Source organism: Helianthus annuus, chromosome 17 (genome assembly GCF_002127325.2).
Source record: "Helianthus annuus cultivar XRQ/B chromosome 17, HanXRQr2.0-SUNRISE, whole genome shotgun sequence".
Classification (NCBI taxonomy): domain Eukaryota; kingdom Viridiplantae; phylum Streptophyta; class Magnoliopsida; order Asterales; family Asteraceae; genus Helianthus; species Helianthus annuus.
The window spans coordinates 167,657,717-167,724,079 of record NC_035449.2 but is presented as its reverse complement, the minus strand read 5'-3'; the positions used below and the strand labels follow the sequence as shown (position 1 = coordinate 167,724,079).

General features: G+C 35.4%; 7 protein-coding genes across 10 annotated transcripts; 4 read left to right on the top strand and 3 right to left on the bottom strand.

The window, feature by feature from the left end:
- The first annotated feature begins 6,845 nt into the window (after positions 1–6,845).
- On the top strand, positions 6,846–9,899 carry LOC110920796 (eukaryotic translation initiation factor 4E-1). The gene is made up of 5 exons (XM_022164994.2): positions 6,846–7,228; positions 9,010–9,175; positions 9,253–9,378; positions 9,456–9,521; positions 9,608–9,899. The coding sequence occupies exons 1-5, from the start codon at positions 6,927–6,929 to the stop codon at positions 9,656–9,658; spliced, it is 711 nt and encodes a 236-aa protein (XP_022020686.1). The 5' UTR covers positions 6,846–6,926; the 3' UTR covers positions 9,659–9,899.
- A 1,610-nt stretch (positions 9,900–11,509) lies between these two features.
- LOC110923084 (membrane protein PM19L) lies at positions 11,510–13,582 on the bottom strand. Its single transcript, XM_022167264.2, has 4 exons — positions 13,400–13,582; positions 13,088–13,307; positions 12,917–12,962; positions 11,510–11,738 (listed from the first exon to the last, which is right to left on the bottom strand). The coding sequence occupies exons 1-4, from the start codon at positions 13,524–13,526 to the stop codon at positions 11,667–11,669; spliced, it is 465 nt and encodes a 154-aa protein (XP_022022956.1). The 5' UTR covers positions 13,527–13,582; the 3' UTR covers positions 11,510–11,666.
- Positions 13,583–14,074: 492 nt separating this feature from the next.
- Positions 14,075–16,207, top strand: LOC110922422 (ubiquitin domain-containing protein DSK2b-like). 4 transcript variants are annotated; one of them, XR_002583141.2, is made up of 4 exons: positions 14,415–14,554; positions 14,647–14,852; positions 15,161–15,259; positions 15,920–16,172. XR_002583141.2 is itself a non-coding variant. In XM_035986935.1 (3 exons), exons 1-3 carry the CDS (start codon positions 14,479–14,481, stop codon positions 15,967–15,969), a joined length of 234 nt encoding a protein of 77 aa, XP_035842828.1. In that variant the 5' UTR covers positions 14,075–14,478; the 3' UTR covers positions 15,970–16,207. The 4 variants fall into 4 exon arrangements, 2 of the variants coding, with proteins under 2 accessions (XP_035842828.1, XP_035842829.1); XM_035986935.1 differs by lacking the exon at positions 14,647–14,852 and having other exon boundaries at positions 14,075–14,563; positions 15,920–16,207; XM_035986936.1 differs by lacking the exon at positions 14,647–14,852 and having other exon boundaries at positions 14,363–14,554; positions 15,920–16,207.
- A 692-nt stretch (positions 16,208–16,899) lies between these two features.
- LOC110922786 (putative F-box protein At1g47790) lies at positions 16,900–18,217 on the bottom strand. The gene is made up of 2 exons (XM_022166984.2): positions 17,596–18,217; positions 16,900–17,507 (listed from the first exon to the last, which is right to left on the bottom strand). Exons 1-2 carry the CDS (start codon positions 18,187–18,189, stop codon positions 17,496–17,498), a joined length of 606 nt encoding a protein of 201 aa, XP_022022676.1. The 5' UTR covers positions 18,190–18,217; the 3' UTR covers positions 16,900–17,495.
- Positions 18,218–20,418: 2,201 nt separating this feature from the next.
- On the top strand, positions 20,419–27,746 carry LOC110926025 (guanylate-binding protein 3). The gene is made up of 13 exons (XM_022169794.2): positions 20,419–20,822; positions 21,808–21,969; positions 22,090–22,155; positions 22,243–22,386; positions 22,862–22,975; positions 23,122–23,223; positions 23,325–23,510; positions 23,889–23,978; positions 24,063–24,197; positions 24,831–24,953; positions 25,024–25,109; positions 25,183–25,795; positions 26,366–27,746. Exons 1-13 carry the CDS (start codon positions 20,562–20,564, stop codon positions 27,452–27,454), a joined length of 3,171 nt encoding a protein of 1,056 aa, XP_022025486.1. The 5' UTR covers positions 20,419–20,561; the 3' UTR covers positions 27,455–27,746.
- A 23,234-nt stretch (positions 27,747–50,980) lies between these two features.
- On the top strand, positions 50,981–54,586 carry LOC110920595 (CTD small phosphatase-like protein 2). The gene is made up of 7 exons (XM_035986934.1): positions 50,981–51,063; positions 51,842–52,043; positions 52,128–52,225; positions 52,307–52,403; positions 52,494–52,865; positions 52,949–53,286; positions 53,781–54,586. Exons 2-7 carry the CDS (start codon positions 51,872–51,874, stop codon positions 53,937–53,939), a joined length of 1,236 nt encoding a protein of 411 aa, XP_035842827.1. The 5' UTR covers positions 50,981–51,063; positions 51,842–51,871; the 3' UTR covers positions 53,940–54,586.
- A 217-nt stretch (positions 54,587–54,803) lies between these two features.
- Positions 54,804–63,774, bottom strand: LOC110920594 (protein MEI2-like 2). Its single transcript, XM_022164758.2, has 12 exons — positions 63,458–63,774; positions 61,922–62,046; positions 61,391–61,809; positions 60,596–60,754; positions 60,408–60,524; positions 59,789–59,940; positions 59,604–59,695; positions 56,964–57,738; positions 56,803–56,887; positions 56,435–56,503; positions 56,177–56,356; positions 54,804–55,356 (listed from the first exon to the last, which is right to left on the bottom strand). Exons 2-12 carry the CDS (start codon positions 62,034–62,036, stop codon positions 55,279–55,281), a joined length of 2,241 nt encoding a protein of 746 aa, XP_022020450.1. The 5' UTR covers positions 62,037–62,046; positions 63,458–63,774; the 3' UTR covers positions 54,804–55,278.
- Between the last annotated feature and the right edge of the window lie 2,589 nt (positions 63,775–66,363).

Here is a 66,363-nt window from a genome sequence, read left to right as displayed (position 1 = left end):
TAAAAAAAAAAGTGATTTGTGGTTAGAAACAGTTGTGTGGTCGAAATAAAACCATATTCATCATCATCATCATCATCATCATCATCATCATCATCACGATTTAACCCTATTTTTCCAACAAACTCAACTGAAATCATCATCATCAATTTACCGAGTTGATATTGAAGAAAAGAATTAATAGAAACTACATACACACACGTACACAAACCTGTTGAGTAAATTAGAGATATGTGGAGATGAAGTTGTGTTTATGTTACTTGCAGACAACCGGATCGAAGATGTTCTTCTGAGTTGAAGAGAGAGAGAGAGGTGTGAAGATTATGTTTTCAATTTTGAAAAAATGAGCTGGACTATATTTGATTGAGAGAGAATAAAAGATTAAAATTACCATTTGAATTTGATTTTTGAAATTCCCTCCTAAAAACTCTGATCTTATTTTCAGTTTTGAAATATAGATAGTTATATTTATTTTTAAATGTGGAGGTTGAAATTATGACATCAGCGTTATGACATCAGCGGAGTCTATGTGGCATATCTAAGAAGATGACACATAAGCCAAGTGAGGTCATGCTGTAAGCTCCTTTTATAGTATAGATAGATTCTTGATAAACAGTGATTTTGTTAATTTTTAAGTATTTATTTTTTATTTTGAGTGATATTTTATTTCTTATTTATTTATTTTTTTAGTTATAAATAGTAATTTATAATTCTTGTAGTTGTTTTAATGATAGTATTTTATTTATTTAGCATTCAATTTGATTATTTGTTAACTTTTAGTAAAATTGTAAATCTACATATATGCCTATTTATTTTTTATAAGGTTTCAAGTTATTTGCCCGTGTATTGTGATGGTACGTTACTGCGGGCGTTGGGTCGGTATCGGTTTGATTTGTTGCAGTACCGGTATGATTTATATACTCGGTATAGAAATCAACATGTGTTGTTCTAACTGTATCAATTGATTCAGATTGTAACGATACTGGTACCGATATTCATTTATCGTCACAGATAGAGTTGTAAAAATGAAAATCTTTTGAAAACGGAAACGATACAAATGAATACAGGTATCGGTTCCAATGTTGTTTGGGACGGTACGCCTTCGTTAACTTTTTGTAAAATTGTAAATCTACATCTATGTTTATTTATTTTTTAAGATTGCAAGTTATTTGCCAACGCATTGTGATGGTACGTTACCGCGAGCGTTGGATCGGTATCGGTTTGATTCGTTGCGGTACCAGTATGCTTTATGTGCTCGGTATAGAAATCAACATGTGTTGTTCGAACGGTATCAATCGATTCAGATTGTCAAGATACTGGTACCGATATTCATTTATCGTCACAGACAGAGTTGTAAAAAAGAAAATCTTTTGAAAACGGAAACGATAAAATGAATATACGTATCGGTTCCAATGTTGTTTGGGATGGTACGCCATCGATTCAATATCAGTTCATCGAAAGAAAAAACAATAAAGATAGATACTGGTACCGAATTGATGTTATTCATTCGATTTCGATTTGGGACGGTACGCCAGTTTATCGAAAGAAAAAACATTAAAAAAATACAGGTACCGAACTGATGTTGTTCATTCGGTTTCGATTCGGTTCACTGCGATATCTATTATCAAACAAGAAACCATAAAAAGCAATAAATAATGGTACTGATGTTATTCGGTTCGGTACGATATGGTAGCGATATGATCGATCTTAGTTTATTGAAAGCAAAACAATAAAAATAAATACCAGTACCGATACAAATATTGTTTAGTTGGTTTGGATTCGGTTTGGTACGATAGCGGTACAATAGTAGTTTTCAAAAAAGTTTATATGGCAATGGTGTAAAAATACACATAGGACGCAACGAACTAAACCAATATCAACTTCATCTGAACATCGGTACCGGTACCGGTATCGATTTCGCTTTTATTGTTTTCGATCGATGTAAGGTTTTCTCTTTCGATTACTACAGCGAGTGCCAGTATTGTAACGAACTGAATAGAAACCGACTGAATTCCCGCCGCGAAGCGCAGGGGAATATCACTCGTTTAAAGTAAAAAATATGATTGTTGAAATAATCTAGAGTAAATTAAACAATGCTTATTGTGGTATATATAAAACTAGGTTAGAACCCCGTGTATTACACAGGTTGAGTAAATGTAATTTTATATATTAAATAATAAAAAGTTATATGTTTGTGAACCATGTATATTGTACGGATTAAATAAATGTAATTTTATATATCAAATAATAATAAAAGTTATATCTTTAAATACCATGTGTATTACACAAAATGTAATTTTGTATATTAAATACTAAAAACGTCGTATCTTTAAAAAACCCGTGTATAGTCGGGCTGAAAAATCTATCTAATAATAAAAAAATATATCCTCAAAAAACCACGTATATTACACGCGTTGAATAAATCTAATTTTACATTGCAAATGATAAAAAGGTATATCTTTAAAAACTTCGTGTATTACACGATTTATATAAATGTAACTTTGTATAGTAAATAAAAAAATATATTTTTAAAAGCCCCGTGTTTTACACGAGTTGAATAAATATATTTTTGTATACCAAATAATAAAAAAAAGTTATATTTTTAATAAATTAGGATAACATTTAATATTAATTTATTATTTATATATTTAATATAAGATAAGTAGGAAAGATAGGTATTTGTTTTAAAAATATATTAAATTAACAATTTAGATTTGAGGATAATATTTAATTAAAGTATGATAAGATATAATATTAATTTATTATTCATTTAGTTAATATAAGATAAGTATAGATTTGAGAATACATTCAATGAATGACACGTGTCCAAAAGTTGGTTTCTTTTATTATAGTAGATAGAAGATTATGAAAATTAATATGTCACACATCTTAAATTCTCTAAATTATCTCTTACCCTTTTTCTCTTCTCACATATCATACTCGTTGCATCGTCACCCTTCATCGTTCTCACTGTTGTCAAAGTCGACCATCTCCACTCTCTCACGACCATCAACACATTGGAGATGGTTTTGGCCTTTTGAGACGACGATGATGATGGTTGGTGCGTGATGAAGTTGGACAAAACTGCTATTGTACTAGTGTTGGGTGACATGAGAGGAAAAAAAAAAGGAGCACTGTTTTTTTAAGTTTATTTGTATTTTGACTCTTTGCACCATCCGCTAATCTATTTTGGTAAACTAAAAGGTATATAAATTATAGCCTTATAACGAAAAAACAAAATATTGTTTTGTAAAGGAGTTAACACGTCGCAACGCACATGTGTAGTTTAATGTTTTTATATCTACTTTGGTTTAACGATCTCGTCATAATGCTCGAGTTCCAAAACGTAGTTAATAATCTAGCAGCGATGATTTACCCTATATTAATTTACAAAATTTTCTCCCCTCACAAAAACATTATTCCGTTTTCTTTTCTTTTAACCCTTTTACTTGTTATCTTTTACACTTTTAACCCTTTTCATCTTTTACACTTTTAACCCTTTTCATCTTTTACATAACCCCCATAATTTTCATCTTTTACACTTTTGACTCTATAGTTTTCATCTTTACATATTTGTCACAAACATTTTCTATTTCTAACTCCAACACTTTTCCAAATTCAACTTTGGTATCCTGCATTTTATATCTTTTACAAATTTGTCATTTTTACGATTCTTTCTATATTTTGCGAGTTAACACACTGCAACACACGTGTGTGGTTCAACGTTTTTACGTCTAAATTTTTACGGTTTAACGACTACCTCAAAACTCACGGGTCCTAAGCCGACTTAGTTATTCTTTTCTATGTTTTACTTTTTCGGTCTAATTTTTGCGACTTAACACGAGGTAACATACACACGTGATTCATTATTTTTACGTTTACTTTTTGTTCGACTTAACATTACTCGTTGCTAAAACGCGGGTCATAGTCTCATATAGAGATGGGCATAAAAACCGGTTCCTACCCGATTCCAGTGGACCCGACCCGGACCCGGTTCCGGTTCCTACCCGATGCTCAGAGGAACCGGTCCCAGGTTTAAAAAACCCGACGGGTATTACCCGGTTCCCATTTTTTCTAAAAAAAGTCAACCGTACCCGGTTCCTATCCGTACCCGGTTTCTACCCGTACCCGGTTCCTACCCGTACCCGGTTCCTATCTGTACCCGGTATGTTACCGTTGGAACCGATTCTTATATGGATCTGACCGTTGTACCCGGTTCCTTGATATATGGTAACTCATTAAATGCAAATCTGACCGTTGGAACCGGTTCCTTTATGACCGTTGGAACCGGTTATACTATAAATATCACAATTTTTTTTATTTTTTTTCACAACTCATCTTCTTCTTGTATCTATTTCTTCACCTTCTTTACATATTTCTAATGGCTTCCAAGAACTCTAAAAGCACAAACTCCCCATCCGTCAATAATGTTCCAAAAGGTTCAAATGCTCCATTTGTGGTGGGAACATTATCGCATAGCCGCAATATGGATGTTTGGTGCAATTGGGATTTAGTCGAGATGAGCGATGGTTCGCAAAAGGCTCAATGCAAGCATTGTGGCTCCTTGTTAAGCAAGGATTCTAATTCTACTTTAACGAAGCATGCGAAAAAGTATTGCAAAGCTCTAAAAGATTTGACACCCGGTCAAGTTCAACTTTCAAAAGATGGTAACATTTTCCGCTACGAACAAAAGATAACTCGTGATAGGATGGCGAAGTTGGTCATCAAAAAAGCGTTGCCTTTTGGACACTTTGACGACCCCGATCTCACTAAGCTAATTAGGGAGACTCTTCAACCTAGCTACAAACATGTAAGTCGTCGAACTTTAAAACGTCATTGTTTAAATATATGGGAAAATGCAAGAAAAGATTTAATTGCATTTTTTCAAAATTTAAAGACTTGTGTAAATTTAACTAGTGATGTGTGGTCGGCTCCACACGGTTTACCCGAATCATACATTTGTGTCACCGCTCATTGGGTTGATCCCAATACATGGCAAATGATGAAACGTACGATCGCATTTGAAGAGTTTCCTTCTCCTCATTCGGGAGAAAATATTTATAAAATTATGAATGCCACAATTATAAAATATTGTTTAGAGGATAAAATATTTTCAATGTCTTTCGATAACGCCTCAAACAACTCAAATGCGATCCAAAAACTAAAGTTGAAGTACAAACCAATTTGTGATGGTGCTTTTTTCACACAAGATGTGTTGCTCATATTATTAATTTAGTTGTGCAAGACGGTTTAAAAAATAAATTTGTAGCGGATTTTATTATAGCTTTTAGAACTATGCTTCAAGATGTTTTTAAAAGTGGTAAAGAAAGATATCAAGATTATAAAAAACTTTGTAAAGAAGTTAACCATAAATTAATTGGTCCTAATTGGGATATCCCAACTCGTTGGAATTCAACTTGTCATATGTTTGAAATGACTTTAAAACAAATGGGCACTTTAAAAGCATTTCATACAACTTTAAGTGATGACTACCAAGTCGACCCTTTTCCCGACACGGCTTGGAATAACATTCAAACACTAAGTGATTTTTTAAAAGTTTTCAAAAAATCAACAACTTTAATTTCCGGTGTTTATTATCCCACTAGTTCTCGAGTTATTTCCGAATTATATTTGATAACAACTAATTTTAAAAAGTTTGAAAACTATAGGAACCGATTCTGATCAGTCCCGAAGGAACCGATTCGGAAGTGAAAGTGTCGCACCGTCCTCAAGCAAACGAGCAAAAAAATAAATTATAGGAACCGATTCTGATCAGTCCCGAAGGAACCGATTCTGATCAGACCCACGAAACCGGTTCTGTTAAACGATTTTGATTACCGATTATGATTACCGAAAGAACCGACTTTTTGTACTACTTAAACGATTATATATGCGAATTTTTTTTCCACAAACGAGCTATTATTTCACAAACATAACACTTAAAACATAACACATCAAACACTTCAAACATCACACATAAAACATAAGACATCAAACATAACTAAACAAACGCATCCACCAAACTACATATTAGAAGAACCGGATCCTTCGCCATTTTCTTCCTTTTTTGCCTTTGTCACCGGGCAATGTTTGTCGGTATGCTTCTTGAGGGTGGAGTTTGCCGCCGCCTTCATGAACTTACCACAATTCTTGCAACGAGCCATCTCATGGTTATCCGACATCAAACACAAATCAAAATTTTTCCAAATAGCGGGGTTACGCTTGGTTTCTAATATCAAAACAACTCCTTCTTCCGATGCCATAGTGTTCTTCCGGGTTTGATTGTTTGAATGTAAATTGGAAATGTTTGAGAAAGAAGAGTGATGGATGATGTAAATTGGAAATGTTTGAGAGTTTGATGAAAAAATCGATTTTTATATTTGAAAACCGGTTCTAACGGTACAAATTTAAAAAAAAAACAGCTTTTTCTGCCGGAACCGGTTACTAACAGTAGCCGTCAGTCGCTTTTTCTGAAATACGCAGTGGAACCGGTTCTGCACAGTACCCGTAACCGGTTCTGCACAGTACCCGGACCCGGTTCTATAGTACCCGAAACCGGTTCCACCGGTTCTAAAAAAAATGACGTGTACCCGGGTTATACCCGGACCCGGTTCCACTTACAACCCGGTTCCATTCACTTGTACCCATACCCGGTTCCGGGTTGGAGCCGGTTTCGAGTTTTAAAAATACCCGAAAATGCCCATCTCTAGTCTCATAGATACCAATTTAGCTTGTAAATAAGAAACACAGTATTCTCATTGGGCTTTCATTGGGTTGATCCATGTACCCAACAAAGCCCAACTGTCAGCCTGTAACTGAAATGAAACAAAATATCTGCACACTCTCCACAAACACACTTTCAGATCAACCGACTTATTATAGAGAGAGAAACCACATTTCTAGAGAGAGAAAACCGAACAACAACAACAATGGTGGAAGAAGCACTGAAAACAGACGATTCAAAGCCAATCGACGACACCAAAACCAGAGGCGTTCGATCGGACGGAGAAGAAGACGAACAGCTGGAAGAAGGAGAGATCGCCGGCGGTGACATCGACGGCGACACGCTGTCGTCGTCTTCTTCGAGGCCTGGTACGGCCGTAGTGCAGCATCCGCTCGAACACTCGTGGACGTTCTGGTTTGATAACCCTAGCGCCAAGGCTAAACAGGCCTCTTGGGGTAGTTCTATGCGCCCTATCTACACTTTTTCAACAGTTGAAGAGTTCTGGAGGTATTTTTTTTTATGTTAATTTTGTTGATGTTTGTTTCTTGATGTAATTAGTTGTGTTTGATTTGTTATGTTGTGAAGTTGATTTGGAATTTGAGGTGGAGTCAATTTTTGTGAGAGTTCTTGAATTAGGGTTTTAGTTTGGCCTATATTGTGATTTGAATTGTATATTTCAATTATCTACTTATATGCCATTATAATGTTTGGATGATGATTTTAATTAGTAAGAAAGAAGACTCAGTTCATGAATTAGGGTTTCGTGAATTTGATTTATTGTTAATTTGGGGTTTCTGAAGGTTGGGATAGGTATGATTGTATTTGGGGTTTATTATTGTTGCATGCATCTATATAAGTTTGGTTGTGGACCTGTGGTTTCTTTTGAAGATAAGATAGTACATAGTAGGCAGTTTGACATTTTAATTTTTTTAAATATGACTAAATCTGTATTCATTTACGCTAAGGGTGAGCATGGGTTGGTTCATTTCGGTTATTACTGGCTTTGGTCGAGTTGTTTTGTTGTTCAGATAAATAGGTTTTTGGTTTATATATGCACATTATGATATAAATATTATATGTATTGGCTTGTTTTGGATTTCTCGGTTACATTATCAGGTATAATCAAAATTGAACTACAAGAGTCGGTTATTAACAAAACCATTACCAAACCATTGGTTTCTCAATCAGTTCGGTTATCATATGCATAGTTAAATTTGGAATTTTGGATGCAAGCTTTTGTTAAACATTAACATTTACACATGTCGTTATAACTGTATAATCGTTTAGACCCTCGCCTTGAATGTGTTATGTGTTATTGTAATTTGATTAGATTATTAACCTTTGATGATGAATTAATTAGTAAGACGCGGTTATTGAATTAGGGTTTTATGGATTGGATTCTTGTTAATTTGGGTTTTCAGAAGGTTGGGATGGTTATTTGATTTTCTTGGGGTTTATTATTGCTGCATGCATCTATATAAGTTTGGTTGTGGTTAAATTTATTTTAAAGATAAGATGGTAGGCAGTTTGACAGGTTGATTTTCATAATATGACTAGATCTGTATTCATTTATGCTATAAGGGTGAGCGTGTGTTGGTTCATTGACCGAATACTTCGGTTATCAGAAAACCGTATTGGCTTTGGTTGAATTGTTTTGTTGTTCCGATTAATAGGTTTTTGGTTTATATATCAGTTATTTGGATGTGTGTCTATGTATACACACTTTGTAAATTGGTTTGTCTCGGATTTATATTACAATATAAATATATGTAATATATTTACAAACCATAACCGAAATATCGGTTTGGTTATTATATGCATAGTTGAATATGAAAATTTGGATGCAAGTATGCAACCTTTTGGTAAACATTCACTTTTACATGTACCAGTGTTGTAATCTGTATAAACGTTTAGACCTCGTCTTGAAAGTTATATGGCCGTCTTCTGAGTTCTGTCCTATGTGGACAAATAGTTTTGGATGGTTTTGTGTAACTGAATGCTAATTAACAATGAAGTATCATTATTTAACAAACAACCTGCTGGCATTACTCTAGTTTTAGTGTTTTATATATGGAACGAGTTAGGAGTTACAAGATCACCGATAAATTATATATTCGTATCTGAATCTTGCATATGTATTTTAGGAAGTTATTTTGAAGAACCTTTAAAATCTGATTATTCATTTAGAAGATATATTACATATATATGGATAATTTTATAGAATTTGTGTAAATAAGGTTTATGTATTACGTCTAATTCTTACAAGTCTATGCTATCTTTTGATACAGCCTTTACAACAATATACACCGACCAAGCAAATTGGCTTCTGGAGCCGACTTCTATTGCTTCAAAAATAAAATTGAGCCAAAGTGGGAGGACCCTGTGTGTGCTAACGGTGGAAAGTGGACTATGACTTTTTCAAAGGCCAAGTCTGATATGTGTTGGTTGTATACGGTACTTCCCTAATTTTTTTTGCTTTCTATATTAACGCCGTGCTACTTCATACTCACTGCAACTTTTTACGTATGTAGTTGCTAGCAATGATTGGTGAACAGTTTGATCACGGTGATGATATATGTGGAGCAGTTGTTAATGTCAGAGCAAGGGGAGAAAAGATATCTTTGTGGACCAAGAATGCTGCCAATGAGAGTGCTCAGGTACTATCAGATTAACCTTTTAAAACTCAATGCCCAACATCCCCTTGTTAAACATATATCGTCGGCTTTGTTTGCAGGTGAGCATTGGAAAACAGTGGAAGGAGTTTCTTGATTACAATGAGATGATAGGGTTCATATTTCATGTAAGCCCTCTTCAATTCTTCGTCATCTAATGAAATATCTGGATTTATTTTCTTCTTTCGGACTCACATTTTGCATCATGTTGCAGGAAGATGCGAAGAAACTTGACAGAGGTGCTAAAAACAAATACACAATATGAGGTGGGCGCGCGTGTTTTGGTAGTGAAACTTAGGTTGTTGGTACACTTGGACTGCAAGTAACTCTTGTTTTTGACATGGGTAATCTTTTTTCATATGTTGATGAATGTACTTCACTAACAATCTATGATACTTTCTCAAACAACTGCTGTTATGATAGGAGGACAGTTAAGGTTGTTGGTAACTTGGAGTTGGACTGCAAGTAACCCTTTTCATATAATGATGAATGTACTCAACAATCTATGCTGCTTTCTCAAACAACTGCTGAAAATGCCTAAACCAAACACATATTTGTTTATACCGAATACGTCAACACAAACTAGATAAAAATATAACTAATTAATTTACCATTTCTTCTCAGTTTTTAAATTGACAAGTATAGTCTGATTGGCAACTGACCACTCTGTGACGCCTTAATACCGCTATGTAGCCATTTCATGATGGCAATGAATATAAGGCCACAGTAGCGGTTATAAGAGGCTGGCAACGACTTCGACAACATGAACTAAGGGGGTCTTTGTTTTTTTATGAAAAACACTTCCAAACCTCTTATGTCTGCCCCACGCAGACCACGACGTTTGAGTCTGCAACGTGCTTGTTTTTTGGAAGTGATTTCATTAAAAAATCTCTTCTAAACCTCTCTTGCTCACACAGACCTGGCCTCACATCTTCAAACCTTTGCTCTTTCAAAACACATTTCAAAACCCTAGCATCCTTCTTCTCCACAGCTGACACCTCCATCTTCTCCACCTCTCCGTCACTTCTCTTTCTCCGGCGACCCCCTTCCGCCGCTTCTCTTCCTCCGGCAATTTAGATAACCACTTTTACTCTTCCTCCGGCAATTTAGATAACCACTTTTACTGAAAAGGAAAAGTGTAATTGAATGTGTTCTAAACTTTCTTGACTAGCAAGTTTTCACCTCAAGAGGGATCTCCTAAAGCTATCAAAAGTCCCCCAATAATAACACACACAAAGTATCAAGGAAAGGATGATTTTGTTATGGTTGAATCTCCCTAAACAGAATGTCACTCATCAATGAAAGTGATTGTTATAGCAACTCTTTATTTTTTATATTTAAGTTGTAGAGGGTGTTAGTTTTATTAGTGGAAAACTGTGGGAATTGTATAAGCATATGCATCTATAGGTGATATTAAAGTTCTAGAGGGTGTTCGGTTTTAAGGGGCTATAAGCATATGTATTTGTCGGTTAATTGTAATACATAAGGTGCTTATGTAACTGCATAACCACATCTCTTTCTCTCTTGCTATATATGGTCAACACTTGGTTCACTATTTGGTATTGATCACATTCGCAGGTTGCAAAATGTTGCATATAAGAAAACAAATAGCTCTTTTGGTGCAAAAACATCATGGTGTTTTATGAACATATAACAGATCTTATTTTCCATATTAAAGCCCTTAACTTCATTTTTCTCATTTTCATTTATATTATTGAAGTAGATACTATATATTATACACCAGCTAGCTTTAAACAAGAAATATAACATTTTCCTAAAAGTTACTCTAATAAAAAGAGAATTAAAACATTTTCCTCAATGTGTTTTTTAGAACATCTTGTTTTTCTTCTGTGATTTACAAAAATCAATTTGAGGTTAAATTTTGCCAAATGCGAGTGATGATCGATTAAATCGCCTTGATGGGTTAGGCGTAATAATACGTGGAACCGGATGTTAGTTAAACTTATAAGATCGTGTGGATCGAAGTTAGTTAATTCGGTTGGTAGCATGTGAAACCTCATTTCCACACTTAGCTGAGGATGATCAACTCTCAAATCTGTATAGTGACCATTTTTAAGACTATGGGATTAATTCCCCTTCCACTAGATTTTAACTCTTCCATCAAACATCACAAGTGCCAATGCTTTTATTTTAAAGTTTTAGAAATATTACATTTACAATCAATCACACAACCATCCCTAAAATTATATAACAACAAACTATATAAACAAATAAAAAGAAAACAATTTCAAGAATGGCGTGCCTTCAATTCATCATCCGTAAAGAACAACTGTATATAGGAACTGAGTAACTGAAAGGATAATCGAAAATGCCTCCATTGTTCTCTGTAAATACAAGAAGTGAAAAATATGTAACAATCGTTATGATCATGCTGAATATTCAAATTTATTTACTATACTTACATTTATCAAATGGGGAAATAGTGCCAGACATACATTTATCAAATGGGGGAATCCCTATTTGCCCAAACAGTTTATTATTTTATATTCATTTTAAAATTACAGTTTTGCCCCTGTTTAAAATTACCGTTTTGCCCCCAGCTTAAAATAAAATTACACTTTTGTCCCCGTCTTAAAATTACGATTTTGCCCTCAATTCAAAATTACAATTTTGCCTGGCACTTCACCATTGGACCAACCAATTTATTATTTTATACCCATTTTAAAATTGTGGTTTTGCCTTCAACTCAGAATTACATTTTCGCCCCCAGTTCAAAGTAAAATTCTGTTTTTACCCCCAGCTAAAAATTATGATTTTGCCCTCTGTTCAAAAATGTGATTTTCCCCGTTTAAAAAATTATTATTTCGTCCTCAGTTCAAAATTACGTTTTTTCCCCAGTTCAAAATAAAATTATGCTTTTGCCCCCAACTCAAAATTACTATTTTGCCCTCGGTTCAAAATAAAATTGTGGTTTACCTCCAACTTAAAATTACGATTGCGCCCTTAGTTCAAATTTATATTACGTTGTTACCCCAAGTTCAAAATTGCGAAGTTGCCCCTGTGAAAATTTACAATTTTGCCATTGGTTCAAATTTACAGTACTGCCATCATTTTTGCTTCTGGCAAATTACGATTTTACCCCAGTCAAAAAATACAACTCTCCCTCAGTTAAAAATTACAATATTGCTATTGTTTTAGTTTTTTTTTTATCAAAACTATAAAAGTGTTTTGTTTTAATTGGTTGACTCGATTTAATTGTTTTTCGTATCCATGAGCTGCCTAACACTCGCTCATTATTCGGCCATTGCCCCGCAACGCGGGCGGGGGCATCAACTAGTTATTATATAATAAGACACATTATATGATATGATATGACATGTCATTGAACCATGAGTTTTCACGGTTTTGGCCTCGTTTGAGGTCTATGTGTCATGTTACGATTGGTTAAACATTTTTTGACGAACGAACTTCTAGTCAAATGGCTATTTTGGTAAAGTCAAAGGTCAAACCCGACGTTTTTGTGATTTTCCTAAAAGTTAAATATTATCCTTCAATAACTTACCAGAGTTGCATTTCTGCCTTCAAGATTGATTTCCTTCCATGCAAACCTGCCCATGCATTTATAATCTTTTTAGTATATAAGATTAAGTAAATTATTAAAAAAAAAGATAATTGCAAATATTTATAATTTCAATGGAATCATGTGAAAATTTATAGATTAAGGACATAATACCCCATGGAAAGCACAGTTAGTGTCCATGCAATAACAGCAGCAGAAGCGGCTCCAGAGCGGTCATCCATGTTCCAAGTACGTATAAAATTGAAGCCAGAAATAGTCGACGCGACCCCAACAACACCCGCGATCAAAGCAAACGTCACAAAGAAACCAGTTGCTGCATTTCCCATTGGGAAGTATATCGGTGAGAAATGAGGCGGCAGCTCCATCCCCGGACCTGTTTACAACACAAAGACAAACCCTACAACATTAAAAAAAACTGTCATAAAAATTTTACGGTTTATGGTTTAGGGTTTCAAAGATGGGTACCAATGCTGAACCCCTGATCAATGGCCCGGTTCATTGCCCAACCACCGAGGCCTAGAAGCGTGACATACATGGCGAAATTTAGGATCATGAGGAGGGTTGCAACCGATCTCATATCGTTAGCAGCCATTTTTGTTGGCTAGAAGAATGTAAAGTTGTGTGTTAAAGATAAGATAAGATGTGATGTTTGGTTTTTTTTTTGGGATGTTTATAAACATGTTGTTTTGGGATTCTTTTCTTGTTAAAGTGGATGCTTTGAGGTGTAAAGGTGACAGCTTTAGAATTTCATCGAGTTCAAGGCAAGGTACTTAAAGATTCTTGTCTCTTTTGATCAAGATTCTTTGGTTAAGACTTTTGCTCAACTTCCTTAGGGCTATAGGCAATTATATGAATGATGTATTTGTATCAAATACACAAAACAATGTATTTTTCATGCACTTATATATAAGAGTAAATTACACGTTTTTTTTCTTTTATGTTTGTATCAAATTGCAAGCGGTCTCCTTTGCCTTTAAAATTGATGAGTTTTGTACTTCATGTTTCAAAATCCTGCACGTTATGTCATTTAGCTCTAACCAAGTTAACTTTTTTTGTTAAATCCGATCGTATGCAAGGCACATGAGGGTATTTTTGTAATTTCGTTTTTCAGGGAAATTTGTGTTAAATCTGATTATGTGCAACGCGTGATTTTGAAACATTAAGTACAAAACTCATCAACTTTATTTTGTTAAGTTATTAGTTGTGTGTAAGACTAGCCCATTGAACTTGAAATCCCTGTGAGCCCATTTAAGAGTGGAAGACCACAATAAAACCAAGTCAAAAGCAAGATTAAAGTTGCTAAAATGTAGTTTTACGAGTTAACGCTATCCGCGCGTTGCGACGGGATATTGAAAGACTAAGATAAAATTGATTTTAAAATTTTTTTGTCTTCAAATAGAACTGCTGAGTTTTGGCTTCCGTTAACTAATTTTTTTATGAGTATCAAACTTTTTTGTCTGTCCCTTTACCTTTAATATCTATTACGTCTTAGACCTCTCTTTATCTCTCTAACATGTTGATCACATGAAAGATCGATACATGTAATGGTTTTTACTGTGAAAAATTCACTCCAAACAAGCCATACAAACCTAAAACGTTTACAGAGCTTTGGACTGGCTGGTAAGTCATGTAAATTTCACTTTCAAATTCTAATCATAGTAACTTATGGTAGTACTGAACCTTTTTTTTTTTTTTTAAAATATCTGTTACAGAAAGAATTATGAGAAGTTGCGGAGGTAATGCAGGAAACTTTTGAGGTGCAAATTGCAATACAGGTGAAAGAAGCAGCAATGGGGAGAGTGATGCATTTGCATTCATCCAAGGCATGGACTCTGCATAATCATAAATCTCTGAATAATATCAAAGATCCACAACTGTAGCCATTACAAGGAAATAATCGACGATATCAAACTAACAGGTTCCTTAATAGATCTTGTATTAATATATGAAATTTCAAATAAAGAAAAGGTTAAAAAGTTACGAATTGTTTCATAATTGCGGCCTTTCGGTTTTACTTTTTACATATAACCATAACCGAAATGGTTTGTTAGGTTGATCAAATATTAAAGACCGGCCCCAACGGTTTTGGTAACTGGATCTGTAAAATCTGGTCGCTTATTTCAGGTTCAGTTTGTTTTTTATGCTGTAAGATTAACATGTTGCAGACAAGTTTGTTGTGATTTTTTTCTAATTAAGTTTTTTTTTTCTTTTTTTTTATGCATGTAGTGCCACCGGAACAACTTTATGCGACTCAACTGTCACAGCTTCAAGAAATGGGCTTCTTTGATACCCAAGAAAACATCAGGGCATTGCGTGCTACTGCAGGTAATGTTCATGCTGCTGTTCTATTTCCAGTCATCAATAATTGGATGCATGATATCTTCTAATACGTAAAAAATATACTACATTGCGTGCTACTGCAGGTAATGTTAGAGATAAGTATAACGCGAGTCAATAGCTGATTCTCAGTTCTAATTTGTCACTCAGGCTTGTCCTATATAATCTGCTAAAACTTTTTAAATTTTTGTTTTGTTGTGTTGCGTAGTGAGTTTGAAGACCTTGAAGCAGTGCCTACGTCTGCTTTAATTGAAGGACCACTGGAGCCTGGGTTGACCGCCTCTCGGCCTACAGACGTACCTGAAGATTCTTCATTTGTCAACTTCTTTAGTGTATGTATCCATCCGCACTTCTCTTTAGTTTCCTTTCGCTGTATATGTAGAGCTTGCGATAATATGCTCCTATATATAGTTGAATTGTTTATTTTAGCGAAATTTTTGATGTGATTACGTATAACAAGAATTCATCAACTGAAATTTATGGATATTATGCAAAGCTTAGGGTGTGAATTTCTGACATGACCCGAAAACGGGACATGAACCTAACACGAAATTTGCGGGTTTGGGTTGGGTTTAGTCTAAACGGGCTCGGGTCAGTTTTAGTTCTTTGATACCCAAGAAAACATCAGGGTGTTGCGTGCTACTGCAGGTAATGTTCATGCTGCTGTTGAGAGGCTTTTGGGAAACTTTGGCCCGTGACGACGTGGAGTTGTTTTCTTCTATTTAAAGACAGCTAAAATGAGTCCGTTTTTTACAGTATTCTTTTTTAGACATTGGGAGGCATGTGGATTTTCGTTTGAGCTCGTGTGTGTGTACACAACTTATTTTGTATATTTTTTCTTATTGAATTATGTTCTCGACCCCTATTGTCGAGTCCGCTGCAACGCGCGGGTTCCCCACTAGTAATATCTAATATCTTAGCATATGATTTAAATAAGTTATCATTATTTACATGGTTAATACGATAACGTTATTATTTCCAAACTATAAATAAGCAATATTCTGGTGTTGTATGGAGTTGTACTCTAAGCATTAGGAGTTTTTCAAAAAAAAATGTTAGATTTTTCATTTTTAACTCAAAGACATTCATCCTTTGCATTTTAATCCCTTTAAATTTTTTACTTTTAACTAAAGTTTTTCGTTTTTTTTGCAATTTAACCCCAACATTTTTTTATTTCAACTTTGATCCCAAATACTTTTCATCTTTTGCAATTTTTTCGTTCTATATTTCGTACCAAATTTTGCGAGTTAACACACCGCAATGTGCGTGTGTTTCCCGTTTGACATACCCCTCGCAACACGTCTATTTTTTCCTACTTAACAGGTTCGTCACAACGTGCGGGTCCTTTTTTTATGTTTTACATTTATGTCTAATTTTTCGCATTAACATGCCACAACAAATGTGCGTTGTTCAACGATTTTACGTCTGTTTTTTGAAGATGTTATTTTACCTTTTTATTTATTTTGTTTTTATGAGTTTTTCCGGTGTTGGTGGTCGCTGACAGTGGTGTAGCATTGGTGCTACTTGGCACGGTTTACGCATCCCGTCGCAACGCCGGGGGCTTAGTACTAGTTTCGTATAAATTTGAAACCGGTTGACCCATTTGACCCTTTAGAGAAGAACAAGGATACCTCTTGCCAATTTTCTGATCATTTCATTCCATCAAACTTTGAGTTTAAATAACAAACAACATGGAAACAACTACCACTAGTAATATGGAGAAACTAGATGCCTACTAAAATGAAAAAAAAAAAACCCTCCTAATAACTCTACTGCTACTATGTATCACACGATCATCGTCAATGAATGATGGAATCGGGGTGATTAAGCAGAAGTAGTGATTCTGTGTAGGAGGTCGTCATGAAGAACGAATCACACTTTATCATGAAGGGCGTATTAGTCCAAAGATCATTGCTATTTTCCATGCAGGGTTCATAAACTTCAAGTGTTGTTACTCGAAAACCACCATCACCACTACATAGGCGTTCAATTATCGGTTCACCATTCTTCCTAAATCCAACAATTTTATGATATACCGAATCATGAAATGCGTTAAAACTCACAGTGAATAATTTTGTAAGCAAGGATTTTGGATCACCATTTTTGGTCATCATCCATACAACGCAAGCTACGTCTGATTTATCGTAATTAAGCACAACAAGAGACTCCTTACGCTTAGAGATGCATAAATGCTCAGGGTCTTCAATACTATCTTGAAGCTCTATCACTCCAAATTCTTCATTTGTCAAATCAAATGAAATTAGCTTATCACAAGACCCACTCGTATTACAAGTAATCCAATAAATAATCCCATCTATTACTACCTGATAAGAACAAAACGTAAACCCCGGCGGCACACGCAGATTCATTGATACGCGTCTCCAAGCCCCAGAGCTTAATGTATAAACCTGAGCGTTAGTTCTACGCGTAATCCTGACAATCTTAGGGTCCATAGTTTTAGGACAAACCCCAAAACCAAGAGCATTCAATTTATTCGGCAGCTCAATTTCAACAGATTTCCTAATTGATGGGTTCCAAACAACAATAAGATGCTTCTTGAGATCATAAGCAAAACCGCATAAGCACACCAATCCGTGAGAGGAAGCGATCATTCGAGGATGGGTTAGTAGCTTAGCAGTCGGAGAAACAGTGGGAGAAAACTTGTGTCGGGGAAAACTATCATCATCAACAATTGAAATATATTTTATCTCAGAACGTTTAGTGTACCTTACCAGTAGATGATGCAGCTGAGACTGTTTGAGGGTGTGATGAGTGATAAATTCAGAGCTATCGATCAGCGATTTCCATTGCTTTGAAACGGATCTGAATTGAACCAAAGATTTGACAGGAACCCTTTTGATGATTTCCACTTGGAGTTCGAAAGGAATGTTATCAGACATTTTCACTTGGATTTTCATTTGGGGGTAACATTAGGGTTTAGTTAAAAAAAAAAAAACTTGGAAAGGAAATAAAGATTGAATATTCGAAGCAAAACGACGGCGTAGGGATGTAAATATTGGGCTGTTGCTTTACATATGGTGCTAATGGATGGGTTTAAATTTGAGATAGGCCCGGTTATAAGAGCATCCCTGGACTGGACTCTATCCCCGTAGTGGCCCATAACATACTTTAAAATTAGAGGTGCACAAAATAACCGGTTAATTAACAGTAACTGGTTATTAACTAAAACTGTAACCGGTTAATAATCGATTTAGAAATAACCAGTTAGTGCTAATTTTTAACCGTAGGTTAGTAGCTGGTTATAAGTATTTAGTATAGGAACCGATTATTAACCGTTTTTTAACCAATAGACTGGCTAACCGAAAAATTCAAAAAGGGCAAAATAGCCGGTTAATTAACCGATCTGATATATAAACTGGGCAGAGGAAATAAAACAAGCTTCTGAAAAGACACATGGGTTTCAAATAAACCATTGGTGGTGTTATTCCCCAATTTATACTAACTCAAGCTTTTTCCTAGTTCAATATACATATGAACTTTCATGATGTGGTGTGGTACTGGTGGCCAATGTGGGACATATGTCACAACAAATTACCTGGATATAAACAATAATGGAATAGATCACATGATTATAAGAACTTTCCAAATATCTTTATTGATTTACAAGATATGCAAAATATTTGTACTTGTTTAGTTTGCTCTCGTTCTTGTTTTTGTAGCATGAAATGAGATGGTTGAGCTTTAATCCTAGCGTCGAAAAGCAACAAGGGTGAAACACAAGTACTTCGTTTTTCTTTTCCTTTCTTTCTGAAATAGTTAACAAAATGATATATCGTCTCTAAAGACGCTTGATGATCCTTTTAGAGGTGGCCAACCGACCATGTTTACTTGGATTTGTAATATAGGTTCTATATGGATAATGTATCATAAGTAAGAGAACAGGTAAAACAAACGGGTTATATGGGGCTATAGGTTAAAAGTCATCAATTGTGTGTTTAAATGGCATGTGAACAAAGTCAAATTTGATATAACAAGATGATTTGCATATGTTTAAATGAGATCGACTAGTATTGCTATCTTACGTGAGATCTACTAGTATTGCTATCTTACATAAAAAGATAAAGTATTGTGTGTTCAAGCAAAACAAGGTCTTGTTATACAACCATACTCTTTTACATCCATACTCTTTTACATGACATGACATAACGATAATGCATATCTATAAGAGATAGCATAAACCAATCTTAAATTGGATTAAATTAAGGCCCAAACTATCTACATACCAAGTGTGTAGATAGCCACACCTAAAAAGGTGTTTTTTATCTTATATGCACACCCTGCAGTGTCGAGCTGTGACCAAAGCGCGGCGTTTTGGTCCGGTCAACCAGACAAAGACTGACGGATGTCTGTTGACTGGACCAAAACGCCGAGCTTTGGCCACGTTAACCAGACAAAAGACTGACACCCAGTTAGTATTTTGTCTGGTTGACAGGACCAAAACGCGGCCAAAGCTCGGTGTTTTTGGTCCGGTCAACAGACCCCTCAGTCTTTGTCTGGTTAGCCGGACCAAAACGCCGCGCTTTAGCCACAGCTCGACACTACAGGGTGTGCATATAGGACAAAAAACACATTTTTGGTGTGCCAATAGGCAAATGAGTGTGTGAATAGGTACACCCTAAATTAATTATATGAACAAGAGAAAAAAAAACCATGGTATGAATTTGGTTTTAGAATTAATTAACTTTTTTTTTTCATTTCACATTTCCCTGAAAATCAAATAGAATTAACCAAAACCTATTTTGAGTTACGAAAGATTTGACTAGGTGGAACTTGCATGCGTTTCTCATCTTGTATCTATGTGTATAAGTTGTTTGTGATGTTATATTCGTCTTGTTTAACATGTACCCTTTCACCACTCATGTTATATTGGTAGCTTCATACACACACACATTCATGTTCTATTTTTTTTCTTGGGTGTTTTGGAGCCGATAGTCTCACAGAAAACAACCTCTCTATCTTTAAAGGTAAAAATAAGGTGTACCTACATCCCATCCTCTTCATCACACCGTAACAATATCTTCGTTATGAGATTTTATTGTGCATGATTCATTGATAAGTTGTTGAACCCAAGAAAAAGTAAATTTGACCCAACAAATGATACGTGAGTGAGCGTAATGGATATCCACGAACCCCCAATATTCTCTTTTCCCTCCGAACCGCCCTACGTTTCAAAATCCCCAATTCCCATTCCCAACCCCTTCCTTTATATTTTACCCTCAACAAACAACTCATCCCTCTTCACTTTACACCCTACCATCCACCATCATCAATGAGGTTTTTCAGCAGAGCTTCCGATGATTCATCCACTCAACCGCCGCCGACGGCATCTCCCTCACCATCTGTTGCTTCTTCATCCACCGCCGTAGCCCCCGGTCCGGCGAGACCTATCCGCCTCGTCTACTGTGACGAGAAAGGAAAGTTCCAGATGGATCCAGAAGCGGTTTCTGTTCTTCAGCTTGTTAAAGAACCCGTTGGCATCGTTTCAGTTTGCGGCCGTGCTCGTCAGGGCAAGAGTTTTATTCTTAATCAGGTAGTTAGGGTTTGTTGATTTTGTGTTTGGCGTCTGTTTGACGCATTGTGCTAGCTAGGGTTTTGTTGATTGTGAAAATGTTTAGTTTGAGTACAATGATATTATTTATATTATATAATTGCAAATTAGTTATATGTATAATTGCTATATAGGAATGATTGTTAGTTGCATAGGTTGGTTGGACTGCTTCTTGTTTAGGATGGTGTGCAAATGTTAAGAATTTTTATATATTGCTATATTTTGGGCACCTTATTATATGTATAATTGCAAATCAGTTATATGTATAACTGCTACCTTTTTTTAGTTTTTCTGCAGTTTGTGTGTGTTGTAAGCAAACTGCTGCAGTTGTAGTTGAATGAGCTCTTATTTCTTCGATGTTTGCGTGTCAAATGTTAATCTTGGTTTTAGTTTCAGTTGGAAGAAAAGCTTTTGTGTCGTCAAGTTGGTAAATCACAAATTATTTTGTGAAAGATTTTGAAGACATGTCAAATTTATTTGTATATGATTGGTTACCGTAAAGCTTGAAGTCGTCGTCTCTTTTTTATTCATCTTTTTTGGTGTTTTGGGGTGAAGGAAGTATTATATTATTACTTGGCCTGTGTAATGGAATGAATAGAGTTCAAGCAAACTAAAGTCATGTTGTTAAAGACTTCGCTTATAGGTTTAGAAGTATAAACTCTTGTTATGATAATATACAATTATAAGGTGTGTGCTTCTAGACTTCCAGTTGGTTATTGCTGAACAACAGGTCTAAGATTAACCTACGGCACTTGTAAGAGGTCAAAAGAATAGTCACTCGTATTCTAACATTCACATACGTGGTTACAGCAAACCATTTGGTGCAACAGTTTCAATGTTTTTAGCCTCAATGGTCTTGAACTTTGCAATTGTTACTGAAGTTGGTTCACTTGGTCTTATTATACGGTGAGATAGGCAACCGATTGTTTTTGTTCTAATAGTTTCTATTCTTATTTTTTTGTTGTAGCTTCTTGGAAGGAGTAGCGGATTCCAGGTGGCAGCAACTCATCGCCCATGTACAAAAGGGCTTTGGCTTTGGAGTACTCCTATAAAGAGAACAGCTCTTGATGGAACTGAATACAGCCTATTACTATTAGACACCGAAGGAATAGATGCTTATGATCAAACGGTTGGCTTTACTTACTCTAAAATACGTAGTTCATTCGTTTAACTGTTTAAGCCAAGTATGTTAAAAAACGCAAATTTGTTTTGTTTAATTTTCATTGTAATTTTTAACTACTTTTAACAGGGAACCTATAGCACCCAGATCTTCTCTCTAGCTGTCCTCTTATCAAGCATGTTCATATATAATCAGGTTGATACTTTATTCATACATATTAGTATTTTACCTTTTTCTGTTTATTGCTAATGTTTTTTTTTTTTTGTGTATTTTTCTATACAGATGGGAGGTATTGATGAGGCTGCACTTGATCGCCTCTCTCTTGTTACGGAAATGACTAAGCATATTCGTGTAAGAGCCTCTGGTGGAAAGACTACAGCTTCTGAACTCGGCCAGTTCTCCCCAATTTTTGTCTGGCTTTTAAGGGTAAATGAATAAATTCGTATTATTTTATAACTCACAGACATTTTGTTATGTAAAAGATCGGATATCAGTCAAGGACCGATATTTGAGATATCGGTAATCGCGGTGGGATATCGGTAATTTTAATTTCATGCTGATTTCATATATATAGCAATTTAACACTAACAGTTAAGTATACTCTCCTACCATTAACAAATTAACCTTTTGCAACTTGCAAAACAATTTTAGCAAGTAGGAACTAATTAAGACTTAAAACACTAATAGCAACAATAAGAAGAAAGACGAATGGTAGAACTAAGAAGAAAGGTACTGATATCGGGAAAATCGGTGATGTATTTGTCCAATATCTGACGCCTATAACATCGGTACCGATATTCTAACCGATATCTCACCAGGGGACCGATATATCGGTGATATATTGCGATATTAACTACATAGTATTCTTACACATGTTTGTTGTTTACAATGCAACTTGCAGGACTTTTATTTGGATTTAGCTGAGGACAATAGGAAAATAACTCCTCGTGATTATCTAGAGCTTGCATTGAGGCCTGTTACTGGTGGTGTAAGAGACGTTGCTGCCAAGAATGAGGTGACTTTTTAAACTCATAATTTGTCGATATCTTTTTTATGGATAACAGTTTAATATTTTTGTTATGATGTAACGTGGTCCTAGTGCTTTTACTTGTTTCACATGTTTTACTATATTTTTACCATTTCATATTTAATTATTTTTAGATTCGAGAATCGATCCGAGCTCTTTTCCCTGATAGAGATTGCTTCACTCTTGTTAGACCTTTGAACAACGAGAACGAACTACAGCGTCTTGATCAAATTCCGGTTCGTGACACATAACCTATTTGTTGTAGTATCTTAATTTTACAAAGTTGGCTTTTCGCTTTGCTAAGATGTTCATTTTTTTGTTTGTTTGTTATATGTAGTTGGACAGTATGAGGCCTGAGTTTAAATCAGGACTGGATGCTTTAACAAGGTTTGTTTTTGAACGGACCAAGCCCAAACAAGTTGGGTCTGCTGTTATGACCGGGCCCATTTTTGCCCGTATCACTCAGTCCTTTCTAGATGCTCTTAATAACGGTGCAGTGCCTACTATAACCTCCTCATGGCAGGTTAGTGTTTTTTGTTTTACTTTATTAGTAAAATGTCATTTTCGTCCCTGAGGTTTGTTCACTTTTGTCCAAAGGTTTATTTTTTCACATCTGGATCCAGAAAGTTTGAAATCTTGCCATTTTCATCCACCTAGTTAAAACTTATGCATTATAAACTTGTACCTTAGTTAAAACAACTAAAATACCCTTCAAGTTAACAGAATAAACAAACAACGTTAGTTGGGTGGATGAAAATGGCAAGATATCAAACATTTTGAATCCAGATGCAGAAAAACAAACCTTTGGACGGAGGTGGCCAGACCTCAGGGACGAAGATAACATTTTACTCTTATTTTTATTTACAAATGGGATGAAGGTCTCAGTTATCTTTACTTACAGAGTGTGGAAGAAGCAGAATGTGAAAGGGCATATGAATCGGCTACTGAGCTCTATGTGTCTATCTTTGACCGCACAATTCCGCCTGAAGAAGTATGATTCATTATTTTATTTTTCTTTTTTCTGTAAAAGTCTAACCCAGCAGGTAAATGTTTGGACATTTCCAAATTATTGTAGGCTGCTATGAGAGAAGCACACGAAGATGCTGTTCAAAAAGTGGTGGCAAATTTCAATAGCATTGCAGTGGGAGCTGGTTCTGCTAGACAAAAATATGAAAAACGTTTACATTTATTTTTGAAAAAGGCTTTTGAGGTAATTATCATGTGTTGCTTTTTTAAGATTGTTAGTAGGCTGCAAACGAACCACCGTTCATGAACCGTTCGGCAGGTCGTTTGTTTGTGTTCGTTCGTTTTATAAATGAATACACACGAACAAGAAATTATTTTCGATTAGTTAAATGAACGAACATGAATAGAGGCCGCAATCGTTCATTTATGTTCGTGTCTTTGTGAACGTTTGGTTACGTGTTCGTTTATGTTCGTTTGTATTAGATAGTTCATAAGTGTTTTTATTTTTCATATTTTGTTTAAATATTTCAAAATTCTGACGATTGAAATATTTAATAAGTATCAGTGTGTTGTATATTCTGTTTATGAACGTCTGTTCGTTTTCATTTGGTCATGAACATTAGTTTGTGTTCGTTACCTAAAATTAACAAACGTACGCAAACGAACACGAACATGTGCATTTCCTTAACGAATGAACACGTACAAAAGTCTCGTTCGGTAAGTGTTCATGAACAGTTTGTCAACAAATAAATTTCCTTAACAAACGAATTGTTTGTGTTCGTTTGTTTGCCAGCTCTAGTTGAATTATTAGTTATCTTTGTATGGCCTTTTGTTTAGTCATTGATTATTTGTATTATTGACTATAAACGTATTGCAGGATTATAAACGGAATGCCTTTAGGGAGGCCTACTTGCAATGTTCAAATGCCATACAAAGCATGGAAAAGAAACTAAGAAAAACTTGTCAGGCCCCTTCTACAAAATTAGAGGACGTTCTGAAGGTATTAACATTCTTTTAATCAATATAGTTGATAAAAAGCTGAGATAACAACTATATGATTAATTGTACAGGTTCTCGATCAGCTTGTATCAGAGTATGAAGCAACCTCACATGGTCCAGAAAAGTGGCAGAAACTAACTTCATTCTTACGCCAAAGGTTTGTCTTTTACATTTTGTAACTCCACTTTGCAAGCTATTTTCCAGATTTTAACATTTTTAATAATTTTTAGTTTGGAAGGTCCGCTTCTTGATCTTGTAAAGAAACAAATAGATCATATCACATCAGAAAAAAGTTCTCTTCATCTAAAATGTCGATCAATCGAAGACAAAATGGAGTTACTTGGCAAGCAACTAGAAGCCAGCGAGAAATACAAATCAGATTACTTAAAACGCTACGAAGACGCAATCAACGATAAGAACAAACTCACGCAAGATTACACGAGCCGTATAACAAATCTTCAGAAAAACTCAACCTCATTAGATGAAAGATGCACCAGTTTATCAAAAACATTAGAAGCTACTAAACACGAGTCATTGGAATGGAAACGACAATATGAAGTTTGTTTAGGTAAACAAAAGGCTATAGAAGACAAAGTTGGGTCTGAAGTAGCCAATCTTAAGGCCCGAAGCAGTGCCGCTGAGGTCCGTTTGGCTGCTGCGCATGAACAAATCATGTCGGCTCAAGAAGAGGCTGATGAGTGGAAACGGAAATACGATGTTGCTGTTAGAGAAGCAAAAAGTGCGCTTGAGAAAGCTGCTGCTGTTCAAGACCGGTCAAACAAACAGATGCAACAACGTGAAGATGTTCTTAGAGCTGAATTTGCTGGTACATTGGCTGATAAGGTGATAGTTCTCTCTCGATCTTGTGTTTTCTAGAAGCGGAAAGACTCAGAACTAGGTCAGACGTTTTGTGTAACGAGTCAAATTGGTCGTCGCTGGAAACAAGGCGGGTTTGTTTATTTTAAATTAGAGTAAAATGCCGTTTTTGTCCTCGAGGTTTGTTTTTCGCATTTGAATCCAAAAGGTTTGAAATCTTGCCATTTTCATCCGGCTCATTAACTCAATCTGTTTTTCTACGTTAATTCAGGGGTATTTTTGTTAACTTAAAGGGCAATTCGGTCTTTTGAATACTTGTAGATTATGCTTGTATATAAAGTGAAAAGGACCAAAATGCCCTATAAGTTAACAACAAAGATGGAAATACCCCCGACTTAACAAAGAAAAACTGATAGTTAACAGGCTGGATGAAAATGGCAAGATTTCAATCCGTTTGGATGCAGACGCGGAGAACAAATCTTTGGACGAAAGTCGCAAAACTGGCCAAACTAAAGGGACGAAAATGACATATTACTTTTTAACTTAGCATTGAAGTTTGATTTGATTTGATTTGATTTCTCACTACTGAAATTGCAGGAAGCTGAATTAAAAGATAGGGCTTCAAAGCTTGAACATGCCGAGCAGTGTGTAACTACTTTAGGCTTGCAACTGAAGGCTGCTGAGTCAAAGATAATGAACTACGATTCCGATATATCTTCATTGAAAAGCCAACTCAAGGAGCTCGGTGAAAGGTTAGAAAATGCGATTGCAAAAGCTCAATCTTACGAAAGAGAAGCAAGGATTCTAGAGCAAGAAAAAGTTCATTTAGAGGAAAAATATAAATCCGAGTTTGCACGGTTTGAAGAAGTCCAAGAACGATGTAGAAATGCCGAAAGGGAAACTAAAAGAGCAACAGAGCTAGCAGATTCCGCTCGGGCAGAAGCGGTCGCTGCTCAAAAACAGAAAAGCGAAATCCAGCGGTTGCTAGGTGATCGCCTGACTGACATTGCTCGGGCAGAGAGACGTGTCGAAAACCTAGAAAGACAAACGAAAGACCTGACGGATGATCTGGAAACCGTCCGAGCAGCTGAAATGGAAGCTGTATCGAAAGTCAAAATGCTGGAAGCAAGAGTCGGTGAAAGAGAGAAAGAGATAGAAAGTTTACTTAAGTCAAACAACGAGCAACGTGCTAGTACTGTACAAGTCCTTGAATCCCTTTTGGAAACCGAACGGGTGGCTCGGGCGGAAGCTAGTAACCGGGCAGAAGAGCTTTCCGTTCGACTTCAGTCCACTCAACGGGAACTTGACTCACTCCAACGGGAAATGACAGGTGTCCGCCTTAATGAATCTGCGTTGGATAACAAACTTAAAACCGCTTCACATGGAAAACGGGTCAGGGTTGAAGATACGGTTGGTACAGATTCTGTTCAAGAAATGGATATTGATGATAGAGGGAAAAAATCAAACAAAAGGAGCAAGAGTACAACTAGTCCTTTACAGTTTGGTTCTACAGCTGAAGATAACAGCAGTAAAGTCAACACGGAAGATTATACAAAGTTTACGGTTTCAAAACTTAAACAGGAGATCACGAATCATAACTTTGGTGCCGAGCTGCTTCAACTAAAGAATCCAAACAAGAAAGACATTGTTGCACTTTATGAAAGATGTGTTCTTGGTAAACAGTGACTCGGGTGAGTAAGTTTCTCGATTACAAAGTCTAGTTATGTCACGTGTGTAGAGAACGTAGGTGATAGGTTGAGTCGTCGTTAGGTTGATAAATGTGTTAAGGCGGTTTTTTTTTCCTGTAAATGACTAAACAACTTGCTTTTGTGTGGTGTTCTGGTGACTCTTTGGTTTGTTGGTTTTGGTTTTCAGGATCAGGTAAGGACTGAGGAGTGATGTGAAACTGTTGGTTTGATTCGTCTTGTTAAGTGATATTTAAGTAGGCAAAGGTTTATTCAAGAATCCGTTGTTTTTTTATTCAAACTAGTAATAGTAATTTTTATTTAACGAGACCTTACATGATAATGATATATATATTTAACTACTCTAAGATTTCGCGAGTTTCGCGGGTGGCTTAACACAAACATATAATATCTACTGGCATTGAAGCCCATGTAGATCATCACTTTTGTTCTAGGCCTTTCCAAACTTAGGCTTCACGTCTAAGGGTTGAAACAGGTCCCAAACAGACAATAAACGACCCTAACCGGTACAAACCCAAAACCAAAAAGAGTGATCACTTCCCTCTCCAAAAACTTGTTACATACCAGCGAACCTTTAATAGATCAATGAAAGGTCATGGTTTTCATCTTTTGATTGACATCAAGTTTATATAAACTTCAATATCTAAACTCTTATTTAAATTCATATTAGTTCATATAAAACTTTACTTACATAGGTGTAAACCCAAACATATCTTTTTAAGAAGCAAATTAGAGCAATTTTTAATGTATCAATAAACAACATAAATAGTACAATGATTTCTAAATTCAACTCTTACCAGCAAGAAGTAGCTTCATCCGATCACTTGTTCGACATGGATGTAACGTGCATCTTGTATATATTTATACGGGTGCTCCTACAATTAAAATAATGAAAGCATAAATTAACATAAAAGCATTATATATATAAATTTAGCATGATATTAAAATTATTGATATCTCACCGATATCCAACCGCGATAACCGATATCTCAAATATCGGTCCTTGACCGATATCCGATATTTTACCACATTAACTACTTAGACGATCACACCCTGCACCAAATACCCTTCCTTATAATGTATAAATGATCATGGTCAATCGAGCTAAGGTGACCCGAGCCTAACCGAGTTGGCTTGGTTTGTAAGGGAGCCTACCCCAAGCTCAAATGTTCACCCACGTTCAGAACTGATTTAAGGGCCGATTTCAAGAGCAAGTGTTTAATGGTTAATTTTGAAAGCAAATTTATAAATAAATCTGAGCCATCCCGGTTAAAGTCGAGCCTATGTAGCCATGCCGAGCGCCGAGCCATCTCGGGTTAAATTCGAGTCGAGCTCAAGCTGACCGTGGGGCAAGCAAATGATACTAAGCCGAGCCTCAGCTCAAATACTAAGCTCGATTCAGAATTCAAGCCAAGCTCAAGGCTCAAGCAAATGATTGATGGCTGGCCTTCAAAGAATATTATGGCATCATATCTTAGCAGGGTAACCTATATGAGTAAGTGAATAACCTTAAATCATTTTCTATGACTTTAAGGGTTTTTATTAATTAGTTGAAAGCTCTAACTTTCTGGGCGACAAACAGTTGGTTATAAAAAAAGAGATCAAACCAAAATTTGTTTCTCTTATATGGTAATATGACCTTCTTCGGATATTAAATTAGAAGATAAGTTACCTCAATGGGTATCGGAGTAGGTTTTTTAGGAGTGTCTTGCAGGAAGATGTCTAGAATAGTTTTCAGAGCTTCTAGTAGGTCAGGAGTTTCTTGCTTCAGTTTTAGTTCACGCGTCATACGTGCCAGCTCATCCAGGTGTTTCTCAATCATACTAATTTTAAGTTTCTCTAGTTTTATCTCTGTTTTTGCATCTTGAAAAGCTTTCTCTGGATGGGGTTGTTGAACATTATATATAAATCGATACTCTTAAAACTAAGGATTGTATTTAAGGCCATACTGAATTTATTAAGATGGTGTTAGCAGTACTTAATTGGGTCCGTGGAATTGGAATGGCAACATCCTTGGTCAACTGGTGATGTTTATAGAAAAATGACCACGTGGTACTCATTTTACACTCTAAATGAGAATGGGTATTTTTTTATAAAAATTCAAATGATAAAATATAATTAAAAAACTGTAGTTAACAAAATACCTCTATTTTTATAGCTGAAGAGTAGATAAGGGAAGCAATTCAGCTACGTCAAGAGTCATTTTGTTATCTCTGGTTAATGCACTTTTTTTTACTTTGATGGCTGCAAAAAAAAGAATATAAATTGAAGAGGGCTGAAGTTTAAAGTGAAAACATGAGAGGATAACCTGAAGATTCCAGCAGCCTACAATCTACAGCCAATATACATATATCAAACAGAAATTAATGGCATTAAACAGATATAAACGGCCTAATTTTTTTTCTTAAGCATCACTTGTACTTAAACCTATGAACTTGCATATGTTAAGAAGCTTAGAAGCATCAGAATAGTACTCGTCGGGTTTTTTCCCCATAATGGGTAGCAAAACTCTTCACCGTCCCATCGTCTTGTGCACCATCAATCAGAATAGTAGTCGTCGGGTTTTTTTTCCCAATTGCTACTTCGAGGTAATGCACAAGTCACATATTAAAACACAACAGGTAGAACATGATTGTTGAACATAAGATGTTGCGAGCAAACCTAATTCTTTGCCGTCGTTTAGTTCATTTCGTTTGTGCTTGATAATACACTGTGGTGGTTTTCCGTCATTTCTCCGGTCGAGAAGGACCTCTAACTGCGGATGAAATTCTAAATAAAAATAAAATATTAGGGTAGGGGTAGAATGGTCTTTATGTGGTGGTTGTGTTGCACGAAGAGAAAAACTCGAGTCAATTCCATTTATTGTAAAAAATGAGAGCACCCTTAAAGATAATGTTATCATTGAGCCAAGGTTGTGAGCAATTAATATGCGACTGACTGACTTGAGTACAAAGTGGTCATATGAAATATTAAGTTTTGGGACTTCTAAATATTATAATAGCATATTTTCAAATAATGTTTGAACTTTGATGATATTTTTAAAGTAGCAATATGAATTTTGATGATATCTTGCAAAAAAACATTAATGTTTCATTTGACATCTAAACCCGAAAACCGAACAACCCAACCCGAACCTGAATAACCCAAAACCGACTAACCCGAACTTTAAATGGGTCGGTTATCGGGTCAATTTTTCCTAGACAAAAATCCGAACAACCCGACCCGAAAAACCCGAAACCCGAAGAAAAAACCCGATGAACACCCCTACCCATGTCCTATATTATAGTTAAGATAAGATTTTTAAGATGTTTGAATTTACTTATGCAAGAAAATAGTTGCCAAAATTGGATGCCAATTAAGAAGCAAGGTCTCATAAAGTCTATATTTCTTTCAACTACCCTGCCATATGAGGATTAAATCTGATTGAAGTAGCTCCAAAATTTATACTTTCATGTGTAGTTAATAATTTTCGCTTGAATAAAATCGTTGTAAAATGTTGTAAATAATGACTGAAAAAATTTCTTACAAATTCTAAAGATAACCAAGTAAAAACTAAAGAAAAATGTTTAAATGATACCATCATGCAAAAATTAACTTTATTCATCACATCTTAGATATAGAAACCACCAATTAAGGGCTACTGGAACAAAAATCAAAATATAATTGAACTATTAGTACTTGGAACCACCAAACAATGCATACCTCATGTTGATAATGAGTCGGATGTACCAATGCTGATACAAAATTCAGATTCAATACAAAAGCTGAATAAATCAAGCGATAATACCAAATGGGACCAAAGGAAAGAGGTTAGAATGGCAACAACAATAACGCTTAGATATAAAATTTATAATGAATAAGAAATTTTGTGTGCCCATCACACGTTGCGCACAATGCAAATCGAAACTCAATCAACAAATAAACGCGATAGATGGTTAAGTTGAATATGATGAGACGTCTAATAAGATTTAGTAGTATAATCCGGGTGACTTTAAGATGTATTAAACTACCTTTAACTTGCGTATAGTACTGTGGCAGGCTCCACTATTTTTTATATTAGTTCAATAACTGGGCTGCCAAAAGTTCCACTTTAGTAAAATTATAATAAATTTACATGGTCTTGCTAAGATGTTGTTTGTTGCTTGGAGCACACTCACACGATCTTTGCCGACAGATAGGAGCATTCGGTGGAACCGGTGATCCCTTTCACAAAAACCTACAGACCCCCCTATCCATACATTGACCCCCCCCCCCCCCCCACAACCATGATATCCTCTATCCAGATTTTTTTTTTTTTTGCAACAATAAGTTAGGTCTAGAAAAAGTAGACACATTTAGGACAACAGTGTTGGTGCATGCGTCTGTCGACTTCGTCTTGTATCGAGTCTTGTCTTAGTATGTTAGATATGGGCACGTAGTACGAGAAATAGTTAATTCCGCTTGAGAGATGTAATTCCGTTTGAGAGTTGCATAGTTAATTCCGCGCGGAATTAGATTCCGTTTGGAATGCTAATTCCGCTTGGAACACTCTCAAACGGAATCATATGCCTAGAAATTAGATAGAAGGTTCCGGTTTGTGCAACGAAGTGCTGCCGAAGTGTCGTCTCGCTGTAATTTGTCATCAAATCAATAATACGACAGTTAAAAGTGATATTCTTGCTGAATTGACCTCAGTACGATTGTTTCCGCCTTTCGTACTGAGCATAAACTCTTCTGATCAACTCATTCGGGTCTGAAAACGATCCTACAAGTGGCATCAGAGCTCAGAAGGAAGAGTTCATACCAATTCAGCTGCAATTTCTGATTTCTACACCTTCTTTTTCAAATTAATCAAGTTTTTACGGTCAAAATACTTTGATTTTCAAATATCATGTGCACATTTGTGTATTAACAAACCCTAGAAAGTTTCAGAACTAAAATCGGCCAATAACTTGATCAATTGGACAAATTTCGCATCGAGATGATGACGTCAGCCTAATTCCGCACGGAATCAGAGGTTATTTCCGCTTGAAAAGCTAATTCCGTTTGTAAATACAAACGAAATTAACTAATTCTGTTTCTGTTAGTAATTCCGTTTGTGAGATTCATGCGGAATTAGTAATTCCGCTTCAGAGTTTTGATTCCGTTTGGTAATCTCGCGTGGAGTTATAATTCCGGTTGAAAGTGTGTTGAATTCAAACGAAATTAGGTTAATCTTGTTCCAAAGTGTAATTCCGTTTCAACTTGGTATTTCCGTTTGAAGACTAATTCTGTTTGAACAATCTGATTGAGAAATTTTTGAAAATCCGAAACATGGAAGAGGAATTTTTTAACGCCTTTGCTACCCCGATAATCGTAACTCAGCAGACAATGTTGGAAAACGAAACGAGGACTATGCAAAAACCACCTAAGCTCATGAACATCGAGGAGTATAAAGGTTGGGAAGGACGGTTTGAAAACTGGGTACAAGCGAATTATTTGGATGCTTGGGAATGCGTCGAAACAAAATATGTTAGACCGACGAATGACGATGCAGAGGAGGTTGCTATCAAAGATATGTGTGCTGATGATAAAAAGAAATACAAGAATGAAAAAATGATGTTAAGTCTGCTACAACAAGCTGTGAAAGAAGACATCTTGGTCTTATTACAACATAATGGAAGTGTTTATTCGATTATGAAAGCTTTAAGATCAAAGGTTGTTGGTAGTCAAGAGATGATAAAGAACAAAAAAACACTTCTGAAGAAAGAGTTTAATCTGTTTCGTGGTTTGAAAAATGAGAGTACAAAGCAGATAATTGAGAGATACTGCAATTTGTTGGTAAACATGAAGAGAGTGAGCATCAATAAAGACAATGAGGAGTTGATTGAGAAATTAGCAGATGCGTTGCCACACGAGACTTGGGGCACATATCTCATGATGCTAAGGAACAAGAAAGGTTTTAGCAATCTGACACTTAGCAAGTTTATTGAAAAGATTGAGGCTCAGGAGATGGAGCAAAGAAAAATCTCAAGAATGAAAGATTTTGACGGTGAACAAGACATTGGGCTTTATTACAAAGCAAGGTTGAATGACAAATCCACCAACATGTCACCGAAGATTGAGACTGCTTTTAATGCCAAAAGCTCATCTGGAAGTTCATCCAAATGATCAAATAACAACACAAGTTTCTCATCATTTCCGTCCTTTGATCCAAACATTTCAGCAACAAAGAATGGCAAGAAGCTACAATGCGACATTGTTTTGAATCTTGAAAATGATCAGGAATATTCTGAAGAACTTGCCAAAAGTCACATGTCTTTGTTGGGAACCGTATTGGAATCATATGGTAGTTTTGTTGCAGGTCGGATCGGAAATCCAATGCTTACAAAAGAGGATTACGCTCGGATTGACGCTGAAGAGATGGAATTAATGGATATAAAATGGTGTTTAGCAAGTGTGTTAAGACGAGCTGAGAGATTTAAGCAGATCACAGGAAGAGATGATTTACGTGAAGCTAATGTTTCTACTTTAGGTTTTGATAAATCTAAAGTTACTTATTTTCGTTGCAGGGAAAAAGGACACTTCAAGAGGGAGTGCATTAATCGCGAAGCAAGCGGAGCTCAAAATCCGTTCAACAACAATGATTACTACCGGAAGGCCATTTATCATCAAGTTGCTCAACAGCCACATCAACAAGAACCACAAGTGGGACATGTTAGAAAAGTGATTGAAAATTCTTCAAAGAGAGCATGTTTGGTGAATCAAGAAAATTTCAGTTGGGACAAATATATCTCAGCCGACAGCAAAGCATGTCTGATTGATCAAGATGATGAAAAGATGCCTGGAGGCTTTAGCTGGGAGAACTTCAAATGGGATGACTATGATCCAAACAAAACTTCAAGTCACAAAGGTTTTGTTGCTCGAATTGAAGAAGATAGTGATGATGGTACTGAGTATTATGCAAAAAGGATGGCTAAGCATTTGAAACAGATGGAAGAAAGTGATAGTGAAGATGAGAAAGCTACGAAGAAAAAGAAGAAAGTTAAGACACCGGTTAGTAGTGATGATGAAGATGTACTGGTGGTGAGAAGAAAAGTGATACAAGTTCCAGCTTTCAAGATTGATGAAGAAGCTGATGCAAGAAAGAGTCCAGTGATTTGTGAAAATTGTGAAGCAATAAAGAAACAAAACAGTACTTTGATTCACAACATGAACAGATTGAAGGAGTCTTATGATGTGCTGAACAAAGCCATTAATCATTACAATTAATCCAGTGTTGAACAGGCCAACAGCAATGAAGACACTTCAAGGAGCTTTCATGATAAAGCAAAAAGTTGTGAACAATTACATTGAAAAGTGTGTTGTGCTAGAACAAAAATTGGAAGCACAAAGAATTGAAACTGAAAGAGTTAACCGTTTGTTAAAAAGTTACTCATGTACTTCTTATGTTATTGACAGGATTTATCCAACTGTGGAAGGCATGAAGGTTTTTGAAGATGATGAAGTGACTAAAGAATAGAAGGTTTCTGAAGAAAAGACTTCCAAGAAGAAAAAAGAAAAGAAGAAGGATACTGAAGTGAAGACATCTGGTAAGAAACAAGGTGTCAGTTACAACAAGTGTCCACCCCCGCTTGAAAATGGATATTCTCTGAGAAATCCAAATTCAGAAAGAGTCAAAAAGGCAACAAACTTACAGTGGGAGTCGAAGTCATCAGTTAATCTGCCTGAAAACATTGATATCACATTTACATCGTCTGACACTAATCAACAATTTCAATTGATGAAGAAAGTGGTGGATCATGTGTTAGATAACGATGAAACAGAGGAGTCAAAGTCGGAGTATATGTCAGAGTCAAAGTCTGAGTCAAGCACTCCGAGTCGACAAACAGGGCAAAAGAGTTTACAATAAAGAATTCCTCTTATCAAAATCTAATTTGAATGATGAAACATTTAAAGTGGCATATACTTTGAATGATTCGGACAAATTATATTCTGATGAGAAATTTCCAATAAGAGGTGTTAAACCTGAAATGATCAAAAAGGTTTTCAAACTAACAGAAATTAATATTTCTGAAATAAAAGATGTAAATCTTTATGAAAAACCTAAAAAAATACACCTCAAGAGTTAAACAAAGAGAAAACAAGAAAAAGGGTTTAGGATTTATTCCTCTAGAAAATTACAAAAATGAGAAAATTTATAAACCAAAAACTGTGTTTGTTTCAGGTGCAAGTTCGGAAGAAGAGATGAAAAGCTCTTTCTGGAAGCAGACAAATAGAGAGTTCCTTGCTAAAAAGAAACAAGATGAAATGAAAAATGAAGCTGATCATAAGAAAGAAACGAGAACCTGTTTCCAACGCAACACAACTGGTCATATTGCCAAGGATTATTCTACGGCAATACAATTAAAACAGGGAGTCTCTCGTAAAATGAAAGAAAAGTTGATTGAAAAAGAACCACCAACCAAACCGTTTGTTGGTTTCAAAAATTCAAAATTTGAAGTTGGTGAATGCTCAAAGAGATTTTATAAGAGAAGAGCAAACTCTGACAACCAGAAATGGGTTGTTAAGAATTCTTGTGGTAGTTCTTGCAATGATTCTGATTCATCAAAATTAGAGGAGCTATCTTCTGGCGATGAATCTGATTCCACAAAATCAGAGGAGCCACAAGTTGTTTCAAAATGTGAAGACTAAGTTCCTGCAATGGATGATGCAAATTTTCCACCATTGAGGGTTGAAAATTTTAAACAAAAAGCTGGTAAAGTCGAAATTTCAAATCAATTCTTTGTTGAGAAAAAGGAATTTGATGTTGAAAAGGCCTTTGACCCCACTGTTCAAAATATTTTTGGAAAAATGATTAATGGGAAGGTAAAGGGGGTTAAAGAGTTTTATGAGAAGAAGTTGGGAGGTAAGAAACCGTGTGTTGGCAACTCGGTATCACCCAAGGCTGGTCAGGCCTGGGTGGATATTTTCTTTGATTGAAAAACCTGACTTGTCGAAGCTCCCAAGTTGGTAATCGCGGAGCAGGAATCGGCATCATTCTTAACAAGGTTGTTTTGAGAAAAACTAAACATTGTTAAAATTTTACAGGTTGTGGACTTGCCGGAACTCCCAGGTTGGTAAGTGTGGAGTAGGAATCGGCATATTTCCAACTGAGAAATGTCAACCTATAAGTGGTTGATGATTTTCTTGAACATCTCTCTCTTACAAGTGGTAAAAAGAGGAAATAAACAAAGTGATGATCTCATCCCTAACCTTCAAGTGGTTTATAAAATCAACAAAACTTATTTTCCAGAAAAACCATTCTGATTAAAACAAACTTAAGTGTTTTGAAATCATAATGGGAAAATAATTTGTTGTGAGGGGGAGTTCTGATTGTTTATGCTAAGTGGATTGAGATTTGAAGCTTTTCACATCAGTTTGTCAAGTTTGTACAGTTTATTTTCAAATTTTCCCAGAAAATCAAAATTGAGATATATTTTGATTTTAGGGGGAGTAAAAAAATTTTTTAGAAATTCTGAAAATTTGAAAAATACAAAAACATGATAAAACCAGAAAAAACCAAAAACATTGAAAAATTTAAAATGAGTTTGGTTGATAAAAGAGGAAATGATAGTACATCAGTGGACTATCACAACACGCTAAAGATTTGGAAAGTCTAATAGTGATAAATGATCTCACTGATGATGTGTCAGTAGAGTTTCTCATTTAGTAGATTGTTCTCGAGATATAAACATAAATTCAAATGCTTACTTATCTCGTGGGGAACATCTCTTGAATATCTGGGTAACCCCCGAAATCTTATTTGAAAGATTTTCTGTTTCTGACATACTAGGTCTTTGTGCGTGGTGATATCTGGGGTATTATACCAGGACTTCTGATTTTGCGGGAGCAATAGCCTAGTCCTCGTATAATACTTTGCAAAAGCTTTAATATTTAAAGCCAACCCTCTGCTAAAAATTGAGAATTATCGAAAGATATGAATCAATTGCAGTTGAAGAAAAGATCCCCAAACGGGACACACCGAAAGTCGAACCGTCATCTCTCTGCTGAACGAAAGTTCTAACCTGAGCTCTCACGGTTTCGCATTTACCCGTTTACAGATATCACTAGTGTACATTCACCTGTAAGACTGAATATAGAAATCTGGATACGAGAGTATATTCTGAGGTGGGACACGCGAATAAGTCAAGTAATTAAAACATTAATTCGTATCTCGAAACAGTTGAACTTTGTGTAAAGATTTAACTGATAATCTACGTGAATCATTTAGAACTTAAATGTCTAAAGCTTAACGGTGTTAGTGATTTGTCTTATAAACTGATATGATCCTCTTACACAAACTCGCAAAAAGATTGTCTGTAAATATTTCTTTACTGCTTTTCTTTAAAATTCAAAAATCCAAAAAGTTTTTCAGTGTCTTTTAGCATAAACTTTTGAAAAATCCAAAAAGATTTTCGACAACTGATGTTGAAGAGCTGATTTTCAAAATTCCAAGTGCTGAACATGATGATTATTTTGAGAAGGAGTTTGTGATAGATGAGAGAAAAGATTTTGAATCTGTGTTCTACAACTGGTCATCAAAAACACTAAAATGATAAATCATTCTATTTCTGAAAAGTGGTTTATCGGTAATTAAAAATGTCAAATCTTAAATTTGAGAAACTTATTGTGAGGTAGAGAATGTGCAGGTATGAGTTTGAAGATGGGTCAATCGATCCTGAGGAACTTGTGTTTAGAGAAAGCCAGGTTTCGATTCCTGATCCTAGAAAACCAGACCACGATCCTAGCACAAATTGAGGGGGAGTCTGTTAGAGAGAGCCAGGTTCTTGATCTTGGGCAAGATATGTGAGCCAGATTCCAATCCTGATAAAAGAGTTTGAGGGGAGTCTGTTGATGCTGAATTAAAGATATATAGCCAGGTTGAGATCCTGGAGATAAGGAGAAGATAAAGATTTGAGGATACTTTACAATGTCAGATACTTCGAAGAAGAGCCCGAAGACTGATAAAGACTGAAGATGTTGAAGACTCGACACTTAAGACTCGTCAACATTCGAGGGGGAGTCTGTTGGTGCATGCGTTTGTCGACTTCGTCTTGTATCGAGCCTTGTCTTAGTATGTTAGATCTGGGCACGTAGTACGAGAAATAGTTAATTCCGCTTGAGAGATGTAATTCCGTTTGAGAGTTGCATAGTTAATTCCGTGCGGAATTAGATTCCGTTTGGAATGCTAATTCCGCTTGGAACACTCTCAAACGGAATCATATGCCTATAAATACCCTAGTTCAAGCGAAATTAGATAGAAGGTTCCGGTTTGTGCAACGAAGTGCTGCCGAAGTGTCGTCTCGCTGTAATTTGTCATCAAATCAATAATACGACAGTTAAAAGTGATATTCTTGCTGAATTGACCTCAGTATGATTGTTTCCGCCTTTCGTACTGAGCATAAACTCTTCTGATCGACTCGTTCGGGTCTGAAAACGATCCTACAAACAGACGTATAAAAGTCACCTGTAACATGGTTTCTTGCAACCAACCCACAATTGTATTGGCACCCTCATCCTACAATTAGCCATCTTGTGAAACGCTCGTTGGTTTCCCGCCAACTCTCACATCAACTTCATAATGTTTCTTTAAAAATTCTTATTTTCCATTGTTCTTGATCCAGAGTGCCAACAAACTGCAAAACATATGCCATTTAAAATAGAACTGCTGAAATGAAACGGGTCAAACGGGTAAAAAATCAAAAGTCATTTGTAGTGTATTTAAATACCAACAAAAACTTAACTGTTACATTTAAATAAAGCTATCTTACCATTCTAACTACACCATCTTTGGTAAAAGACCCAACACAATGTTTTTTAGAAGCAACTCACTTATTTACAGTCTATCTATAGAGAAAAGCTTAATAAATTAAAAAGTCTCCATGTGTAACCGACATGACCTTCGCATCCACCACACCAAAACGCGTACAAATCTAAGCCTTCTTAGTTTTCAAACCCAACAATGAACCAAGACACACAAACTATCAATTATAGCCTAAAAGTTGTCGTGGATGCTAAAGTCACTTTTCAAAGCCATAGAAACGTAGGCTTAGATATGTAGACATATAAAGAAAGAGAAAATGTACACTATGGCTGCAAACTAACATGATGTCTTGTGAATGCATATAATTATTCACAAAAGCTCACCTTTCTTTGAACATAAACACGTGAAAGATGAATAATAAGTGATACCATATAAAAACTACCAGAAAGAGGGAAACATCCGCAATGGCAGTGAAAGAGGGAAACGACGCTTCAACAACATGTACGAACAGCTACAGTCGAACGCCACTCATCACAACATGCAAATAGGGACAATCATTCTGAATTCTAAAGTTACTTTTCAAAGCTTAGCACCATAGGCTCAGAAATCTAAACATATAAACTGATGTAAAAGCAGCTCAAAACTCTGTTAGCCAACAAAAAACATATTAGCTTTCTGCTATTTTCAAACAACCTTTACAAAACCGTGCAAAACTAACATATGTTAACATTATACCTGACAAAAAAGGTGTGGCGGGGCGAGTGGTATACCAGGTCAGAATTGACACGGCCCAAACGGGTTATGTTCCTAAAAGAGACCCGGCAACTATACCTCATTGACCTCGGTTCTGGCTAGCAATCAGTCAACTGCACTTTTATTTATTGTTTAGGTGACACTATTTCTATTATCTAAATATGGACATAAAACAATTTTCAACTACTGGAGAAATAATTGGAGGCCTTGACATAAAGAGCTATGTGAAAAAATCATTTTATATACGTGAAAATAGTTTAAAAGCAATTGAATATCATATATACTTATAGTGTTGGGAATTACCGAGTCCGAGTCCGTTCACGGTTCAGGGAACATGGGATGGCTAAATAAAGCGATTTGACCCGTTTCATTTTAAGCCAAAAGGTTAACAAGTAGATTATTTATGATGAATATTTGAAAGTTGAAACTGGTCTTTTTTTATACAGGTCAAAACGGGTTATAAACCAACTGATATTCATCCTCCTCACTTACACAAAACCTAACACTTTGGCAATTTAAATTTCTGATTTTGGCCGATTTGATTATTCAAAACTTTGAATCTATGATGACGGTGTTGTTGGATGATATGGTTTTAGCTGAAGTGGCATGGTTACAAATCCTCAAGGAGCCTAAACTGTACATTGATCCGAATCTTGATTCGGTGCTCATAGTGCCTGGGATTGCTAAATAACATCTTAATGCTAAAGATGGTGAAACGAGGAAAGAAGAGAGAGTTTGGGTTCGGATTTGGGAAGTTGATCGTGAATTTAGAGATAAACTTTTGTGTAAATTTGATCCTGAATCGGGTAATTTTTTTCTTTGAATTATTGAGTAATTAAGCTAGCTTTCTATCATGACTGCAAGTTCAAACACCCTAAAAAAGATCAGAGCATATGAGTCGAAAAAAACCTGCATGTACACATTTTTATTCTTCATATTTAAAATCCAAAAAGTATGATCAAATTCAAGAACAATACATGAACCTTTTGAGTTACCAATTTGGTGAACCTTCAAATTCGACTATAACCCACCGACTAACAAACTTACAAAACCCACCTTCACATCTACCCTCTCTACCAGTGTAAGGCTAGTCTTGTTCGGTCTCAATACCACCATAATCAAATATATATAATCAATTTTTTTTTGTAATTATCTGTTAGTGTTATGGTATTTGTATATACACATGATTAATAATAAAATTAATCATTATTATATTATCATATAGATCCAGAGAAAGTAAATTTACGAAGTTAGGGTTATCATCATCAATCTAAACTAAAAGACACTATGAACCCCATATTATCAAAATCAATCAAACCATAAACAAAACAAAACAAAACACAAAGAAGTTCAAATACCTGTGAATAAAACTTGATGGAAGATTATGATGGCTTCTTTCAAAAGACGACTTACAGGGCTTTCGTCAGAACATACAATCAAGAGACAAAGATGAAACTGAGAAGTCGACAGTGTAGAAGACGATAGAGCAGAGATCAATTAGGGTTTTTTTAGTTGAAATTCAAATGAAGAAGCAAAGGATCTCAATAATTTTGGCAGGTTGGATTGATTGGAGGGAGATAATGAAGAGGCGGTTTCACAATTAAATGAAGGAGCATGGAGGAAAAGAGTGTTTGAGAAGCTGCTTATTATTGAGAAAACAAATTTCCGCTGAAAATTAATTAAGGATGAGTATCACATTGCCACGTGGCATCTAGTAGCTTAAGTTCATGCCATGTGGCTTAAGCTTGTTTTGCTTTATTAGAAGTAGTAGATTTCAAAAACTTTTGTTATGTGTTTGAAACTAGTGAAATGTAAATTCACACTTAAAATTTGAGAGTAATAGTAAATAATACGTAACGTAATGTTAATTCATGAAAGATACACATTGTTATTATAGAGGCATGAAGAGGCTTGATAACTCCTTTAATACTAAGGGTGAGCAACAACCGAAATAACCCAACCATAACCGAAAAAATCTGAACCAAAATAACTGAACCGAAACAAAAACCGAAGGTGCGGTTTTTGGATAACCATTTTCAATAATAAAAATTACTGAACTGAACCAATAAGTTTTAATAGTAGGTTAAATTCATATATTTTTATTTTTAAGTTGTTTAAGTATGTAACTCATGCCACTAAAATTATTAATCTAATACTTGATTGTTAAATATTTATAATAAGAATGTTAACATGTTTATATTTTATTGAAATGATGATTTATCCATTGTACATAAGAAATGACAAAATTTAACATAAAAATTATATGATTTTCAAAGTGTTATAAAAGAAAACGCCTTAATAAAAACTTTGAAGAAATATTCAAATAGATTAGAAGGTTTTTTTTTTTTTTTGGTAAAAGGGTATACCCCGGTGATTTGTATTACTATCAAACACATAAGGACAAGTAGAAGGCTGAGAACCACTCTAATTCATTGGAGTGACATGCCACTACCAATGTAAAACAATCACAAAGCAAACCACAAAACCAAAAACAGGAACCAACTAATCAGCTAACAACAAGATATAAACATGAAACAACACTACTTTTATTTTAGAATCTTACATAATTACCGGGCTCATTATTCTTTTGCTTTTAACGTTACTATTATCCCGCTTGCGTTTACTCATGCCGTCCGGCATGATATTATATTCGACCCGTTCCACTTTAAAATAGTTGAACATAATTTATTCACAATTTCAATTTACATTATCTTGTCGTCTTTTAGTTATGACTCAAAACCCGAGTCTTTTAACTTTCCATCCGAGTTCCCGTCTCTCGGTCTACGCATGTGTTTAATTCTTACCCATCAACCGGGTGTTTTACCGAAGTCATTATTATTGCAACCCTCCCGGTATGCATTAAGACCTCGCTTCATTTCTATATTCTGTCTTTGTCCTCGAGTTTGACGTTTTACAAAAATGACCAGTTTAGAGACATATTCGCATTTTCCGGGTTCGAGTGTAAGTACACCCCCTCCCAATACATGTCTACATCATTTTACATGTTTGCATTTTCCGGGTTCGAGTGTAAGTACACCCCCTCCCGATACATATCCTAATCATTTTACGTGTTTCTTTGTCCCTTCACTCGGGCTCATTATCCTAATATAATACGCTTCCGTCACCCGGCTGTGCGTTTACATTATTATCACATATTTTGCACATTTGGTTGTTTTGGGTACCTTTTAAGTTAGTCCCATTCACCCTGCCCTTACTACGTCAGACGTAAATGTGTCCGCTACAAGAAGTTCATGGTACCATATGCCACTACTTACTTGGCCAGAGTAAGCGATTAACACATGACACGCATGACCTTTTTATAGTTTTCACATCATGCCCTATGTAAGTAACGCCTCTATTTAGTTTTCTTGGAAGTAATATCCTGGATAGGTATTCTATTCAGGTTTTCCAAGTTTTTAGCTTACATATGCAACAATCAGTTTCTACATGTTTGTTGCATATTGTCATTTGTGCGATTATATTTAAAAGCACGCACCTGGTAATGCTTGCCCCGACGGGCATTTCTTCCCTTTAAATTTGTTCGCGGTCGTTACGCGGTTTAGTCCTTGGTGAGCATGCTCCTCTTGTCATACTTTGGACCGTTCTTCTATCATATCCGTAATTTGTTAAGCTCTCGCTATCCTCATATGCGAGTGTCCTTCAACTAAAACATATACAACAGTTAATAATTTCAACATTAAAGGATGCCCGTATTATAATACAAGGCTTTTCTACTATACGCATCAACGCGTGTAATTTCGTTGACTATATCTACTCTATATCAATTTTATTGGTGTAACGTGTATTACACGATAACCATATGTGTTGTTCTCAACACTTTAATCATATTAAACCATTGGTATACATGTACTTACCGGATTTGCGATCAAGCCTCGAACCGAACACCAATCTTTATCAAGAGCGTAAGGTTTAAGTCCAAGCATAGCTTTCCCGCCATACTTGAATCTCTTAAACCAAGGCTCTGATACCAACTTGTAACACCCGTTCTTATAAATTAAGGTTTTACGTATCATTTACGAAAACAATCATGTAATTAAGATTATATATGCATTGGAAATTACGGGTTTGTTAAAAACTTTTTACAATTTAAAAGTATACAACATATCACGTGTACGTTCGTCGTTTAACATAATAACGATACATAGCGCGGAAGCTTATTTCATAATCGTGTTCGGTTCTTGCTCGACGCTTGATCTTCATCCGTGCACTCTCGACATTCACCTATGATCAAAACCAACTTAGAAGTCAGTTTTGATAGTTAAATAACAAGTACAACAAGTTAATCGGGTCAAATATTCGAAATAAACAAAAAAATCAATATTTTTCAGAAATTAGGCCGTCGCCACGCCGACCATGGCCGTGGCGCTACGCCACGGTCTCTTTTTGACAGATTGTTGCAGCTGGTTGCTGCATATTCTCAGCACGATCGAATTTTACGGAAACGACCATAACTTCTTCGTTATTGATCCGTTTTACCCGATTCTTTTTCCTACGCGTCCGTAATTTAATCCTCCATCTTATGGAGTTAAAATCCCACATCCAACATAAGAAATTTTGAGACTTCTAAGCATTCGACTCGTTACCTTTTTACCGAATTTTAACCCGTTTATGCATTTTATCAAACAAACGTATTTATTTGATTCCTATATCTCATACACTTCTTCAAATTAATGTTACCTACTATGTTAGGTTCTAATCATCGGTTTATTACACCTTTTAAGTCCGTTTTCGCTCGTATGCTTATTTTGACCCGTTAAGGGTATTTAAGCACTTTCGAACCTAAAATCGCTTTCGATTGCTTCTAACATTCCATCACCACATTTCTTATCCTAAAATCTCCCACCACAACTGTAAGTGTGTTGGATCTAAAGTGGATATTTATATATTCCGAGTTTTACCCCTCGGATAAGAGATTTTACGGCAAGAAGCATTTTAAGGCATTTAACCTTTGAAAGTCACGCCTACAACTTTTATACGCATCTAAAAGTTACAATAATCATAATATAAGTTTCTAAACAACCTCTAAGGGTTGTTTACCCGGTTTACCCATCAAGGGCTTTTTGGTCACATTTAATCCTTCATTTTTACGATGAAGGACTTCTACTAATATTTGACCAAATTGCACATCTTACTACAACTTATTTATGCGTACCTGGCTCGGATCAACGTATAGACCCGTTTACACCTCGCATTTATTAACCAATATTCTATAGCGTCGTAATTATCCCAAAATTGCTACTCACTCCTGTTTACATAGGACTTGACAACCAACATTAGTCATTATTGACAAATGGTGTTATCACCACCATTTGACCCGTTTGGCTCATATGACCGAACATTTACATATGTAGTAAAACGGGGTTTTAAATTTCCAATTTACACATCCGACCCATTTCGGATGTTGCCCCTTGACCCCTTCTTTTCTTTTTAACTCATTTCTTACAATTTTGACCCTATTTCGGCTTACGCCATGGGTATCCTTTTATTGTCAATTTACATTAATCAACACTAGATTAAATTTCCATTTTTACCCATTGTCTCAATATTAGATTACACTACAAGGTAATCTTATCAAAACTCATAACCTCTTAGTCATTACATGACCAATTTACCGATTCGCCCTATTTACCATAAACCATAGTTTTTATCATCCTTATATGTTCCGACTTGTACCAATCGCGTCGGAAACCATATTTTTGTTATTATCGTTATCGCATTTATTACTTGTAAGGTAAACAAGTATTCTACATAAGTGCGTAAGTTTCACTTACCTTGCATCCGAGCTACGCTTTTCTTCTATGCTTGACTCGTTTGACCCGCTTTCACTCCAAGCTTCACCTGGCTTGTTTAAGCGCCAACTATTATTTCATCATTTACAAGGCGGTTAAATTAGTCAATAACAATCACGACTATTCCGCCTCACTTATTTTCTATATCTAATTATCATTCATCACATCGTAGGTCAGTTTGACTTTTTCTAAAAGTCAAATGCCCGTTAGTATACTAATTGCGTAATCGAGTTCATCAACTAGTTTTAGCGTTCTATAAGTACCCGATAGGCATTATCTTTAGACCACCGTTTTAACCAAAGTTCTAACCACGTTTATCACATTTAGAACTCTTTTTAATCACATTTTGCATGATAGCCAAAACATCACAATTAGGTGTTTTAACTACAAAAATTCTAGTTTTGAGCCTTCTTTGAGGCATTTCAACAAACACTTTAAGGGCAGAATTTTACATGTTTATTTATCAAGTCTCTAGCTTATCTCTTAGCCCTAATTTCACATAAATCAACCATCTTACAAAGTTGTTAACTTCTATAGTTCTGAAGTCACTTCACAATTGTCAAATTACACTAGAATATCACCTAATTTCCTAGTGTTTATTAAAATCTACACAACCCATTAATCACCTACAATAGTGATCATGGATTTTACTAAATTCTCACATGATTTCAACTTGTATTTGTCTAGGGTTTGTCCCTAGACACTATAGTTGTTCCTAAATCATCATAAGACACACATGCAACCATAATTTCAGATTTTCCCAATTTCATGAGAATTTCAAGTTGAGAGTTTTCATCAGATTTTACATACCTTGTAATCCTCTTGTGATGAGGATCAATAATCTATGCTCAATTTTCGTTTTGGACCAGATTTGCACCTCCAATTTGAGAGTTTTAGTGAGGATTTTAGGGTTTGAAGAAACCCAGGTCGCCTCCTGCTTCTTTGTACGACCAGACATCCCCAAATGGGGTGTTTGGTTTTTGTTTTAATTAAAATTAGCAACATAAGTTTCAATTTTAACATCTATGGCCCCTCCATTTTCCGTAGTTCATGATTTAAGTGTTTTAACCCACTCATAAGTCACTATCTAACTAGGTTAGAATTATTCCTAGCTAGCTTAGTAGGTTCGGGAAGTCATAACCCGTTTTACTTTAAGCCCCGTTAAATCGTGCCTTTTATCCATTCTATTTTCTTGAAAGCTCTTATTGACTTTTAAATAAATATTAGGAATATTCAATTTATTCTTAATATTTGCCGGTTTACTTTTACCACTAACGGTACTTTCCCCGTATTTAGTATTAACGGGGTTTAATTACCAAACCCGTTTTTGGGGTGTTACAATGAGCAGAAAAAATATTGGATTAAAAGGACATTAAGGGACGTTAATAATTACACATTTTTAAAGGGGTTGTTGTGGCGGAAAATGAGGAGAAAACAAATTGGAAGCTAATTCACACACACACACACACATATATATATATAGACCATGTGTAATAAGCATTATAGGGGTGTGAAACGGTTTGATAACGCCCCCGACACCGTCCATGGAATTATAAGGGCATGAAGAGGGAGAGACATTTCTAGTATAATGTCAAACGAGGGGAAAACAAATTGGAAGCTAATGATTAAATGAGCATTAACCATTACACATTTTTTAAATTATGTACTTTTAATAATTTAAAGTTTCTAACAACTTCAAAAATTACATTGTTCAAAATTTATATAATATATTAATATATTTGGTTTCGATAGTGTTTAAACCTGTATATGCAGTTGGTTTCAAGTAATCGAGTGTGTATCGCCTAATACCATATAGAACTCATGATTATTTTTGAAATCAATCTCACACTCGACCCCTCCTTGAATAACCCCCCGTCACACATCCCAAGTGTTTCAGGTTTTGATTTTTCACATCAGTTTTGAGGTTTCCTGTCGTCCCTAAAAACACAGCCGAAGTACCAAGCGCCATGACACATGCTACGAAGGGACAATAGAGGCGACATTGCAACCAACATATCCGAACTTGAAGCTTAAAAAATATGAAAGCTCGCCATCCTTTTGTATATATCGTCGTTAGCTACAATCCTTTGAGCTACAATTGGCAACACGTGTCGTGCAATGTTAAACGGGTTGTGTTCAACACAACATATTTAACATGACTATTTAACTCGAAAATGACACACTTAAGTAAGCGTATCATCTACCTAAACACAATAACATTCACATTTTTAATATGCGGGTTACACTGCTCAACATGTTTAAAAATATTTAAACATAACCGGTTCAATAGCATGAATAATACAACATGCTTAACACGATTATTGACATGACACACTTAACACCGTTAATAAATAATAAGACATAACTAACCCGATACTATAAAAAGTACAAAAAGAAAATATAACAAGCCATGAAATCTTTTACAAACTACGTTAGCTGGTTAGCGAGGGAATTAGCTATTTACTTATTCATATGGTTATAAACTACGTCCCTTTGATCAACGAGTCTTAACATGTCGTGTCGACTTGTTAATCCATTTAACACGATTAATTAAACACGTTATTCGTGTTACAAAAGGGTTAGGTAGGTTTAACCAGTTTAGAAATTTTTTTTAATCATGTCATTAACATGTTGAACCAACTATGACCCAATCCCAATTAACTTAAAGCCTATCCCGCTTAACATTATATCGGGTCTAGCACAATTTTTATATTTTTGTTATGTATACTTTTTTACCCTAACCTGTCATCCTATAAACACAACACAACACAACACGTATTTGTCTAAGAATTTGTGAAATTGAGTCATAGGAAAATAAATAGGGTTATGTATTTTTGCACTTTTGATGTGATAAAATTAAGTGAAAGTTGATAAGTGTTTTTTTTTTCAATGATTTATGGTTATGTAATTATATATTTGTACCTATTACAAAGAAGTGAAAGAACTATTTTTTCTTGAACGGATTTACAAAGAATTATTAGCAAATTATTTATTGAATCAATATTTAAAGAATCGTACTTTTTTATTTTTTAAGATAAATTACTTGACTTTGTAACCTACCACTTGTGGGCGTGTGAGTCCACGTGTAAATACTCTATTGGTAGAAAGAACTCCAAGAGAATTACAATCCCAGCCGTTAGTTAAGTCAATCCACCATTCCCTGTCCAATCAGTCTTGAGCTGGACTTATGTTTATATTTTACAAACAACCCCCTATACTTAACTCAACCTTCAAAACAGCTACCTATACTTCTGTTCTTCAGAAAGGAAAAAGGGATTAACCATAACCACGAATTATTTGGCTATGAAGTTGAATTATCAAGAATATGTTTCTTCTAAGTAAAAGAAATCCACCTTCGTTTATAGTTCTCAGAAAATCAATGTTATGTATGGACAAGACGAAAACATTAAAATAAAAGAGTACTCATAAGACGAGAAAATTGACGTGTACTATTAAGTGTTTTAATGGACAAGACGAAAACATTAAAATAAAGGAGTACTCATAATACGAGAAAATTGATGTGTACTATTAAGTGTTTTGAACTATTACGCCAATTATGTTTGTACAAAAGAAGTCTTCTGACAAGTTTCGCCAAACTTTAATATTCAAAATGGATAGTTCATGATTGCAATTAAGTGTGTATATAAATATGTGAACTAATAAATTCATAGATTTATGTGTTGTAAACCAAAACAAATTGTTATATATGGGAGAAACCCTCGACGTCAAAATCCGAGCTCAAGATGATTGATTTTGGTTCAATTGTTGGGACATGATTCGTCAAGTTTGAGATGTCTTTAACCATTACTCATTCCTTTGTAACTCCAAACAAAGCGAGAGCCTATCCTCGTTTAAGAAGAGCCATTTTCTAGCCCACTTTCCTTTGTCCACCTGCTTCGAGTATGAATTTACTATCTCTTAGGTCAACTCCATATTGCTAATATACGTGGACATATTTAAAAATTCAACCAAATCATTAAAACCTTTAACTAGTAGTATATTAATCAAGTGAAACCGACTATATTTTCTAGCAATTATTCGATCGATACTAAATTCACCTTAAGAGTAGCATTTATTTCCTAAAAAATTGTAAATATGTTTACGTTGTAACATAAGTTGAATGTAAGTTTTTCAGAATAGACAAAAAAAAAAAAAAAACACATTACCTCAAACCTCTTTTTACAAGAAAAATGTAAGTTTTCTAGATTCTGCAAAATCCCGAAAAACCAAAATCGACATATTAAATTAGAAACTAAACAACTAATCAAATACATGCACTAATTAAGCCCATTAACAAAACGTTTTCTAATCAAAATCACAAAACTTAGCCAAAAATCATCAACATCAAAATCAATGCTAAAAGTGGAGGGAATTTATGTAAGCATTTACCGATAACTCACGACGAATCAAAAGTTATGCCCGATATAAGTTGATAATCCTTTAGCCCATTTGCTTTTAGCCGGTCTCTCTCTATAAACAAGAGCATGAATTCTTGGATTATCTCTATAGGGGAAGGTTCATTTGAGAAGAAAATTTTATTGAGAAGAAAAAGAATAAAAGGGTATAATTGTAAAACATTAAATAGTTTTTTTCTCATCTCATTTATTATTATGTTTGACTAATTAATTAGTCATTAAGACTATAATCCTCCACACTAAATATTTTTGCCTACACACATCAAAAGTTATCCTACACATTTCGAAATTTATCCTACACATATTGAAATTTATCCTACACAACTCGTAATTTATCCTACACGCCTCGTATTTATCCTACACTATAAATGAATTTTTATTTTTATTTTTTGTGAAAAATATATATTTTAAAAATAAGTTACAAATTTAATATAGTTAGTTATTAAAGATGAAACTACCAATTAATGATGTATGTAAGTTTACTAATATACCCTTATAGTTACATTTAGTACAAATATTAAATGAAGTCTAATGAAGCATTTCTATTGGTTGAAATTTCTTTTTTTTTTCTTCTTACAAAGAATTTCTTCTCATTTGAACCCTCCACTATCTCTATATAGCAAAATTCACAATAAACATATAGACTTCAAGTACATTACTCTAATTGTAGAAGGACTATATATGATACATATCTATACAAGTGGGGTGTAAATGCAAGTCAATCTCCTTTATATATATCAAGAAATAGAGATAGATATATAGAGACAGAGAGAGAATACAAGCGTGTGAAACAGAGCTAGAGAGAGAGAGGGAGGACCTAGTTTTGATTTTCATACACACAACACAGGTAAATCAACAAACACACAATTTTACTATTAAAATTCATATCTTGTTTCATCTTCATCACTCAAATCCACTCAATCAGTATCACTTAATCACCAACTAATTTCATATTATCAATTCACATCTTCGTATTTATGTTTCAATTTCAACTTTATCACTAACAATTCAGCTAATTAAATCCATTTTCATCTCAATTAACATCTGTAGTTACCCTAGGGTTTACTCAATTTCACAAATTATCGTTTATTGATTATCGATCGATTGTTTATAATAATCACTTGTTCTAGTCAGTTCTGTATGTGTTGATTTCGATTCGGAATCATGTTTTGTTGAAATTGAAGTTAGGTTTTCGGTAATTGTGATTGAATTGATGGAGATTTTGGCGCTGGATCGATTGTTTATAACATATGTAGTGGTTTTTGAATAGTTTATATGCATCTGAATATGTTAGATCTACATCTAGAAACATATAGTTTTTTAATTAATTTAGTATTTTTCTCCATTTTAACTTGTTTCTTAGTAGTTTATATTAATTTAGGATTGATTTTATACAATTTCAGATTAGTTTTATACAATTTCAGGTTATTTTTATACAATTTTAGTTTGATTTTTTCTTTTTGAATTGTTGCTGTTTCTATCTGGTTCTTTGGATGCTTGATGAAAGATGTTATTGTGTAATATTTGGTATCTCTAGACCGTTGGATCGGTTTTATATTTATTTCTGAATTCTGATATTTTCATTCATTCAGGTTGTATTTACTCATTGATGTTCTTTGGTGAAGATTGTGATAGACATAATAAATACAAATCAAATGCCATCTTTTAAGATGAAAACGAAGTCATCGGGAGACTTTACAAGAGAAAGTAACGGTCTCCATGTCTGCCAAAAATCGAGCAAGATATCCAAGAACTCGTTCACTCACACGAGAAATTTGCAACACGAATCAGAACTTGACACACGTACTACTCCTAACGTGCAGGATGGTAAAGATTCTACGGTCTATATAAAGAACAATCTTTATGATTGATGATTTTCATTTTTTGATCTCATTATTTTTTGTTGTGCAGATTCTTTTTGTAATAAAGCAGATGAAAGAACCAACTGTTGTCAAATGGTAGATGGAGACAATATTCAGATTCAAAAGCACATATCACCTTCAAGCGCGGTAAATATCTTATATTCTTATTCAATATAACATTCTTGTTTCTTTATATTTACTTATGGTCGTTTTAACTTTAACTTACAGATGGATCATACAGAAACTTGCTCCTCAACAATAGAAACAATCTTTTCACCGATATTGGATTCAATCGACACTGAACCAAATATCTACGACTACGGAGGTAAACAATGGAGGGAAAGTGATCTTGTGTTGCCATCATGTGGAGATGATGATGTTAATGACAGTTTACGAATGTCTTGTGAATATTCAGATATGTTCATCCCCGACATGATTGTTTCCAGCTCACGTTTACTCGATTACGAATACGATGAATCAAGCAGATTTTTCGGGGATGAGTGTTTGTTACTTCCGTTTCTAGAAGATAACATCCAGACAGAAAATCGTTATGTAGATGGTTATTCTGAACCTGTAAGCGTTTCCGAAGATTCAAACTTATATGTTGCCATCCATCAAATGAAACCCCCCAATCAGGATTCGGATGTTGGTTCGTATCCAGATTGGGATCCGGCTGACTTTTTGGATCCACAGATGTTCATCCGGAATCTCATAGACCTTTCGGAAATCTCCACAAGTTCTCATCACTCGAGAACGAAATCTATAACTCTAGCACTTGATTTAGATGGTATGAAGTTCTTGCTTTATATATTGATTTTAATATTTTAAAAAACAATTTCGTTCTCTAATATTTGTTACTTTGATGTTCAGAAACACTAGTTCATTCTTCATTGGAGCACTGTGACGATGCAGATTTCACATTTTCGGTATTTTCTAGTTTGAAGGAGCATACTGTGTATGTGAAGCAGAGACCCTACTTAAGAACATTCTTGGAGAAAGTATCGGAAATGTTTCATATCGTCATCTTCACAGCCAGTCAAAGCATTTACGCCAAGAAACTTTTGGATATACTTGACCCCGATGGAACGATCATCTCTCGTCGAGCTTACAGAGATTCATGTATCTTCGCAGATGGCAGTTATACCAAAGATTTAACTGTTTTAGGTGTTGATCTTGCCAAAATTGTCATAATCGACAACTCCCCGCAGGTAGAGTGCCAATTGACTGATTATAATATCTTGAGTAAAATGCCATTTTTGTCCCCGAGGTTTGGCCAGTTTTGCGATTTTTGTCCACAAGTTTGTTTTTCCGCATCTAGATCCAAAAGGATTTAAATCTTGCCATTTTTATTCGGCTCATTAACTCCATCCATTTTTCTCCGTTAAGTCAAAGGTATTTTCGTCTTTTTTGCTAACTTAAAAGGCACTTTGGTCTTTTGTCACTTTAAAAGATCGAATACCCCTGAAAAAGACCGAATTGCCCTTTAAGTTAACAAAAAAGACAGAAATACCCCTGACTTAACGAAGAAAATGGACGGAGTTAACGAGCCGGATGAAAATGGCAAGATTTCAAACCTTTAGGATCCAAATGCGGAAAAACAAACCTTGAGACGAAAGTCGCAAAACTGGCGAAACCTGACGTTTTACTCTACTATCTCTGTGAAAGTGTTTTTCAGTGCCTCATATAGTTATGATGGTTGCAGGTTTTCCGATTACAAGTGAATAATGGAATTCCGATCAAGAGTTGGTTCGATGATCCGTCAGACTGCGCACTAATTTCGTTACTTCCGTTTCTTGAATCTCTCGTCGATGCTCAAGATGTGCGTCCAATTATTGCTAAGAGATTCGGTAACAAGGAATAAATAATTAATAATCCTCACTTACATCTTCAATCTTCTAACATGATTATCTATACAAATAAAACATCTCCTTAGGTGTTCAATATAATTTGTGGAACATTGTAGTTGCAGAAAATTTGTACAGTTAATGGCAGCAAACTTCAGTTTGGTAATCTGTTTCTTTGTCTTTATCATTATGGCATATTAACTTCAAGATTTTGTTAAAGTTAAATCATGATTTTTTTTTTTTTTTTTTTTTTTTTTTTTTTTTTTTTTTTTTTTTTGTGATTACCCTTTTACAAATCTGCACCATATTTGGCTGTTTCATGGTCAGATACATAACACACACTTCTAGGTATGATCGTTTGTGTGCAGTTAGTTTGAAGATCTTTAACGGATACTTAACCACTTGCTGTTTTCATAGGTATGATCGTTTGTTTTGTTTTTTTTATACGATGAAACACGCACTGATTTGGTGCGACGAGTTTAATAAACTGAGCTAACCTCTTACAGACCGGAACGACCTGTTTGTGGCTATTGTAAAAATGTAACTGATGCATCATGTCATTATAGAGAAGCATATGATGATTTGTAACATATTTACACATATACGTATAGATAGTTATATTCGGGTTCCTTTGCGTTATGACATTCTGTATTCGTTGATGGTATTTGAGTCACGCGTTGATGTCGTGAGTTTAAACTGTCTGTTCACTTTGATGATGCGGCATTTTGTTTATACAAAGTATTATGTTGCTACAGATGATACTATGTTGCTACAGATGATATCGGGGCATAGTTTAAAAATTATACCATAAAAAACGCCAAGATCAAACTTCCAAATCAACTGGTTCGGCTTTTCCATCACAAAAGTGCTAAAAAGTGAGATAGAAAGCAAGAAATTTAGTCAAACGTCAAAGTATTACATCTTTTAACATCATACACCAAGTTCTCAAAAGAGTTCGTTCACAAGCTCCTAGTCTTACTATACAATTGTCCCATAAACCACCATATCACTTGAAGTTAACAAGCCACTATACAAAAAAGAGGTGAAAAATAGGAAGTCACACCATAATTCTTATATCTGCAACCTCCACCTATACAGTTTCAAGGTCATTCACCTCTTTCAACCCCATAACTTAATATCTTCGGGTCAAAACTCTGACCCGGCCATGGTCGGCATGACTCCACATCATGATTCCCTTTCAATTCACCTAAACATCCTTTCTTTTCTTCTCAAAATACAAAAAACAACCCACACCCGGTTTACACTTACTCTGGGCTTTCTAGTTCTATATACAAGTTATGTACCGTTTAAAGCCAACTTTATGGCTCAAAAGACATGACCCTTTGCACCCATGCATCAACGTTTAGCATCATTTGGTGGGCTACCCAAGTATGGATAGTCTTTTAGGCTCAAGCTACCAGACGAAAGATGCTCCTGTAAGTTGTATATAATTAACACGGAAACATTAATCAAATACCCAAGATTATAATAACACTGACCGACTGTGACTCGAATCTTTGTTTGATTGAAAATGTTTTAGGTCCAAACATTTTTTTCTCTTTTGAGCATTGTTCTCATAACCAGACCGGCTGCTCAGACAGGGAACCGGCTACATAACCAGTCTGATTGATCCGCTTCCATCTGAACCGGTCGGACCGGCAACTAGACTAGGTGGTTGAATCGAATTTCAAAATTTTATTAATTTTTCGTCCAATATCTCATATTATTAGTATTCGTTTAGAACTATGCTTTGTTCATAACATTCATATTTTGTTAGCATTGCAAATCCGCACCAACTAGTTTTTATAAATTTTTGTTAACGTTGCACCGTGACAACTAGTTTTTATAAAGAGTAAAGTACACGGAGCTTTTATAAATTTTATTTTATACATGATCGTGTGGTGGCGTTGATAGCCGAAAGACAAGGGAGTACATGCACTAATTGGCGTTTGTCTTAATTGCCGAGTGTTATGTACCTTATGTCCAAGGTTTGATGCAAAACTACCATCGAGCCGGGGGTCTCACCGGAAGCAGCATGTCTATTCCTACGGGGTAGAGGTAAGGCTGTCTACATCTTACCCTCCTCAGACCCTACCTTAGCTTTGCTATTGGTGGGATTTACCGAGTATGATGATGATGATTTTATACATGATCGGTCTTTGAAACCAGTCCAACCAGTGGACCGGAAAGGCAGCCGGATCGATGACCAGTCCAGTTATGAAAATATTGATTTTAAGAAAAGGGTATTCGGTACCTGATCAACAGACTCCGAGCCCTCAGAATGAAATATAATGGGCTGGCAGCGTTTATCTTCGTTCATTAAACTGGAATCTTGAAAATGGGTTACAAGTGCAGCCTTTCCTTGGATTCTAGCATATGCCAATGAAGCTACTTTTTCACTGTTGAATTTCTCCCACTTTTTCCCATTAAAATCCTAAACCAAATAAATTGACGTTTTAGTTCTAATTGGTCAACAGGTCAAAGAAACTACAATTTCGTCATTAAAAAGGACCTGATAAAACGGGATTATATGCATCGGTGAAAGCATGTTGATAAATGCATACCCAACATTGCATTTGTTCTGCATCGAAAAAAAGTGAAAATGGTTAGTTTTACTAAACCTTAAAGACCGGAAAACAACATAAAATGAAGACGTTAGTTACAGAACAAGTTGTAAGTAGATAACTATGAGATCGTTATGTAACAACCTACCCCGCTCCCATAATATAATATTACTAATACATGTGCCAAGCAGTATGTACAAGTGTATTATGCGGTTCTCACGGTTCTTTACTTAAAAATGATTCTATAACGATTGTTATCCTATATGTGTGTGTGTGTATACATATATATATATATATATATATATATTTATTATACCTTGAAATCGATTGGGAGGTAGAGAAAATCATAAGTACCGCTATGATTTTCATCAATGGAAGCTAGCAACATCTTTGAAGTATACCTGAAGGACAACAAATGTACATAAATAATTAAAAAGGTTTAAACCTTGAGAGAATAAATAAAGAATTAGGTCTTACTTATTAGGGATGTTTTTAATCATTAAAGTTGTTCGAGTATCTTCCGCTTTGATGATTTTATCAAGATCAAGCTGAAACTGTTTCTTGTTATCCATCTGGTTTACATTATGGTCAACATGATGATTTCGGCTTCTTTCATTCATGCTATCTATATTCATGGACCCTAGTCCCGGATAATGCCCGTTACCTAGAAACATAGGACTCATCCTCGGAGACATGTTGCTGAAATTAGGGGAACCGTTTTCCGTAAAGTTTCCAGAATAGGAAACGTTTTTCACGGTCCCACGAGAATTTAAGAAACTTTGGCCCCCGAAAGTTGGTGGACTCATAAATAGTGTTTCGGGGGACTCGTGATACCGACCAAAGTGCTGGTCAAAGGGGATCCCAGATGGTGCGGACCCCACATGATGGTGTTGATGCGATGAGCCATGAAACGGGCCTGGTTGGCCCGCAAATGGGTGAACCATGGTTGGTGATTGACCCGTGGTCGGGAACCCATGGCTAGATCTATTGGGACTTCCCCACAGAAATTGTGGGCCTGTCAACGTTTCGATTCTGGAAGTGGTTGAACTTGAAGCACCAAAAGTGGGCATTGACCCATTTAGTTGAGTCAACTTGTGATCTTTGCCAATCGGTGCTATCTTTGTTGGTTGTGGATGCAAAATAGAAGCCAATTCAGGTAGACTGCTAGGGCTCATTGAAGTAAAGACGGGCGATTTGCTAAGATTTTGCATAGGACTGTGTTCCATAGGACTGCCGAATTGTGGCCAAAAACCTAAACGAAACGTGTAAAATAAGCAATTTAGTAAAACGTAATGGGCACATGGATTTTTCCAATGTTCTCAGAACCGCACAGGACCGGCCGATGCAACCGCTCATAGGACCGGTCCGGCCGAGCCTCATGAACTGCCTCCATTTGAACCGCCCGGTTATGTTTATTCCTGTTCATATATATATATATATATATATATATATAGGGGAAGGTTGACGTACAATAGCCCCTTAACGTGTGAAGCGAACGCGACTTAACTACACATGTTCAAACCCTAATCACGCATAGGTTAAACACAAAATCACGCAGGGACAAAAACACAATTCACGCATGAGTAAAACCTAATTAAGTACGTTATTTGGTGGCTGCGTACGCTTCGCACCTTGAGTTGTGAGAACTAGGCCAAAAAGAAGATCTTTTCAAAAAATTTCCCAAATTTACCTCTATATTAAAAAACAAAGTAAATGAACAGTAGTAAATAATTAAACATTAAAAACATAAATTAATTAACAGTAATAAAAATAGAAATGAATGAATAGTATTGGGTACCGGTACCGGTATCAAATTTACCAAACTGAGTGTACTTTCGGTATCCGTTCGGTACCGGTATTCATCGGGTTTTACCCTCAAATACCGGTGCTGTACAAGTACCAACCGTATCAAGCCGTACTGTATCAGGTATATTCGGTACCGGTACCCACTTTTGGGGATTTCGCTAATGGTATTTTCGGTACCGGATGGTACCGAGCTCATCAAATCCTGTAGCAACGTAGCAATGCAAGTAATTGCACAGTTTAGATTACTTTTCATATACACAGTAAGTAAACTGTATTTCGTTTGAATGAGGTTTTATATACACAACAACTTATTTTGCTTTATTTTTTTGTCTTTTTACGTAATGAATGAATTGTAGCATGTAAAATTAACTTGGATATTTAGATTATTGATGAGCAAATCGTATCAAATCCTGTAATCAAACCGGTATCATATCGGTACCAAATTTACTATACCAAATCATTTTTGGTACCAATTTGGTACCCACCTTTTGGCATTTTCAGAATCGTTACTTTCGATTCGACACCGGTCTAGCACCATACCTATATTTATTGATTTTTACCTTCAAATACCATACCGTATAGTATTGTACTGAGCATTTTCGGTGCCGGTACCTAATTTCGATGATTTTCCGGATCGGTACTTTCGGTGTCGTTACCGGTACCGAGCTCATCCATATTTTAACGTGTTAGCACCGTAATAACTGAACTGAAAACAACCGAATTTCCAACGTGTAGGACGTGTGGGTTCTATTATTATATATTAGGTTATTTAAAATCGCTTCTTTTAGGACGGATTGATTATCCTTTTCACGACATTTTTATTTATGTTTTGATATTCGGTATTCGGTATCTGCTTGCCGTTACTGACACGCGTTTTGCAGTCATTGGGTCCCCGCCGCAACGCGCGGGTGGAATTTAACTAGTTTTTTTAAAAATCAACTGTTTCAGGGAAAAAAAAAGCTGCCTGCGAAAATTTACATCGCCGTAAAAAATTTTACGGGTGACGTCATCAGTTTTGTAAAACAAATTTACATCAGTGTAAATGGATAATAACTATCGGCTCGGCAATTTTTTTTACAGATGTGTTTGTAACATGTTTATTTACGTTTGTGCAAAAAATGGTGGCAAAACTCGCACGGGAAATAGGAGTTCTCACAACTCGAGGTGGTTCTTAACTGAACTGGATTCTATATATATATATATATGACTTCATCCGGTTTTTGAAACCGATCTAACCAGTGGACTGGTATGGCAACTGGTTCATTGACCGGTCCGGTTATGAAAATAATGGATCGTTCTAAAAAGTCTGACCTGGAGGAGAGTTGGCAATCGAGGGACCGACTTGGAGTCTAAAGCTTCGTGTGTCATCCTGGTCAAACTCTTGACTTAGTTGCAAGATTTGGCTAGAGGATCATAAACCATTATTGAGGGGCAATTTAGTCATTAGACTAACAGTCAAACATAGAAGCACAACTTTGAGTAAGAAAGTTACTTACTTTCGGCGGGCTCCGCCAGGACGACTCGGTTCAAGCTTTATACGTTTCCCGGCAATGTCACTCCTGTTGAGAGACCTAAGTGCCGCTTCCGCAGCTCTAACATCATAATATTCAATAAACTTATGGTGCCTTTTGTGCGGGGTCTCCCGAATCTGTTATTACATAATGATACAATATTATAATTTTTTTTAAAATATTCACTTTACTTTTTAGAAAGATAAGACCAGTGTTGTAAAATTGCTAGGCCCTAGTCGGCCGGAGGGGTGCCGACTAGCGATTAATCGGCATTAATCAGATTGGGATTTTATATGTATACACACACATTTTTATATGTATTTTTTTAAGGAAACATGTTTTAACACCTTCTCGACCCATATTTTCAAGTAGATAGTACTAACTGCCGGAATTTACAGGTTTTAGTTAAGAATCTGACCGGAATTTGGCCGGAATCGCTAGACTGCCACCGATTTTTGGCCAATTAGAACTGGATTTGACCACTGTTGACCGCCTACTGATTAATTGACCGATTAAATAAAAATTAATCGGTGAACTTTCGACTAGCGATTAATCGGAGGCTAGTCGGGATTTTTACAACCATGGATAAGACAAAAACTCTTACCTCCTTAACCTCCCCGTACGCTCCGAAGATTTGAAGGAGGTCTTCACACGAAACCGACGGGTCCAAATTGAAAGCAACCAATGTTCCTTGATTTACGTCTTTGTCAGACGGGTTATCCTGGTCACCGAATGACTATTAACAAATAATCATGTAAATAACTTATTTAACTAAAACCGCGTAATATGAACCTTCGGAATTGAGTAGTGAATGTCCAACTTTCTTCTCCTTAGAGGCTTGTTTTGTAATGCACGCATGGCGGTGCGAGCAGCACGAATATCATAATAAGATATCATCACGAATCCCCTGTGTTTACATGCTGTGTACAGTGTTCTAATATCACCATATTGCTACAAAATATATAAGAAAGTTAACTTGACTTAAAAAGGGTCATAGATATAATTCAAAACAAAACCTTAAGCCGTAATCTAGAAACTTTGTGACGGTCAAATTTCTTATAATTGTGAATGGCAATACCCTTGAAAAGATTGTCATACGCAGTGTGTATATATATATAAAGGTTTGGTTCAATGGGGAACAATGCATTTAATATGTTAAATATATCATAAAAATTCAACGTAACATATTAAAAATTATTTTTTTCAAAAAAAAAAATTCAGATCTTTTGCATACAAACACATGTAGAAGCCTTTTTAATAAAAAAATTCAAAAACTAAAAAAAACAAAACAATGCTTAAAAACAGTTAAAAAGGAAAAAAAAATGATTTTTATTGAAATAGCTTATGTACATCTTTATATGCAAAAGCTCTGAAAAAAAATAAAAAAAAAATAGAATTTTAAATTGAATTTTTATGATATATTTAACATATTAAATGCACTGCTCCCCGGTTCCCACTTTTTTAGTGTTCCCCATTAAACCTCACACTATAGATATATATAATTTTAGTGGCGATTTCTATAGTCGAAATACCAATCTAGAAAGGAAGCGATACAATAATGCACAAATTTTAGCTAAAATTAAGTACCTCAAACAAAGTTCTTAGTTCTGAATCCTCGACATTACTGTTAATGTTACGAACAAACAACGTTCTAGAAGGATGCTCGCCATACGGATGTTCCCCAGCAACGGGTCCCATGCCATTCGGAATTCTGTAATGGGCCCCACCATTAGCTACAGCCCCATCACCCAAACTAACCCTTGACATACCAAAATTCACATTATCAATCATATCCGATTCCAGTTCCATACCTCCACCACTTCCAAAAATATCAAAATCTTCGGTATCATCGGCACGGTTCGGAAACGTTTTCACGTCAAAACCGTCCATCACACCGGCTAATAGATCATCTTCATCGGGTAACAAGTTTCCAATTGCATGATCTTCAATATCTTCAAGCAAATCATTGGTCTGGTGATGATCGTTTTCGGTGTTATTCAAGATTACTACATGTTGAACAAAACGAATATGGTCAACATGTCGAATAAAGTCAATATTGTTCATGTTCAAATGAATGTGTCTAATAGTCAAAAGGGTGGATAGTTCATAGTTGCATACATTTTTCATGAGGTAGAACCGGTAACGAACTTGAGAAAAGAGTGACATCATCAGATCCCGATAACATTCCACGGGCTCCACTTCCTACCGCTTTTGCGAAATTCGTTGACTTCATAATGAACAACCTAGGAGTCAACAACCATAAATAAAAGTCAAATATCTGACTTTTACAGGGAATCAAGAAAATAAGGTAGTAGGTGTTTAAAATTTTTACAATGAATCACAAACTAAATGATTATATGCATTGATTTACTGGCCAGGTCAGGTGGGCCGGGTTCAATCGAATAAATTAAAGTCAAATGTTTGACTTATGATGAGAATAAAGAAAATGCAAAATTTGTGTGGATCTCTTTTAATTGACAAGAAAGCAAGATATAGTGGCTAGTTAGTGTTCAAATCTTCCACAAAAAATCACAAATTAATTATATACATTGATATACTGGGTCGGGTCGGTTTTAATCAAACGCCAACAGATGATAATCAGCTTACATTTTGACATCTTGATACATAAAAAAGCTAGTGGTAAAACAACCCAAAGTACATAATTTCCAGATATTGGGATGTTTGGATGTGGGTTTAAAGTCATAGGTGTCAGTGGATTCTGAATTTCTGAATTATTTAAGGTCAAAATAAATGGAAATTCGATAAACAAAACACTAATTACTAAGATGAGTGATGATTAATCATTTAATCTTACTATCCCTAACCAATTTGAAGCAGAGCATAGCGAAAACCGCACAATACACATGTATCGATCATATATCCGTCTTGTGTATTATAGTTAAAACAAAAGGTTTATTCTAATAAAGTACTTCAAAATTTCAATTATTCAAAAATACCCCAAATCACAGTTCTATCAAAATATTTTTTGGTTGTAATTAAAGAGAAATATCATTGACAAAAACAACCGATTACAATAAAGTGGCAGGTAAACGGGCAACAAGCTGCGCCACAACGGCGCAACCTTTTTGGGATAGCAAAACCGAAACCGATGCTGCTAAAGACAAAGCTATGAGTTTTAGGGGTCCAGAAATTACTATGCACGGCCCTGTTCATAAATTGCAGATAAAAACACTGATCACAACATGCAATTATGCAAAGCAATCAAACAAGCTCACCAACAAAACTAAACAACATTTGACGATCAAATACCAAAGCTAAAACCTAAAACAAAGTTCCAACTCAATCAACACCATAAACTCCAAACAGTGGCGAAGCTTGACCCGAATGACCCGGGGTCGAAAACGTATATACCCAAAAATTTATATAGAACCGAGGGGTCGAAAACGTATATACCCAAAAATTTCTATATGAAAACTACATGTATAAAACTACTGAGCCGAAAAGTCCCCCCCGTCCCCCCCCCCCCCCCTCTATACTTCGCCCGACTCCAAAAATAGAAAAGTTTAAGAAACCCATTTCAGAAACACCACAACTGCAATAAATACTTCATACCCAGAAAAATTTACACATAAGTTTACAACTTTACACACATAATCATGAGTTGTGTGTGTAAAAAAAGGATTAAAAGGATACCTGAAGAAGAAGGTCAAACCAAGAAACAAAAGGGTGTGTGAAGAAGATTAAAGAAGACCAGAATAATCAAAAGCCCATATGAATTTACAAAAGATTCAATCAAAAAATCTTTCTATTTTGATCAAATGAAGAAAGAGAAATTAGAGTTTGGGGTCCTGAGGATGTGGACTTGAAGGGAGAGAAATGTCTTTTTCTCTCTCTTTAAAGTCTATACACACACACCAAGTTGCAAAATCTATAGATATATATGTATAGTTAGAGAGAGAAAGTTGTGATGGGAGAAGTGGGAAATTTCGGAATGATTTCAACGAAGGGTATGTGTGGGCTGTGGAGTGATGAACTGCATTTAAATGTACTTTCATGTCCGTAAACACAATATACATATAAGTTTTGAAATTACTCTTTTGCCCTCGTGTTGGATTTGAGACTTTGACCGTAACCAATTATTCATAAGATAAGATCATTAAGATAATTACTCAATTTATATAACTCATTTTCTTTATTCTAATATGATATAATGCTTTTTTAAATTTCGAATATATCATTGCGACATGTTTAGTTTTATCTATGTTTCGACAATATTTTTGTTCAAAATCAAATGGGTCAAAGATAACTGAATTTATTTCTTTACCGTGACGAATCAAACCGATATCGTCCAAACAACTTCGGTAGGAATACTAGTGTTCGATATAATGGTTTCCAGCGTAAATCTCGTTGAAAACGGAGTTGTACATAAAGTATCTTTCTTGTAACGTAAGCTATACTGAGTGTCTCTACCGTATTGGTATTGTGACAAACCGAATTGAATCACTTTTTGATATCGCTAGGGCATATCACGGTATTTTTTTCTGGGTTTTATCTTTTAGTTGTGACACTGAGTGTCACTATCGTAATAAATCGAACCGATATTGACCGAATTCTCACCACAACTCGTGAAGAAATCGACAATTCCACTCGTTAATATAAAAAGTGAACTTAAACAAGAGACCAATAAAAATAATGTTTGAATTTTTCAATAGCAGTCAGGGCCGGCCCAATGCTTATCAAAACCTAGGCTCGGGCCTAGGGCCTCTAAACTTTTAGGGCCTCCATTTAATATAAAAATAATATATAATATATAATTGTTTTGATTCTATAGATCTAATAACTTTGCTAGTGTAGTGGAATTAGTCCTGTCCTAGTCTTGTAAAGACCCTAGCTCGAATCTCATAAGCAAAATATTTTTTCCTTTTTGGCGCATCCTTCTGGTGACTTTAAACGAAAGACTAATAAGCAATATATTTTTTTTCCTTTTGGCGCATCCTTTTAGTGACATTAAACGAAAGACTGAGATATATTAATCAAATAAAGTTGTGATAGTGTAATTATTTCAAGTATTTTTATCAAATACAAAGCAAATTAAAAAATAAAATGGATTTATATTGTGTAAAAAATAGAAAATAGGGTATTAATGTCTAGGTATCTAAAAACCCGATTTTCTAATACCCGGTCATACCGAAACACGGTTTGGTTCCCAAAATTGGGTATTAGAAAAACCCGATTTTTGCACCTCTAATGTTAGTCAATAACGAAATTGGGCCTCCACTTTGTAGTTTGCTTAGGGCCTCCGAAAACGTAGGAACGGCTCTGATAGCAGTTCACAAACACAAACTAACTGTAGCATTTCTTTGGCTAACAAAGGTATAAAACTTTCTATTTACACAATTGTATCATATATATAGTGCAATTCCTCTCTGTTAAAGATATTCAAATAACACTTTGTATTAAATGAGTTTCTTGCAGAGTTCACGTATCACTCCTAAAGTAATGTAAAACCTTTATGAGGGATCTGTAAATGAGTAAGAATTTAGTTTGGTATAACTAGTATAAAATTTCATATTTATTCACGCATAACTACGCTTTGAACTCATTAATATACAACCGTAATAAGTTTAGCAATGAAAGATCTATAATATAGTAGAGTATCAATGAAAGATCTATAATATAGTAGATTTAACTTAAATGAGTTATGTTAGGGGAGGATTTTATAATCCTAAGGATCATGGATCCTCAAGTGCTGCCGGGGTCAGGGATCCTCAATTCTGTTTGAATTAGTGATCCTCAGGGAGTATTGCAGGATCAGGATCCAGGATCATTATTGTTATCCTTACACTAACGATTGTCCATTTCGAATATAAAGTTGTTTTGCAGGAGCTAAAGCATGGACCAAGTCTCACCGAAGTTCCTGGAGCATATTCACTCAATATTCCAAAACGTGCTAAGCTCTTATGGACGTTATGGAGATCGTGGGTGTTTTGGTCAAAAATCAAGCTAAGACAATGTAACCAAACTTTCTGTTGTGAGGTATGATGCTTGAATTGATGAACAACAATAAGGATCACTCAGAAATGAAATGAATAAGTGACACAAAGATTTATACGAGGAAAAAGCCCTTGATCAATGAATGATCTCCGGCATAAAAAACCTCGGGTGATGGAAACTACCAATCACCAACTCAAATTAAACAATGAATGTATTACAACTTTGGATGATAGCGAGCTAAGTACAAGGATCACTATAGTGTATTGTGTAAAAACGTGTGTAATCGCCAAGTGAATTGCAGAGAGCTGGTGAGAGCAGTTGTACGAGTGTGTGTGTAGCCAAAAAATAGTCAAGTGTTTTCTAATTAGCTCGCTACCCCTTTAAAAATGGAAAATATCTACACTAACTAACATTCCGAAAATGATGCAAGTCCCCCACGACTCCATAATGTCCACTTTTTGCTAAGCACGTGCGGAATAAACATGGAAGATGCTCCAGGAATGTCGCCAAGACCAGGTCCAAGCCGGTACTCCTGCAAAATAATACCATATTCAAAGTAGACAATCGTTAGTATAAGGATCCTTAAGATGATCCATGATCCTGAT

What these genes read in the sequence shown, in the direction of transcription:
- LOC110920796 (XM_022164994.2), top strand. Translation starts at nt 6,927, where the DNA reads ATGGTGGAAGAAGCACTGAAAACAGACGATTCAAAGCCAATCGACGAC. An exon ending in ATATGTGTTGGTTGTATACG is followed by an intron (nt 9,176 to 9,252) that starts GTACTTCCCTAA and finishes TTACGTATGTAG; the next exon opens with TTGCTAGCAATGATTGGTGA. An exon ending in CTGCCAATGAGAGTGCTCAG is followed by an intron (nt 9,379 to 9,455) that starts GTACTATCAGAT and finishes CTTTGTTTGCAG; the next exon opens with GTGAGCATTGGAAAACAGTG.
- LOC110920595 (XM_035986934.1), top strand. Translation starts at nt 51,872, where the DNA reads ATGCCATCTTTTAAGATGAAAACGAAGTCATCGGGAGACTTTACAAGA. An exon ending in AAATATCTACGACTACGGAG is followed by an intron (nt 52,404 to 52,493) that starts GTAAACAATGGA and finishes GTGAATATTCAG; the next exon opens with ATATGTTCATCCCCGACATG. An exon ending in TAATCGACAACTCCCCGCAG is followed by an intron (nt 53,287 to 53,780) that starts GTAGAGTGCCAA and finishes TGATGGTTGCAG; the next exon opens with GTTTTCCGATTACAAGTGAA.
- LOC110920594 (XM_022164758.2), bottom strand. Translation starts at nt 62,036, where the DNA reads ATGAAGTCAACGAATTTCGCAAAAGCGGTAGGAAGTGGAGCCCGTGGA. An exon ending in CGTACGGGGAGGTTAAGGAG is followed by an intron (nt 59,941 to 60,407) that starts GTAAGAGTTTTT and finishes ATGTAATAACAG; the next exon opens with ATTCGGGAGACCCCGCACAA. An exon ending in GCTCGGAGTCTGTTGATCAG is followed by an intron (nt 55,357 to 56,176) that starts GTACCGAATACC and finishes TACAACTTACAG; the next exon opens with GAGCATCTTTCGTCTGGTAG.
- LOC110922422 (XM_035986935.1), top strand. Translation starts at nt 14,479, where the DNA reads ATGGTTTTTACTGTGAAAAATTCACTCCAAACAAGCCATACAAACCTA. An exon ending in TGGACTGGCTGGTAAGTCAT is followed by an intron (nt 14,564 to 15,160) that starts GTAAATTTCACT and finishes TTATGCATGTAG; the next exon opens with TGCCACCGGAACAACTTTAT. An exon ending in GGCATTGCGTGCTACTGCAG is followed by an intron (nt 15,260 to 15,919) that starts GTAATGTTCATG and finishes GTGCTACTGCAG; the next exon opens with GTAATGTTCATGCTGCTGTT.
- LOC110923084 (XM_022167264.2), bottom strand. Translation starts at nt 13,526, where the DNA reads ATGGCTGCTAACGATATGAGATCGGTTGCAACCCTCCTCATGATCCTA. An exon ending in TGATCAGGGGTTCAGCATTG is followed by an intron (nt 13,308 to 13,399) that starts GTACCCATCTTT and finishes TGTTGTAAACAG; the next exon opens with GTCCGGGGATGGAGCTGCCG. An exon ending in AAGGCAGAAATGCAACTCTG is followed by an intron (nt 11,739 to 12,916) that starts GTAAGTTATTGA and finishes TTGTATTTACAG; the next exon opens with AGAACAATGGAGGCATTTTC.
- LOC110922786 (XM_022166984.2), bottom strand. Translation starts at nt 18,189, where the DNA reads ATGAAAATCCAAGTGAAAATGTCTGATAACATTCCTTTCGAACTCCAA.
- LOC110926025 (XM_022169794.2), top strand. Translation starts at nt 20,562, where the DNA reads ATGAGGTTTTTCAGCAGAGCTTCCGATGATTCATCCACTCAACCGCCG. An exon ending in GCATGTTCATATATAATCAG is followed by an intron (nt 22,156 to 22,242) that starts GTTGATACTTTA and finishes TTTTCTATACAG; the next exon opens with ATGGGAGGTATTGATGAGGC. An exon ending in AGCGTCTTGATCAAATTCCG is followed by an intron (nt 23,224 to 23,324) that starts GTTCGTGACACA and finishes TGTTATATGTAG; the next exon opens with TTGGACAGTATGAGGCCTGA.